Below are 72,089 nucleotides of genomic sequence, written 5' to 3' on the forward strand. Positions count from 1 at the left end.
ACATGTAAATTTAGGCGCTCCGGGTCGAAACACAGTTCTGACTCTACTTGCTGTACCCATCATGTTGCTTATTGCAATAATTATTAATCGTAGCTACGACAAGTAGATCATTTGCGTTGTCTTTATTTCAATGGGAATGACGCGGTCAGTATTATCACCACACTTTGAATCATTCAGTGAGAAGACATCACCTACACGTAGATAGAGAAACATAAGTTGAACAGATTTGTATAGCCTTGTTTCATTGTTCTTTATTAGACCATATATGAAATCCGCCTATAAAAGCTAAACACAGCTGGTTAAGAATGCCAACTGTCTGTTGAAAACACGTCCACCAAAGATCAGAAAATATAATATCAATAAAAACCCAATGATGTCCACTTTTTTTTTATTGCAGTGGGTACAAGATATGATTTGAACCTTTATAACAGAGGACATTTGTATTTAAATGATAAACATTGTGCAAATACAAATATTCTTCGAAAGATTTACAAAATGATCCCCTCTTAAACACTGAAAAACAGTCGGAATAAAAGTCAATACACCCCACAATACATTCAGCTCTTTATAAAAAAAATTAACTTTAGGAAGAATAAAATAAGCAACGAAGTATATATGCACTATATTATTTCTTTTAATATATAACCTAGATTATGTACAAGTATGCACCAATAATTCTAGATTAATGCTATATCATTAGTCTCTAGAAGTATGGAAATATTCTTCATTTTGCTTATATCTTTTGTAAATACATCGCCAAATTTAACCTTATTTTCGTTAATTCTATTCATTCCCAGTAAACACTGCACTTCGGATCCATGTTGAAAAAAAAACAGGTATCAAATACAGCAGTCCAGTTATCAACCGTACTCTTCAGACTCTCAAGTTCTGTTGACTGTTCGAAAAGTTTCAGACCTGCTTCCTTCTTCAATGTGTTTATTTCTTCTTTATCTTGGCTTTCAATTTTGTTTAAATGTTGAACAATGTTATCCTTTATGGTACTGACTTCAGTTAGAATAGCTTCAGTGTCTTTTTCGAAATCGGTCGTTAGGTCTTTCCTGTTTTGTATTAAATCGGACAGCTGTTTGCTGTTTTCTTTTAGTTTTGTTGACCATTTCATTGCTTTTTCTGATTTTTTTTATACCTGAGGACGCCATCTCGACTGTTATGACAACTTCGCATTTCCTATACGATAAATGTACATAATGGTTCAGAATGATCAACCTGGAACATAATATATTAACGTTAGTAAAATAATCACAGAATCAACACAGTAAGCCTTCACTACCTCACCTGGATGTTTTTCGCAATATATCAACTACGAAATATTTGGAGTTTCTTGGTTAGTTACAAGATCGGGTGTTTTGCTGACATCTTAAACGATTTATGACATTTTTCACAAGATTCACAAAACGCCTCTTCGCATATTATACACAAAGATAACGCATTTTTCGATTAATTGTTCGCTTTACAAGAGTCGCATATTTTAACGCTTCTTCTTATTGCTTGTCGATCCATCATTGAAGCAACAAAATGATTACCTGGTAATTTTTCAGCCCAGGCCTCCGGGTTACCTGTCGACTCTGCTGTCGACAAATCGGACACTTAAACATCGTCTTAGTTTTCTATTTCCCCACGTTCGATAGAATGTAAGTGTTAATGCATGCCGTGCAGAAAGTGTGGAGACATAGTAAATAGCTTGGTTTTACAAGTCAATAAATCATCAAAATTATCTACTTTGTCTGGCGCAATCGCCATTTTGACTGATTGGGCTTTAAACTTCCTTCTCAACTGTTAGATTGATATGTAAATCATATAAGATATATTTGACTGCACCAGATAATGTAAATTATCAAAGATATATTTGACTACACCACATAATGTAAATTATCTAAGATATATTTGACTACACCAGATAATGTAAATTATCTAAGATATATTTCACTGCACCTGATAATGTAAATTATCTAAGATATATTTGACTACACCAGATAATATAAATTATCTAAGATATATTTGACTGCACCGGATAATGTAAATTATCTAAGATATATTTGACTACACCAACTAATGTAAATTATCTAAGATATATTTGACTACAGCAGATAATTTAAATTATCTAAGATATATTTGACTACACCAAATAAACTAAGGTAAATACATCTAGTCGTTCTCATTTGAATTCTTGATATTTTCAACAATACCCGATTCTAATTTTATTTTTCAAAAGTTATTCCTCTTTAATATATATAATCTGGGAATATATTATTTTCCAGTTATAATTCATGTTTAATGCGGATAATCATTTCATTTAAGTGTATATGTGTCCGATTATATTCTTCAAAGAGAAAATTAAAGTGACTATCATATCAAATATCGAAACGTGTGCAAAATGTTTTTTTTCTTTATATACTTATTTGGATACCAAAACGATGTCACTCGACACACAGCCATCATTTGATATTAATGTTTTTAACTCCGTGACACATCTCATTTTATTTAAATGGGGTTTATTCTTTATTATAAACATAAATTTTCTGTACCTTAATATACAAAAACGTATTATGTACTATTAAAGACAATAAAATGGGGAATAATCATTTATCAATTTTATTGCATTGTTAAAGGGGCACTAGCTGTCAAATTCATTTTCACCGATTTTAATCAATTTCTCATATTTGATTTATAACAATGTAAAACATTTATCCAAACTATCAAAGGTCTGAAATAAACAATAAACAGGGCACGGGCATGAACATACGTAACTTCGTTTCGTGTGTATTTTAGTCAAGACGCCTTCTAATTAACTATCGAGTTGACCTCTAAAGTCGTCCGATGACCATATAAGCGATGTAAACATAAATATAGATATAAATAGATTAAGCAAACTCGTGCTGTTGGATTTTTCTAGGTCTATTTAATTTCATATTATAGATGGAAAATAAATGTTTATCATCGTATTTACATGTATAAGAATGATATTTTGTGGATCGAATCAGTCAATCAAATGATTTACCTTTGTTTCACTTTCAATGTTGACATTCTGTTTCTTTAAATAACTTTACACATACAATTCACGTGTTATCCATCTAAAGCTAAGGGGTTAAATTGAAGTTCACATGAATACGGATTCAATGAGGTCGAATTATTCACTTGCAAGTGAAAAATTCATAATCAATGTTTTTTAGTTTATTTTGAAAAAATTGAACCATACTGGTTGCTAAAAGCGAATTATTATTTCACTATTTGCATTTCATTAATGATTGAGCAAAAAAAATAATATATTAGTTTTTTTTATATTTTTCGTAGCTAGTGCCCCTTTAAGAGTGTAGGTAACAAGTACAAATTATGTAATTTTGCTTATTGCCTCGGGTGAATCGCTGATAATAGTGACTCAATTATTAATTACAAATCAATACATCACTATTTTACAAGTTAAATAGATCTCACTTGCATTCTTTTATTTTACTGTAAATTCAGAAATTATTGCGAATTTTCATCATAACTTTATGTAGTGTAGATAGAAAGTATGTGAGTAGCTTCGAAACAATAAAAATCAATTTATTGTTTAATTCTACAAGAATGTTCAAGTCTATTTATGGAATTATAAAATAACAGTCTCAGCTCTGTATCAGTTATTTTTTCAAAGTGTTATCAAAAACTGCCAAAAATTCAACGTATTAGTAAACAGAAAATAGGTGCCTTGAACAATGCTTAAACATACAACTTATTACTGTCAAGTTGAAAAAATATGAAGTCATTTTGTTCAGTAGTACTGGAGAAATTTGTTACAAAAATAATAAGTCCATTCAACATATTTAAAAATTAAAAGCATCAGCAATTATGGAAGGTATCACAAGCTACAGGTCATCCCTATCAAGATGCTGACCAAATATGAAGTCATTCTGTTCAGTAGTACCAATGAAAAGTGTTGAAAATATTTGTAGGGCAAAAAGAATAGACATGGTGACTTCAATATAGCTCCAACTCCTGGAGGACTGGTATAATTTATGTTTGTTTGTAAGGAGGCAGATTTTGACATTCTTGCAATTTTTATCCTGTCATATTTTCTTTATTTGTAATGGTGTTCAAAATATTGGACAATCATTTGAAATTCTATTGTGTTTTATTTATAATAATGGCACTCATGTTGGTTTATTGACAGAACACATGTATAAATCTAAAACTAAACACCTTAAAATGATTGTTACCCAGTTTGGTTTTATTTTGTTTGGTGGTATCAGAGGTAAGATTTAAAGATAAGCCTACAAACAGTGAACAAATGCCAAGTGATGAGAATAGTTCACACTGGTCCTTTGAGTAAGATCATAATCACCTGAAAAAAGTGAAATAAACCAGTCTAGAACAGGAAACATGGGCTACTGGATAAAATGTCATCAGAGCTGGGAATTAGAGCCAAGACTCATTAAAGTTTACTCATTTATACATTGACAAATAACAGGTTTTAAATTAGTTTTGCATTATCAGTCTGGACTTAATGGTCATTTAATTAAGCTGAATGCTTTCCTAATCATATTTACGTATGCTTATATCCATAATTAAATACTGTAATTTCAGATTTTTTTTTCTATTTTTTCATTATTGCAAAAGTTGTGAAGGGATAGGTGTAACAATAATGAATACTCAAAATTTGGATTTTCATACCATTATTTGTTTGAGCATTTCCCGAAATCGCAGTAATTGATCTCACATTTGTGTCTTTTATTCAACAACTATAATAAATGCAGGAAAAATTTCTGAATTTACAGTATTATCTACTTTGGCTTGTTTAATTGGTGATCTTTTTTGTGGTTTCCCAAATCAAGCTAAATAAATTGACTTTCTTCAGTTGTTATGATTATACCAATGTTGCAATAGCAGAGTTTGATTAGTATGAAATATAATATAATGTGGCTATAATGAGGTTGTGACAGTGTTTTTACACCACTGTCCAAGATTAGTTTTGGAGGGTTGAGTGTTCACAAATATGTTAAACCCCTCCACATTCTTTATGTGCAAGTCCAAAGCCAGGACCCGATAAACCAGTGGTTGATTCAGTTGCTATCTGCTATAATTTTTTTTCGCTTTTTTTGTAATAATACAAATTTTTTCGTCACCGCCATGTGCCTATCAAAAATCAGGAGTATATAAACCAGTAGTTATTGTTGGTTGCTATCTCCCTTAATTATTTTTTCTTTTTTTTGTCTTATAAATCAGGCATTTTGGTTTCTCTTTTAAATTGTTCCACATTTTTTACTATTTGGAATGGATTTTGCTCATTGTTGGAAGGCCATGGTGACATGTAATTGTTCACATCTTTGTCTTTTAATCTTTATGAATAGTTGTCTCCAATCACACCACATCTACTTTCTTTTAATTTATTTATCATTTTTTTTAAACTAGTGGTCACAACATTTATTCAGATGTCATTTAAATTTGCCATCATGAGGAAATAAAAATATAAGATAGATTTTTTTAAAGTTTATTAGGCAAGGTCAGAAAAATAGTAAAGTTTAATTTATACTAAAAAGTATAAAATTGATCACAGTAGTTTATAAAATACTTATAAAATGTATCACATAGTCCATTGATCTAATTCTGATCCACACATGAAAAATAAATTAAAATTATATAAAAATATATCTTTGTAAAATTATATTTTGCTGTAGTTCATGCATATGAAAATTTTGCTGTTGTACATGCATATTAAAATAAAATTAATTTGAATAATAATAAATAAATAATATGTGTCCATGTTCAATTTCCATTGTCCATTTATGTGAATCGGTTGTGATCAAAGTCCTCACAGTATTGGTGTCATTGTTCCATCATACAATGATATTTTTCCAGGGTCTGCCGTGGACGTCTGACTGTCACTGACACGATATGGAGATTTACTTCCGGATGACCGACCATCCTCAGATCTATTAGAGGGAGGTGTATTTTGACCTGATGGCACTGGTGATCCACTGGATACAGATGGAGCCCATTGGACAACTTTCTTGGCCTTTTCTTGTGGTGTGGAAGTGCCAGATCCTGAGGACTCTGGTTTAGTTCCATTATTTGACATGGCATTTAGGTCTGCTGACAGATTGGAATCAACAACTTCAAATGGATGTGGTGCAATTTTAGGGCCGGAACTTGCTATCAGAGGATCAAATGAAGACATCTTATGACGTTTCTCAATGTTCAAATCACCTCTTGGAGGAAATTCCTGAAATGGAAAATTAATATTTCTAATTTTTTGTTGCAGAGATTAAGCAGTATATAAAGATTTACAACTCAAATGAAATAATTATGAATACAAAATAGATCTTTGATACAAGCCTTATACATCAATCATCTTTAATCTTAAGAATGTCAAAAACCCTACTTATCCTTAAGATCAGTTCATGTGAAAAGTTCTCATACTACACTAAAGTTACACACATTCAACATTATTACAAAAGATTCATGTTTAACAAATAAATCACATAAATCTTAATAACAAAAGTGCCAGCAGAGTGATTCATTGACTATCACTCCTAAGCAATTGTGAAAGATTGAAGAAATAAAATTGAGAATGGAAATGGCGAATGTGTCAAAGAGACAACAACTCGACCATAGAGCAGACAACAGCCGAAGGCCACCAATGGGTCTTCAATGCAGCGAGAAACTCCCGCACCCGGAGGCGTCCTTCAGCTGGCCCCTAAACAAATATGTATACTAGTTCAGTGATAATGGACGTCATACTAATCTCCAAATTATACACAAGAAACTAAAATTAAAAATGATACAAGACTAACAAAGGCCAGAGGCTCCTGACTTGAGACAGGCGCAAAAATGCGGCGGGGTTAAACATGTTTTTTGAGATCTCAACCCTCCCCCTATACCTCTAGCCAATGTAGAAAAAACAAACATACAACAGTACGCACAGTAAAACTCAGTTTAAGAGAAGTCCGAGTCCGATGTCAGAATAGGAAACAAACCTATTAAAGCATATAAAACTGACAACTTTATCATAAATCATTATTATACATTCTTCCATTTGTCAAAAAAAGAAACTTATTACTGTGCTGATGCCAGAAGCTTTGCCCTTTCACAATACAGTGTGCCAAAACACTTTTTGATGTTGCAGTTTGAATTCAATACTTTTATCTATGGGTATGATATCTATAAAGTGATCTAGTGCAAGAATTGTCCTTCAAATCTCTTGGATAGACTGACGGATGGATGGATGAACAGACAGAGGTAAAACAGTATACCCCCACTTTTTTAAAGCGGGGTATTAACAATTAAAGCGGGGGGTATAATAAAAAACAGTATACCCCCACTTTTTTAAAGAGGGGGAATAGTTAGTCTAATTGATTGACTATTTATCTATGTATCTTGATATTTCGCAGATTGAGATGAAAAAGGGGGAGAAGTGCTTGAAAAACTATGTGAACGATGCAATATATTGAGTTTCACATTTTAGAACATCTTCAGTGATTGTTTTTTTCATGTATGACTATTTTTTGGTTGTATTATAAGGAATTAGGTTTTTGATACAGGGATGAAATTGGTCTCCAACAAAAAAGCGGAAATGGCGTTCCCGGCAGTCATAATATGGTAAACAAAGTAAAAATGATGTAAAAAACAGAACTCAAAAAGTAGAAATCCGCGGAAAACTTTCATCACTGTTGATAGTAGACCTTTGGTAGCATCTTTCAAATTAAATTCATTCTCATCTTGTGCTCTCGGCGCAGGGTGATTAAGATCTTGATGTAGTGTAGAGTCACTTGTGTGTTGTTGATCTCTATATATTTTTGTATATTGGGTTGCTGTCTAATTGATTACCCTACTACAGTGTTCTTAGTATTTTTCATATGACACCAAGGGAATTAAATTGTAGCACCACATTCATAAAACATTCCATAATAATATCTATTCATCGTGTAGAAATTCCAATAGGGAACATATTTTACATAACTGCAGTTATTAAATCATTTTAAAGACTTTTGGCCTCTGACCATCTTAAGTTTCTCTATTATCTTTCTAGCCTATAAAGTAGATAAGTCAATTTTTCATAATGCATTTAGATGTTATACATCTCAATGTATTATGAAAAGTGACTTCCACATCTCAATGCATTATGAAAAGTGACTTCCACATCTGAATGCATTTTGTAAAGTGACTTGCACATCTGAATGCATTTTGAAAAGTGACTTGCACATCTGAATGCTTTATGAAAAGTGACTTGCACATCTGAATGCATTATGAAAAGTGACTTGCACATCTGAATGCATTATGAAAAGTGACTTGCACATCTGAATGCATTATGAAAAGTGACTTGTATAACATGTAGTTTAGAAAAATAATAGAGAACTGAAGATGGCTAGTGGCCAAAACACCTTATTGTAAAAAAATCTATTTAGCCTGGAGAGAAGACTTCCATAAACCTACTTTTACTTATACTTATGGCACCTTGTCAATAGATATTGCTAAAATATGGTAAAATCTCTCAAAATACAGGCGTTTTAAAAAAATATTTATAAACAAACAAAAACAAAACAATGACTTACCATTTTATCTGGATTGTTAAAATCTGCAAAAAAAATTTTTTTAAATTTAAATAAACTATATTACAAAAGCACTTTAAAAGTTCCACTGAAGATACTTATTATAAATCTATTTGCTTCTGAAGAACTGCATGAAACAAAGAAAATTAAAATTCTAGATGAGTTTATTTGTGACTACCAATCATTATAGCATACTATTAATATTTTTTAATGTTGAATCAAAATTTGGAAATTGTAAACAGAGAAGTAATATAACAAATATGATAAAATGAAAAAAAAATCCATGATTCCACATATTCACCATAAAATATACAATAAACTTTGTATACTTGTCACACCATATCCAGCTTTTAGAAAATCTTTGAGAGATCATGTCTCATTTTTAATATTGTTCACGCTATATCAAAGGAAATCCTAAAAAAATTATGCAAATGTTACATTAATTTGTTTTTCAATAAACCAAATACTGAGCACTTTTTACACATATAATACACATACCAAATGAAGGGTTGTCAGCTGACATTAGATCAGAATCATCCATGAAATCTGCAAGAGAGGCTTGAAATCCACATGAGTTGGTTGTGTCTTCACTTTGACATAAGATGTACTTCTCAATCCATGGTATGTGGCTCCTGAAAGTTAATTTTGGTATCATTTATTAAGTGTAAGCCATCACAGGCATATGCACACAATGTATAATTAGTAAATACTTCTCAATAAAAAAGATGATTAGATATTTGTAAAGTGTATATGACACTATTGAGTTTGCTGGGTTTATTTTTTGTTAAGTTGTCTCCCTTATTTTGTTACTTTGAAAATTAAATTTAGAAGAAAGAACAGTTTTAGATGAATAATATAGTGTATATGATATGGCTCTTTGAATATCACACACTGTTACAACTCTTTATCAATATAATCCCTCAAGCAGAGCATTTGGATTATATTTGTGTCTCCGGTTGATACAGGGGTGATATTGAAAAAGCCATATAATATTCTCTATATAATAACTTTAAATAGCACAATATAAACCTTAAAATAATAATTGGAAGGTCATACATTTAAATTTCAAGAAAATTATTTAATCATTTTGTATTGATGTTTGTTTTAACTGTGACATCAGTATTTTATGTTTACATTGTCAAATCAACAGAACCACGAACATAGCTTTTGTCATCATTTCACTGATCTAATCAATAGTTTCACTAAACAGCTTTTGCCCAAAAATATCAACAGCAATGAAAAACATACTATTCTTTTGAAAATATAATTTTGAGAAATGAATGTACTTTATTGTTTCCCTTAAAAAATTTGTAATTTTTCTAATATTTCTGGAAATACTAAGCTCATATGCCATATGCATGTAACAGTAATAGAAAGAATGCCAAAAAATAGATTCTCTTTACTATAGATGTTGCTATCACTGGTAGTGGAATAAACATTTCTATACAAACTAAATGAAACCACAATCAAATAATGGGAGATAACTCCAACGAACTATAAATAGACAACACTTACTCTCTTCTCTTCCATCTGTAAACTATCAACAGTACAATCCCAACAATAAGTAACACACCAATGAGGATCAAAGCAATCATCCATGGCAGCAAAAACAAACAAATTGGATTATCTTGGGGACAAGCGCACTCGTAACGATTGAGGTAGTCATAACATATAAATGGGTCTGGACAAGGGGAGCTAATACACTCGTTGATATCTTCTTCACAATGGATACCAGTCCAACCTGAAGCACATATACAGTTGTAATTGATATCAAAACTTTCTGAAGCCCTACGGTAGTGTTCACATGGATAGGATATACTGTTGTTCTTTGCTGAAAACATAAACATTTGCATTTGTCATACAGAAACAAACATGTTCAATAATATGCCCTAAATGGATTTAAGAAAATTAAATTTAAAAGAACTGTCTTTTGAAATTATTTAAAACTTTATCATATAATATTTACAGTAGGTGTTCAACTAATAATAATAACAATTTTTTACTGGTAGAAATCAGAATCCATTGAATTCCCACATTTTTCTTTCACATAAATATTTTGGCAAACCTACGTTCACATTCTCCTTCATTGCGACATGGTGACTCCATCACAGTGAATTGTATGGTGACTAGACGTGATAAGGCACCATTAACATCTGAGAAGTAGACTTTAGCCTCATCATAGCCGGAGAAGGAATAATTCTGTATGTATGTCAATGTCATGTAGTTCCATTCATGTTCGTTTACTGGCTTCAACAGTGAAAGATCACATGGGAACATCAAATCATCCTGTAAATTAGAAATATGATCAATTTAGTGTAAACATATTTTATTAAAGAAATCGTTATGTATAGCTACAAGAGTAAAGACATAAATACTAAATATACAAATGATTCAATAATTGGGATTAAGAAACAAGAGCAGTGCTCTTATATAAATTCGTCTCCCTAATGATCAATTCATTATGCATACATTTATACACTATAAATTCATTTTTTTTTGCATGAATTTATTATTTCCATTATAGAGAACAATGGAAACAAATTGGAGGTCAATCCTTGCTATGTCAAGAAATGCTTCGTACAAATTATACTATCAAAACTAAAAATGCAAGACTTTATCTTAGTGACACCTATACCATTATAATTTTCACACTGATAAAAATGTCGCAAACATTTCTGAATTTACAGTATTTGAGTATTTGACAACTGAAATAAAAGCACAGTCAATTCATTGTTCTATGTATAAATATTTGAAATTTCCAAGAAAACTGAATAATTTATTATCAATCAACAAGTTTGAGCCAACATTAAAACTGATATAATCACAAAAACTTGTAATAGGTCAAACATTTTGAATGGATTCCAAACATATGAATACTGGGATGGATTCCAAACATATGTATACTAGGGTGGATTCCAAACATATGTATACTGGAATGGAGTCCATACATATGTATACTGGGATGGATTCCAAACATATGTATACTGGGATGGATTCCCAAACATATGTATACTGGGGTGGATTCCCAAACATATGTATACTGGGATGGATTCCATACATTTGTATAATGGGGGGATTCCCAAACATATGTATACTGGGATGGATTCCATACATATGTATACTGGGATGGATTCCATACATATGTATACTGGGATGGATTCCATACATATGTATACTGGGATGGATTCCATATATATATAATCATTTAATCAAAGCATAAGCAAACTAGTATTGGAACTTTTTTTTCTTCATAAAATCTTTTTATACAGGTAAAAATGTGTTGTAATGTAAAATTTGATGGTCTGTGTTTCACAAAAAATCTTGATATAAAAAGCCTTAAAAATCAGCAAGATTTTGAGTTTAGTTTTTAATGACTGAGAATTCATGTAAATAATTAAGAGTTCCAACATTTTTCTAATCTCTACTGAAATGAACTTACAGTTCTTTTTGTTACGTTTGGACATGGATTAGCAATGGTGGGTATACTTGTAGAATTGTCTGTTATATTCATAACTCCACCAACTGGTTCCTGGACATTAAGCTGTAGTGTACCACCTATCTCTACATCATAAGCTCCTAGTAAACCATACCAGGAAGGTGACCAGATATGCTCATTCCAATCATTCTTTTGTTCCAGATAAACCTGTAGTTGATGAATCAGATTTAATTAATACTTTAAAAACAGTCATGTCCCCATTAATGTGACCTACCAAATTAGACGTATCACCAGATTTGTACTTACATGAGCAACACCACTGGTGTCACATGTTGAGTAGGATCTTCTTAACTTTTCGGAGAACCTGATATCACCCCTAGTTTTTGGTGGAGTTCCTGTTGCTCAGTCTTTAGTTTTCTATGGTATGTTTTGTATACTGTTGTTTGTCTTTGATCGTTTTTAGTTTTTTGCCAAGGAATTGTCAGTTTGTGTTCGACTAATGAGTTTGAATGTCACTTTGGGACCTTTCACCTCTCTTTTTAAAGTACAATGATAAGCTCTGTCATTAGGTCAATATCTAAGTCTAACTAAATAATTTTAATACATCAAAGCAATGAACAGACCAAGTAAAAGTACTGATTTTCACTTTTGCTAAAAGAGAAGTTTTTTTGCATTTAAACAGAACAAATTTAAGGAGTATTCTTAATTTATAATGTTCTATTTCAAGTGTCTAAAAATAATATTTCTGTTCGTTTTTAGTTTTCTTACATTTAAATTTCTGTTGCGCAAATACTGAATAAATCAGTTTGCAAACTTCTATACTAATTTTACATTCCCTTAACATTTGTTTTTTATATTTGGTAACAGTGACCTTGACTTTTGACCTATTGACCCCAAAAAATATAGTATTATTTCCTATTTGTTTTAGACATAAGGCCAGATAAAGAGATAACTATTTTCAATAAAAAAAAAATTCCCAGGGAGAATATTAAGAATAAAATAAATCAATAAATGATTTGCAGCGTTTTTAAAGAAACTGGGTTTCCCTTCTAGAGCTGTTACAAAACAAAAGGGCACTACAGTTACATGGCAACCAAACTGGGTTACTGAGGGGAGATAACTTACCAAAACTGGTTCTGTAGGATCTGATGGTAGCTGTGAGTCTCCTAACAAAGTCAGGAAGATAGTTGGTGGGTCTGCTACATCTGTTACATTGACAGTCAGCCATACTGTTACATTATTTGGTGGAATAACTGGATCAGTTTGAACTTCCTGTAAAATGACTGGGAATGTCTGAATACCCATACAGTCCTCACAAGGTGTGAACAGCAGTCTGAAAAGAGAAAAAACAAATCAATACACAAGTAGTTCTCACAAATGTGTACAGCACTGCTACAGAGATAAATAAAATACAAGTATTGATTATTTTAGGAATGAAATTACTTTAAAAATATTTTGTGGTATACCATATAATTTTGAATATGTAAAATCTTTGATCTCTAGAACTTTAATTTCAACATTAAGAGATCTAGATTAACAAATTATTTGTTGAATGGATATACTTGATACAGGTGTTGCAACTTGATTTATGTGAAAAGCATACTTGCAACATTAATAAAAAGCCAACCAAGGGTAGAATGCTGTATTTTACAATCTTATACTGCCAGTATCATCATCAAATGAACCTACATTCCATCAACAGACAGGATTGGTGTTCCCATGGTATAGTTAGTGTAGCTACCATCCAGATAGAACTCTATCGTATCTCCCTCATCATCTGTAGCTTCCAATTGGTACTGTATTGTACCTAAAAACATACAAATCACACATATTCTATCAACTTTTAAAACTATGCAAGAACAAGTTAATTATCAAATGTCATTATGATAGAACTTTTAGAAAAATTAAATTAATTCAAAATATATGAAAAGGTTGGGGCAGTACTCAATGTTTTAGCTAATCACCCCTATAACAAAAAGGTTGAAGTTTTTTTTTTCTTTTCCTAAAGACATTTTTGTGTGCCATGTTTTACCTGCATCCTCTGACATGTAGATAACATCGGGTACTGTAAGATGGGGTTCTGAATTTGTAATGGAGGCTTTGACATTTGCCAGAGAAAACATTGTCTCATGTTTGAAGTATGGATCATTGACTGCACCTTCTGTTAAATCTCTCCAGGTGTTGCATACCTGTAAACATGGCAGAAAATATATAAATTACAACAAAGTCCAGGGAAACATTACTACTGTATAAATAAATCTTGTTTGCATAAGCCAAATTAAACCTTATATATAATGAAAGAAAAATGTACTATAAAAGTAAAACGCAGAGATGTTTATTGAAATTATATTTGCTATTTGAAGTGTAAAAATGGAGATACATGTTATGCTTGTCAATGTGATAATAATCCAACATATATCAAAAAGGACAAAAAAAGTTAATAACAAGATCTACAAGACAAACTATATGGCTTTCAGCAATATACAAAACCTAACACATCTTACAAATCAGGCAAAGTTGACCTTAGATAGATGTGGCTACTATTTTTAGGTCCCTTTTTGTCATAGATCTTCATGTATTTCAATACTTATATATCTTTGGCTTTCAAATGTTCACGCCTGAGTGTTCATGATAAAGTAATACAGAAAAACACAATTAATAAAGTGTTATTTCCATTGGAAGGCAATAAAAAACCAAAGAGACAACACCCTTCCCATGCAGGAAACATTTTGTAATCGTTAAAACAGAGTGTCTGTTGACCTCTGTATCACTTTTCTGAATTTATTGTGTTGTTGAATTGTTGTTTCATTGATTTACTGCATACATCTCTTTTACACTTGTGTAGCAGGATTTACTCACCTTTCCAGAGCACCTGAAATCACCATGGATATTGGTGTAGTTCGTGTTGCTAAGTCTTTAGATTTATATGCTCTGTTTTGTGTATTTTAAATATTTATCTTTTTGTCATTTTTTTTATTTTTGCCATGTCATAGTCAGTTTGTTATGGACTTATGAGTTTTAATATCCCTTTGGTATATTTCACCTCTCTTTAATATGAAAAAGATCTATGTAAAGTGACAAAACAAAATTAGTGGCTAAACTGCCTCTGTATAAACAGCTTTAACATACCATCAAAATCAACTTGTGGAAGCTGTATTTCATCCTTAAACACATCAAAGCCATATCTGAACTTAAAAGTACATGGGTTAAAATTAGCATATGCTTTAACCACTCTGAGAAACATGGATATTTTGACGTTCATGCAGCATTCTACAGCCATACAGTCACTGGAGAAGAGACAATATACTTTCTTTGGCAATGTGAAAGCCATCAGCGGACATTCTGAAAAATAGAAGTACTCAAATTAAAGGACCATTATTATATAACAAGAGTTCACACGCTGAAATGTCTTACCTTCTTTACTGACCATTAATTTTATTTTGATAGTCCTAAATAAAAAGTTTTACTACAAGTATCATACAAACTTAACATGATAAAAAAAAAAGGTCAAGGTCAGATAAACCAAACAGGAAACACATGTTCACCTTAAAATCTTTCAATACACCAAATATAGTTGACATATTGCTTATAGTTTCTAAGAAAACAGACTTAACCAGGCAAACTAAACATTGACCAATAAACCATGAAAATGAGGTCAAGGTCAGAGGAACCATGCCAGACAGACATATACACTTTACAATCCTGCCAATCTATAAATATAATTGACCTATTACTTAAAGTTAAGAAAAACAATACAAAACAAAAACTTAACACGGAGCAATGAATAGCGAAAATGAGGTCAAGGTCAAATAAAACCTGCGAGACTGACATCATAAAATATTTCATACACCAAATATATTTGATCTATTGCATATATTATTAGAAATAAGACAAAAACACAAAAACTTTACTTTGACCACTGAACCATGAAAATGAGGTCAAGGTCAGATGACACCTGCCTGTTGGACATGTACACCTTACAATCATTTCATACACCAAATATAGTAAACCTATTGCTTATAGTATCTGATATATACTGAACCATGAAATTGAGGTCAAGGACAATGGACATATTACAGACAGAAACTTCATAACATAAGGCATCTATACTATTAAATAAGACGACCTCATTTTGTGTATCGCTTCTCTTTCTTCCACAATAAATTAAACATCATGCCTCTGTGTCCTATAGGTACAATGCATAGTCGCATTTATCATCCTTGCTTATGATTATTCAGTTTTGGTTATTTTGGAAGAAAAAAGCAAAATAAAGGCGTCCGGATATGGTTTCTGTCATCGAACTGACTTTTTGAGTCTTATAAGACTTCTGTTTAGGACTGATTTAAATTTACACATAATTTTCATAAGTACTTGGGGACAGGACAATTGTTTTCGCGTTTTTCTGTTTACTATGATCATACATATACTATAAATAAAGTGTATTTGCTATTTACTATCAATTCCAATAGTTAATTATACACGGTGGTCACTGATATATTATTTATCAGTGACTGTTTATTGTATTTAAAGTATATGTATGTTCATAGTATACAGAAAAACAGAAAACAAAAAATATTGGTCTTTGGGAAAAAAGTGGGAGGGCTTAAAAAATATTGCCCTGTCCCCAAGTACCTATGACTTTTGGTACCTTTCCTGAAATTCTCCAGTTATAAATCTTTTTTTTTAAATGCCCGCGATTTGTGTGTTCTAGTATATATATAAAGTATGAAGCATCCAGGTCTTCCACCCTCTAAGGCTGCCGCCATTGCTATCTCTATGTCAAGCTTTCTGCGACAGAAGCTCGCAGGCTGGACAAAAATTGCAAATATGAATTAAATCCAAAAGGGTTAATTGGTCAAATCAACACTTACATTGAGATCTTATTTTTACATTTGGTTTTCTTAAAGATAGAATAAAATACATTATAGGTTTGGTGCTATTTTGTTAAAGATGTAAGTGCCTGGGGAATTACTTTGCACATTGTTGAAGGCTGTATGGTGACCTATAGTTGTTGATTTCTGTGTCATTTGGTCTCTTATAGAGTTGTCTCATTGGCAATCATACCACATCTTTTTTATACAAAATATGTAAACAAGTTAGTAATGGACATGTATAACAACTGTTACATACGGTTATCCTGGTCCATAATTCTTTTAATCATTTGTGCTCTAGTTCCACTGATTGGTTTTCCTCTTTCCTGTAAGGTCTGTTTGATTTGTTCATCTGTCAGCTCATGTGGATTAAAACAGGGTTTGTTGTCAATTATGGACTGCAAAAAAAAACAGAATTTACACAATTTTTTAAATAGATGCTACTTATATCTGTATATCATAATATTTCAATAACATGTCAACTTTTACAACTGATTAGATTTATAATATAATTCACCGTTTCAGAATCTACACCAAAATATTGTGATTGGCTTACAATGTCGCAAACAATTTCAATCAATGACGTGAAATCATTTTTCATTTTAATAGAGTACAAACAATGAACATGATGAAATTGATATAGTACTGCTGGTGCGGTATACTTTTTTATGGACTTCTTAGCTCCCCTCAATCATAAATTTTAATACAAGACGCTATGGGATTGTGTAAGAATTGTTTTCATGCCATGTGTATTCATGCAATGTATTTGCATGCCATGTATTCTTATGCAATCTATTTTCATGTCATGTATTTTCACATCTTTTTTATTTCATGTACATGTATTTCCTTGCAGTGTTTGCTACTGGACATTATATAACGATATTTTATAATTTTAGACAACCAAACTAGCTCAAAATATATTAAGATAAAACAATATCAATCCTTGTATTAAATTTTAAATTTTAATATTTTGAATAATCACCAACCTGCAAAGTTTTGAGAGCTTGAACAAACTTTGCTCGGCTGTCTGTCATACCCAATTTTGTTAAAAACTCAATAATTGTCCCCATTTTCAGTCTACGTAGAGAAAACTTCTTCATAAAGCTGTCAGCTTTTGCCATCAGAGCAGCAAATGGACCTAAAAAATACAATCATATAATTAATCAAATTGACAATAAATTAACTTAAATTTAAATCCTATAATTTCCAATAGAGTCTTTTGTTGAAAACAATAATATTTCCTTTTCAGCAGTTCTATATAAGAAATTCTTGAAAGAGGAAAAATTTTATATACAGCTGCTAGCTTTATTTACTTCTTAAAGGATATTCCATTGTTTCTTTTAAACAAGTGCTATAACCGAGACACTTGTACAAATTTAATTGGGATATTCAAAAGTAAAAAAAAACCTGAAAGACAATGTGTTAAAAAAGTAATCAAATCTAGAATTATAAATCAGTTTTTAACTTAAATTACCTTCATAGATTAAATATTTACTTAAGGTGGTACCAAACACCTTGACTAAAATAAATTTGGCTCGTTTGACTTTCATAAAATTTTGACAAAATATTTACTTTGATCCTTTGACAAAAATATAAAAATTTCAAAATCCTTGAACCACACACTTTCTCAGAAAAATTTCATAGGATATACAGCAGTTGACAAACACTAAATTTCATCATTGAGAAGCATAATATTTCCTTAACAATACAACGTGATTAAAACGTTTAGCTGATTTTTACAGAGTTATCTCCCTGTAGTGTTAGGTACCACCTTAAGAGTTGCAGGAATATATCTTCATGTCAATAAATTTGTAATAGAAATGATGAAAACTTCACCATATAACAACCAACATTGCATATTTAACTGAATTGTGTAACATAGAATAAAGAATGTGTCAATAAGACAACATAACCAAAGCGCAGATAACAGCCTTAAGCCTTCAATGTAGCAAAACAATCCGGCACCCAGAGGTGGGCTTCAGCTGGCCCCTAAACATTAATACGTACCTGTCTTTCCATTTTTTGAATCATCAGGTAAGCTTTTTGGATTAGCCTTAGTTTTGGAATACATTCCATCTGGTTGACCTATAACAAAATATCATTATATCTTAGATTATAACATGTGTAAATATACATTCTTTTTATGCATTATGATTGTAAAAATTGTGTATGCATGTGTATTCAAAACAGCACTCAAAAATCAAATTTGAATATAAATGTAAAAGATCTGGAAATCTATTTTTTTTATTTTCAAAACAGCAAACATTGTGTAAACATCTTGAGAACTTTGTCACTCATAAATATACTCTGCAATCATCAATAATGCATGTTATCATGTCAGAAGTCCAATTTTCTAATTTTGTATTTCTAAGATTTCAAATGACAAGACTGTTGCTTGTTTAATGTCCAGTGGCACAAATGACAAGACTGTTGCTTGTTTAATGTCCAGTGGCACAAATGACAAGACTATTGCTTGTTTAATGTCCTGTGGCACAAATGACAAGACTGTTGCTTGTTTAATGTCCAGTGGCACAAATGACAATGTCAAGAATTTCAAATGACATTGCTGCCAATACTGATTTTTTTCTTCAAAAATTAAAAAAAAGCTAACATGAGTGTAAACTTACTTTTAATGGCTTCTGTTTTTGCCCCTGGGTCTCGTTTACGTGGGGGTGCAGCAGGTGCTTCAACTTTACTCTTTGACTTAGGACTGGTGTCTTTGTTTTTTGCTCCACCAAGTCCCACAATTACTCCAGAGGCTATAGTATCAAACTGTAAATGAACATTAAACTTTATTAATAAGTTCACTTTTGGCTCGTGTCTTTCAGAGGGCATCAACCCTATTCCTAAACAACTCCAAATGGCTTGTGTCTTTCAGAAGGTGTCAATCCTATTCCTAAGCAACTGCAAATACTGTCATCTGACAGAAAACTCTACCAGTATGTAGAGAACTTGACCTTTGCAGCTTGTCAAATAAGTTTTATCATAACTTCACCTTTTAAGGTCATAATCAATTCATTGATAAGTGTTATTTTTATTTATCTGTTCTAAAAATGCAAGATCTTATCTGAATAACAGAATTAAAATAAATCTTGCCAGCACATTGTTCCCATGACATAAGGTTCTTAACTTAACTTAACTGTTGTGAAACATTATAAAGGGACATAACTCAAAAATGGTAAAAGTGATGCTACCCAAGTTCATTCTTGATCTGTGTTTTGTGGTAATAAGCATTGTGTATAAGTTTCATAACATTTGGTTGAGGCAAACTAAAGTTAGAGAACGGAAACCAATTTCGGACATACAGATGGACAACAGTAAAACTTAATGCCCCCTCCGCTATAGCGGGGGCATAAAAAGTAAGTTTGGTCCAAATGGTGAAATCAAATGAAGAGTGTACTGTAGTTACTAACCTTATAAACTAATTTGCATTACAAGTCTGTAGCCACTTTGGAACTTCAAAGAATCTTGGAGACAGGAACTTAGTAGGATCTACAGTTCCTTCGTCTTTCATCATGGCAAAGTGGATATGGTTGAATGGATAACAGGGTGACCGTTTGGCAGAACCAATGGGAGATCCTGCAGCAATCTATTAATAGCAAATATATCATGTTGTTTGGGTTCCAACAGATGTCATTAGGGTTCATTATTGGACATAATTACAGCATGTAGACTCCATTGCAGTTCAAACATGAACTAAAACTAGAAACTGTAGAGGAATCTTTACTATAATTCAACTTGTAATAAGTTCAGGTAGTTCAGCAATTGAAACAAAAACAATTAAAAAAAATTGTTTATTAAAAGCAGTTTCCATCCTACTATTTTCACAGATATAATATAAAGTAAAGGTCACCATGCTTTTTGAAGCTAGCCTGTCAAATCTGTGGTTATCAGTTTGAGTTTCACACATGGCAGGTGTATATATATTTTTTCGTTTGGGCTTGTATTATATTTGCCTTCGGGTTTATATGATCTGTTCATCCTATTTTGACTCTTCAAAATTCAAGAGTCTATCCTAAATTGAGGTAAATTGTATGGCTTTCCAAATACCATTTCGATTCCTAACATCACTGAAGAGACATTAATTGTTGAAATCCGGATATGGTGTACAATAAACAGCTGCGCCATGAGCGCATGATACGCCCGTCGTCTTGTGTGTGAATTTTTATGCAATAAGCATAAATAGTTTCTGACATACGGCGTGACATGCGAAAACCCCCTTTTTTTTTACAAAAAACTCAATATCTCTAAAATAAAATTTTGAATCAAAACCAAAAAGTATACAGATCTTTAGATTAATATAACTAAGAAGTGTGTAAAATTTTAAGCAATAATCATAAATCGGTTTTGAGATACGGCGCGACATGTGAAAACCCCTCTTTTTAAAAAAAAAAAAAATCAATATCTCAAAAATAAAATTTTGAATCAAAACCAAAAAGTATACAGATCTTAAGATTAATATAACTAAGAAGTGTGTAAAATTTTAAGCAGTAATCATAAATTGTTTTTGAGATACGGCGCGACATGTGAAAAACCCCTCCCCCTTTTTTTACAAAATACTCAATAACTCAAAAATAAAATATTGAATCATCACCAAAAAGTATACAGATCTTAAGGTTAGTATAACTAAGAAGTGTGTAAAGTTTTAAGCAATAATCATAAACTGTTTTTGAGATACGGTGCGACATGTGATAAACCCCTCCCCCTTTTTTAACAAAATACTCAATATCTCTAAAATAAAATTTTGAATCATCACCAAAAAGTATACAGATCTTAAGATTAATATAACTAAGAAGTGTGTAAAGTTTTAAGCAATAATCATAAATTGTTTTTGAGATACGGCGCAACATGTGAAAAAAAACACACACCTGTTTTAGTTACTAAGTCCCGTAACTCAAAAAGTTTTAATCTTATTTTCACCAAAAAGTATACAGATCGTTTGACCATCATAAGAAACAACTATTTTAAGTTTCATAAAATTTGGATAAGTCATTCTCAAGTTACGGTGCGACATGTTTACACCGGACAGACAGACAGACGGCCGGACACCCGACATTTGTATACCATAATACGTCCCGTCAAAAATTTGACGGGCGTATAAAAACCATTGCACCTTTTGTTTGCGGTATACCATCTTTTCCGCAAGTTTATTGTTTTCTGTTTAGTATTAAATTTATAATTAAGATCCATTTATAACATCGGTGATCCGTTTATTTGGCAATCGCCAATGGCAGTCAGCAGGGTTTAAGAACATTTGTTGTTCGACCTGTAAGTCAAATGCGTTTTGTTAAAATATACTTTTTCACTTTTTTGGTCTTTTGGAAAATGTTGTTTGTGCTGTATTTAGACCCCTCTAACAAGAAATTTGTTTTGCATGCACCCGTATAAAAATTGCAGTTTTTATCCAACGCAATAGACCCCTCTGACAAGAAATTTGTTTTGCATGCACACGTATAAAAATTGCGGTTTTTATCCAACGCAATCATAGGTTTGAACGTTGTTTTCAATTTAGACTTTATATATACTGTAGAAACATTAATTTTCGTGGGGTTAAAATTTCGTGGTTTTGTCTCTATATAAGATTTCATGGGGATTTAATTTCGTGGTTTCCAGTATTTGTAAGTGATCTTATATTTAGGTTAAATTTTCGAGGGAGTTTTAATTTCGTGGATATATTCTTTCCACGAAATAAACGAAATTAAATCCTCCACGAAAATTTCTGCTTTTACAGTATATATTTTTATCCAACGCAATCATAGGTTTGAACGTTGTTTTCAATTTAGACTTGTATATATATATATATATATATTCTAAATTGAAAACAACGTTCAAACCTATGATTGCGTTGGATAAAAACCGCAATTTTTATACGTGTGCATATATATTATGTTATCAAATCTAATATTTTGTATGCATGTTTTTAACTTCTTTGTAACCTTTGTACTTGCATGGTTTTATGAGAATAAACTATCTATCTATCTATCTATCTATCTATCAACTCCAATCTTAAATGACTAAGATTGTTATTTTTCCTACCAAAGGATGATGGTTTTCTCCTACTTCCATCACCAATAAACACTGACTACCACGAAATAGCCAACATTGATGAAAGTGGCGTTTACCACTAATCAATCAATCTCAAGGACTTGTATGAACTAAGACAGAAATTCAAATGATGGAATTTCAAAACACATATGAGAAGATTGCTCTTAGAAAATGCTATGAGAAATTATCAGGAATTCAGAATACATGAGGATAGGTCACCTTCTATTGAAGATGAGGGCATACAAATTGTCACCAAATTATTTCTTACTAATTTTACAACAAATATACAGCCAAATCTATCATAATACTATATAGCAGAGCAATCTCCTAAAGGAAATAAGTTTGTCCAAACATATCAGCAAATAAAACTTACCCTGTTTTCAATGTAAAGTTGGTCTGTTTGATGCAGAATAGTCCTATTGACATTAACACCGTTTACAATTAGCTTTATTCCCTTTAAGGCAGCCGTGTTTGCTTCAATGATTACCTCATCAGGGTTATCTCCCTTATAAACAATTCCAGGAAAAGGAGCAACCACCTGTAACAAATATTTATAACTGTAAGTTAAAGAAATTTACACATTTCACATTAAAACAAATAAAATATAATTTCAAAATCACAAAGTATGCAAAGACAATAAATATCTGTAACAAACAAAATAGTATAAAAGAGGGGCGAAAGATACCCGAGGGACATTCAAACTCATAAATTGATAATAAACTGACAATGCCACAACTAAAAAAGAAAAAGACAAAAAGACAAACAGTAGTAACAGAACACAGAACACAACATAGAAACTAAAGACTAAGCAACATGATCCCTACAAAAAACTTAAAGGTGATCTCAGGTGTTGCAGAAGGGTAAGCATATATAACATGGGCATAGTGTATGATACTATAACTTTACAAACAGTGCGAGACCTTCATGGAAATTTTCATATCCAAAAATAAAATATATTAATAAGAGTCAATTAAGTTGACATTTGTTGATAAAAATGTAAATCTTGTGCAATATAAAAAATACAAAAATAGGGTTCTGTATTGTAAAGGGAACTTTCAATTTAAGTTAAAAATATCAATTTAAAATCACAATAAAATGTTTTAATTTGTTCATCATTTTCACTAAATTCAAATAATGACATTATTTTTAACTTTACAAAAAACCATCAAGTATACATTTAACATCAAATAAGGTTAATTATCACCATCAATTCAACATCAAAGGACATACATGATAGGAATTTTCTCTACTATCTTCCCACATTTATTTGAATAGATTATACTTACGATCTTTCCAACATCAATTTCAATGTCCACCCCTTCTACATCGTATTCTTTTTGACCAGATTTTCCCATCGTTGAAGGATAAAAACCTTTGCCACTACAAGGCCCTGCATCTAATCTGTACAATCTTGGAAAGTCCTTGTGGCATTTGGGTCCAAAAAGTGTGTTAATGATAGACTGTCCAAATTCATAACTGAAATAATGTTAAAATTGTGTCGTTAATACATGTATTTTATGACATATTCATATGTGACTTCTATTCTAATCTAATTTTGGGTTAATGAAGACTACCCTGTAGGGTATTGCCCCAGATTATCATATAATATAAAAATTATTAAATTTTTTTTCATGTTTGCAAATACTTTTTATAGTGTACAGTGTTCTCCCCAGAAATTTTGGATAGCGTGATGCTATCCAAAATTTCTGGGGAGAACAAATATTTTTTTCAATGTCATTTGTCGCGTTGCGGCGATGCTCTATTTCCTTTTTGTTACGTTTATATTGTTTAATTGATAACTGAGAATACATTTAAACTATAACAGTTGTTTCAGTTTATATTTTCTATATTAATTTATAGTTACAGAATTATTTTTTTCCTCTTGGGCCAAAAAAAATTATATGTGTGGTTCCAGTTACATTGTACCCTACCTACCCAACTAAATATCTAGTAAAAAAAAAAAAAGAACTGGTTTTTATATTAAAAAAGGAAGAGAAAGTATCATATAGCAATAAAATTTCAATTAAAAAACTAATTTCTTTATCATGTCTATGAAATTCATTATTTCTTGGTACTCAATGTATTAGTCCCAGTTGTTTCTTTATATCAAAATGAAATGTATTTTTAACAAAGTTTAATCGGTATATTGAAACAATGCATTTCCAAAATGAATACATATAGCAAGGAGATCTAACAAATAGTCTGTTAATGCGTGTGGAATGCCTAGTTTTCTCTTTTGGGGTCATTTTTTTCTGTCTACTCTTCCATTTGTGCATCTGTAGTTATTATCGTAAAAATGCGGATTTTTGTCATATCTGGTCCAGTTCCGATCCGTGGTTTACACAAATATTTCAATGGCGGTCGAAGAAAAATTAACGAAAATAAACAATGTTTGACAAGAGATTGGGAATGAATATGACGCTTTTAATGCATTAAATGGATGAAACATTAACTAAAGACAATTCTGAATCACTTTCTAAAGAAGTATCAAACTTATTTAGCTCAAAATTAAAATGTTTAATATACGCTCTCGAATAACAAGTAGTACCAGAAGGGAAAGAAAATAAATTTTTGAAAGTTGTAAAAACAAACGACCAAACCTCTTTTCTAAAGAGATAAATCGTTTGTATCTTTGAATTGACATTATGCAAACGTAGATTTCGAATTGTTTATGATTTTCTGATTACATTTCTCAATGTCGAAATTTGCAATTGGACCACGTGGTATTAGTCATGTCATAAGTCTCAGCTTGGGGTATTCGTATCCAAACAGTTATCACCCAAAGCGCAATTAACACCTATTTAATCACTCAAATTGCCTCTATTGTCCGACTTTAAGGGATTACAATTAAAGGTGATATAATTTTTATGACCACAAGCGGTAATTAGATGAAAGTTCAAAATTTAGGACATGGTTTTGGGGACAAGAAAAATAGCATCTTCAAAATAATTATAGCGTCACGGAAATTACCATAGCATCACGGGGAAAAAAATATAGCGCCTCGGTGTCGCGACGCTAAAACGGCCTGGGGAGAACACTGGTGTATAGAAAAAAAAATTGCCTGTAGTTGTTATAAAACATACCCTTCCTTCAGAATTGCATATGCCTCTTTCACTTTTTTAACTATACCAAAGAATGCACCATATTTTTTCATAAATTTATCTGCTATTCCTCTGAGACCATCAAACGGTTCCAAAAGTTCATCGATAATATTAGTTAAATTATCCATGACCTGTTCTTTTATTTGACTCTGTAAATAAAAGAATAAAACTATTAAATATAAAGCTATATGATAATAAAAGCTTCTTAATATATATTGTAAATATATTTGATGATGATCATAGATGGCTATTAAACACCCTGAGGCTGAGTGAATGCATATTTGGCATGAAAATATTAAAAAGGCACTAGCTGTCAAATTCATGTTCACCGATGTGACTCAAATTCTCATATTTGTTTTATAACAATGTAAAACATTTATCTTAATTATAAAAAGTCTAAAATAAACAGTGTACATGGTATGGGCATCATAATATGTAGCTTCGTTTCGTGTGTATTTTAGTTTAGACGTCATCTAATTAACTATCGAGTTGACCTCCCGAATACTGCCGATGCCCATATTAGCGATATAAACATAAATATAGATATAAATAGATAGCGGAACTCGTGGAATTGGATTCTTCTAGGTCTATTTAATTTCATTTATAGATTAAAAATATATGTTAATCATCATTTTTACCTGTGTAAGAATGATTTTTTGGAGGATCGAATCAGTCAATCAAATGATTTACCTTTGTTTCACTTTCAATGTTGACATTCTTTTCCTTTAAATAATCAAACACGCACACAATTCATGCGTTATCCATCTCTAGCTAAGGGGTTAAATTGAAGTTCACATGAATAGGGATTCAATGAGGTCGAATTATTCACTTGCAAGTGAATAATTCATCATCAATGTTTCTTAGCTTATTTTGACAAAATTCGACCATACTGGCTACTAAAAGCGAATTATTATTCCACTATTTCACTTTCATTAATGTTTGAACAAAACCTATTTTATATTTTTTATGTATCTCGTAGCTAGTGCCCCTTTAATGCATTATGAATATTAGTTTTGCTTTATTCTAGCTGGACATTCTGAGCCAGATTTCTTACATGTTAGTTCGCAAGGTAACACTTTATAGGAAGATATTTCACACTAAGCAGACACATTACAGTAAATTCGGAAATGATTGCATACCTTTAATTATTTTGTTTGTTTAATAATTGATGCAAATATGATTTTTAAGTTATTGCATATAAATAGCACTTTAAAATTTAAAAAGGAGATGTTTTTATTTTTGTGACATCTATCTTGTCACAATTTTTGCAATAATAAAATCATTGCAAATATTTCTGAATTTGCAGTATTTTGACTTAATTTCGACCAGTCTTTGCCTTTTTCTTCTTTATAATATGCTTATTCACAGTGTGACAGTTTCGAGTCAGAAATATGACACTTGTTTTCCATTCGTTTTTATGTGTTTAAGCTTTTGATTTTACCATTTGATAATGGACTTTCCATTTTGAATTTTCCTTGGAGTTTGGTATTTTTGTCATTTTACTTTTTGAAGGAAGACATGTCTTTGCTTAACTACTTTATGTGATGTGCTGTTTCAATGACGATGCATTGATATCAAGTCGTCTTTTTCTCTTTTTCACTTGAGACCAGCATACTTTCATGAGACCGTCAAGACAGTTAAAAGTAATTGAAATATAATTCTTTGATATCAGCTTTATTGATGACTCAAAAATCTACCCAATTCCCAGAGAATGACTCCATAGGACTGGTAGGTGTAACTGACCTGTGAGACTTTGCCTTTAGTGAATTTTGCAACAGGATCATCCCCTTCAATAACAGTGGTTTTTATCCAGGTGGGTCCACCTTTTACCAAGGCTTTTACAGCTTGTTTTGAAAGAGCCAAAATTTCTTCAAAAACTGTTGTAATATCCCACCAGTATGGTTTTTCATCTGCAAAATTAATAAAAAGTTTAGTCAAAAATGACAGCTGATTAAACCAAACTGTATTTCACTTTCATACCTTTTAATTTAATTCAATTCAGACTTTATTGTCATATGAATCAACTTACTGTAGATTCATTAATACTGTTGGATACCGTAGAAAGGCTTGTATAGCCCGCGGTTTTATTCTCCAAAATTGGACCTTCCAGACGGGGTGCGGACTATAGAGTACAATAAGCAAGAAATAAGAGAAAAATTTCAATTTCGCGGTCGAGGTGGTTTGTTTACGTTCCGCCATCTTTGTTATTTCTATTGTAGAGGGCGCTCTTATCATTTTTCAAACTAATAATTTTAACTCATCCATATTAATAAGTTATTTCTATTCAATATCAAATTAATACTGATAAATATAAAAACTAAATCTTTCATTACAAATTTCTCGTTTCTTTTCAATGCATTGGTTGAAATAAACTGGTATCTGCTTGATTGAAACGATACAAACATAGTGAAAAAGACAACCGTAAACCAGCTTAGAATTTGTAAACTACAAAACGTAATCGGTTATTGTTCGTTCCGTTTTGGTGTTTCATACTGACTAATATGGTTTGTATTAGCTTAAGACCCTTCAAACATTAATGTGATAGATATATTAAAGACTGTTTTACAAAAGGATGGAACTGTTTTACTTTCAAAGTCGTATTATAGTGATATCTGTTATGTACGGATTTCGACTCTCACCGGTTAATTTCTTCTTTTACACGTGCTTTTTAAACTTCCTGTTTAAACATACACAAGTTTCTAAATTGTTTTTTAAGTGAATTAAACTTATTTTAACAATCATGAAGCGTTCTAGAATCATTTACAAGCAGTTTCAGCTTCTGTTTGATGATGGAAAACAGGTTTTTCCAAGAAAATACCGCAAACGACCGCACAGGATTTGAAATTACCGGAGTTTCATTAGACCTTTTCTAACAGTTACAAAAAGTTTTTTTACCTAAAATTTCGTTGGGAGAAGGGGGTGCGGACTATGTACCACTGCGAACTATACAAGCCTTTCTACGGTACTAATTTTCATAGAATTCATGCATACAGGGGGACCACGAATACAAATGTTCACTGAATTACAAATTTTCTAAAGGAATGTATGCAGACTTTGACAAAACCAAGAAATTAAAATATCCACGAATCTGCAAGATTTTGTCAATCCACAAATATTGGTACCCACGAAAAATAAATGAATCTGCAGTACATAATTTGTGACTAAAACAAACAAAAGAAAGTATAATATAAATGAAAAGAAGAAAGCATGTATAATTATAATAAACAAACTAATTAAAACATGCATTTATATAGTATAATAGTATAATAGGTAATAATTCAATTATGAGTCCCCTACCCTTAGAAACTAACTGCTTTATAAAGACCTATGCTTTCTACTTATTTTCGTGTTGATGGACAGAGAATAATTTCCATTTTTAGCATCATCATTTAGGTCTTTAAAATTTTCAATACAATTTGTCTCAATTATCAGCTTTTTAATAAAAGCTGGTCTTATGATGGACTTTTTCTTGCAATACAAAAGAAAATGTTACTCATCCTCAATCATATTGCAGGATTAAATAAACCTACCTTTCAAGAAGAAGCAAGCTTCTTGTGTTTTATTCTTTGCATCTAGTAAGGCCTTTATAGACATAAAAATCCTGAAACAAAAATATGCACATGAGGAGTAAATATGTAAATGGGGAACAAATACATAATTATGGTCTTCCCTTTAAAAACATCCTTTGACACAATTAACAAACAGCTGTGCCATGAGCGCATGATACGCCCGTTACATTTTCAAAGAATAAAGTTCAATTATTTCTCAATGTCATATTAGAAATTTATGAAAATCTAAAGGTAGCTTACATCAATAGATATAAACAATTCACCAAAGTTTCATGAGAATTGCTGAAAGCATTTTTGAGTTATTGTCTGAAAACTAGAAAATCCCCCCTTTTTTAATGAATAAAACCCCATAACTCAGAAATGTAAAATCTAAAATTTATAAAAATCTAAAGGGAGCTTACATCAATAGATATTAACAATTCACCAAAGTTTAATGAGAACTGCTGAAAGCATTTTTAAGTTATTGTCAGAAAACTGGAAAATCCCCCTTTTTTATCAATAAAACCCTGTAACTCGAAAATGTAAAATCTAAAATTTATGAAAATCAAAAGCGAGCTCATGTCAATAGATATAAACAATTCACCAAGATTTCTTGCAAGTTGGTGAAAGCATTCTTTAGTTATTGTCCGAGAACTGGAAAATCCCCCTTTTTTTTAATGAATAAAACCCCATAACTTGGAAACGTAAAATCTATAATTCATAAAAAACGAAAGGGAGCTCACGTCAATAGATATAAACAATTCACCAAAGTTTAATGCAAATTGGTTAAAGTGTTTTTGAGTTAATGTCCGACATGTTGACGACGGACGGACAGACGAACGGACGGTCGGACGAACAACCGTATACCATAATACGTCCCGTAAACAGGTGTACAAAAAGTCTACCCTGAAGACAGCAATACATGAATACCAACATTGCAATTTTTTTAAAGGTCATTGAACTGATAACATAAATAACATGATCAACTGACTTTTAGACAAAAGCTATAACTAATTCATAGGTAAAAGAAGAATGTACACAGATGCCCTAAATATAGAAATTTAATTGGTAGATATCTTAATAAGTTGACATTTAAAATCATAAATCAAAACTTGAATATCATCAAGGATTGCCCATGTACAGGACAGACCTTGGCACAGACCAGACAAAATATTGCTGCGTAGACAAGGCATACACATGTATAAAAAGGATCTCAAAATCATTTCTTATTTCTTTATGTGTGAAGTAAGAATATTCAAAAGACTTTCGTAAAACAAAGACACCGTAGTCAATATTCTAGGTATTAGAGAGGTAAAAGTAAATTCTTTTGCTTCTACCATTTAAATCGGCCCTTTTCTTCTCCAGGCTGTCATTTGATAAAATATTATAAAAATCAATCCAAATCCCTTTTTTCACTTGTATCAATATTTCAATTATTTATATACATTGCAATAGTTTCATGAATTGTTCTGGTAGTTATATTAGCATATTGAATAGGAGTGAATTGTTCTGGTAGTTCTATTAGCATATTGAATAGGAGTGAATTGTTCTGGTATTTCTATTAGCATATTGAATAGGAGTGAATTGTTCTGTTAGTTCTATTAGCATATTGAATAGGAGTCTACTTACTGTACAACACCTTTGCCGATCTTAGTTAAAGCTGTCTTAGGATCTTTTATTATGACCTTGAAACCATCAATGATATCAACGATACTTTCATAGATTAATTTGGCATTCTGTGGAATTATAACAGTGATGGTCTGAACCAATGTCTGAAAGATAATCAAAGTATGATAGCGCTGTTAAAAGCATTTGTTGTACACAAAGAAAGGTGCATGCAAGTACAAGATTAGTTCCATTATTACAAGTTATGAATTAATTTTATACTAAAATGTCTGCACCAAAAAAATTAATTAATTTTCATTATGATAATCAAACAAAACCATATTATTACTCAATCTTGAAAGATCTATAGGATGAAAAGCATGTGCACTCTATTTCGAAATGGCCATACACTATAACAATAAAAGCAAGTGCTTTTAAAAATAAATCATAAGTAAACATGCCAGGCTTAAAATATATGACATGAGTAAAAAATCTTATGTTTCTTTTGAAAAATTTATTCAAAAAGTAAATGACCTTGACATTTCTATTGCTTTACAGTGAGATCATCAATATATTACTTCAACTATTGCTACTGCTTTACATTGAGATCATCCATATATTACTTAAACTATTGCTACTGCTTTACAGTGAGATCATCAATATATTACTTAAACTTACATTATAAAAGTTCATGATATCTGTTTTAACATCATTAAACACTGTTGTTACTTTCACAATCAGATTTCTGAGTGGTCTTAAAAAGGGAGGTAGCTCTTCCTCATCTAGCTGACCTATCATTTTCATCACATTGGCTACTTTGTCTCTAAGTCCCCAAACCTGTTAAAAAATTTAAAACAAATATAATAATCATAATATACAATTGTAACAAACTATACATAATGTTAGAAAGACTTGAATGTTAGATGAAGATACCTAATATTTGCACAGTCTATCAATATCATTACAAACCATATTGACAATTTTTTTTTCTATGAATAAGATCTCTGAAGTCTGGACCTTAAAAAAACAAAATCAGCTATTGACAATAAAGATCAGACTGCCTTAATTCTTTGTATGAATCTGTTTTATTTCAACACTTGCCCACTGATAAAATATTATTTCTCTAAAGCAATGATCTAAACCTTAAATCAAAACTTTAAAAAAAAAATCAGTTATTTATAAAATTAGATCAAAATGACTTAATTTACAAACATTCCTTCTCCCCATTTCTGCTTGACTTTGCAGGAGTTGGTTTTTCTGGAATTTCTGGTGTATAAGGGAAGACAACTTATATAGATTTAAATTCTAATTATTATCCTCTTGAGAAAGTTATGTAAATAAATAACTTGCACAATTTAGTAGTTTACAGTTTTATTGTTCTTTCAGGTAATTAGATATAAGAAGATGTGGTATGAGTGCTAATGAGACAACTCTCCATCCAAGTCACAATTTATAACACTAAACCGTTATAGGTCAAAGTACGGTCTTTAACACGGAGCCTTGGCTCACGCCCAATAGCAAGCTATAAAGGGCCCCAAAAATGACTTGTGTAAAACCATTCAAACTCCATTTGGAATATTTACCTTGCCAGGTAACTCCTTCAAAGCATCTATGAATTCATCAACAATTTCTTTGATGTTTATTTTCCCATCAATCAGGTCTTTAAACAACTTGACTCCTGTTTCAATGGCATTAACAATCTCCATCACTTTCTTGTCAAACTTAGTGGCCAATTCAATTATCTGCTGCATCCCATTTTCCTAAAAGTAAAACAACATTAAAATATCCATCACAAGTCATGCTTATACCAATACTGTGGATTCATTATTATTTGTTGGATACCAATTTTTGTGGATTTTGTGGGATCAAGGAAACCACATATTTATATGTTAAACGAATTACTCATTTGCTGTATGAATATATGCAGACTTTTGGAAAAACACAAAATCAAATGTCCACAAAAATGCAAGTTTTTCTCAATCCACAAAAAATTGGTACCCACGAAAATAAATGATTCCACAGTATATAACATTTTGAATAAGAGAAAAAAACATAACCAGAATGCATAAAATTCTATAGAATAGAAATTGAGTAAAAGATTAAGTCAATTCAGTTTTATAAAGGTTCTTTTTTCAATGAATGTACAAGATTTTCAGTGAAATATAAAACTGTTGTCAAAATTAGCATGAATAAGCAATTTGCACAGAAAAAAATGAAAAAATGATGTCAAAACAATGTGAATACAGATGTCTACCAAAACAATGTGAATACAGATGTCTACACAAAACTTTATCAAATACAAAGCCCAACAAATGTATGTGATTCACAGTATAAACTTTCAAAAAATGCTTCTTTTGAACTTCATTCACTTGAATCCATTTCATTTGAACTTTGGTGGATTATTGTCTCATTGGCAATAATACCACATTTCCCTATTTTTTTAATCTTTTCATATTTTTTTTTTTTTTTCTCAATTCTCCTTCAAATATTTATAACTACCAGTAATAAATTACATGTTTTGTTAACCTCCAAAAAAAACAACTGTTTAACTGACAGTGTATATAAACTATCAAAAGACTGGTTTTTGTTATCCAACATACTTTTAAAATATTCAGATTGTACTGGGTGCCTCCTTTAAAACAAAGTCTGGCTACAAAAAATTCCAAGTTGAAGTTCAAAACTCCAAGGAGTATTCTGGCATAGGCCTCATCATGAACATTTACTCTCAAATGACCGCTTAAGGGCTCTACAAAAGATAGTTCATTAATGTTTAAAAAATACACATATTTTTGCTTAAAATAACTCTTGACCTTAACTTCATATGTCAAATCCTCCTAAGATGTTATCTCTGCAGTACATAAGGTCTTTAAACAATGAGGTATGTCATCCATATAAATCTATGAAAAATAAAAATAGTGACAACTATACTTTAATGGTGTGTGATCTCTGCAGGAGGTAAGGTCTTTAAACAATGAGGTATGTCATCAATATAAATCTATGCAAAATAAAAATGGTGACAACTACTGTGGATTCATTACTATTCGTTGGATACAAATTTTTGTGGATTTCGCGGGTACAGGGAAACTATGAATTTAAATGTTCAACGAATTGCAAATTTGCTGTATGATAAAATGCAGACTCTTGGAAAACCACGAAATCCAATATCCACAAAAATGCAAGTTTTCCTCAACCCACAAAAATTGGTACCCATGAAAATAAATGAATCCACAGTATACAGTATGTGATCTTTGCAGTATCAGAGGTATTTAACAAAGATTTGTCAAATTATTTTATTTTAGACAGAATTAAAATAGGGAAAACTTACCAATTTTCAGACAGTGTTCTCCCCAGACCATTAAAGGACCACGGGCCCGCGATGTATATTTTTTTACCGCGGTGGTATCGTTCTTACCGCGATGTATAATTTTTCTCCGTGGTGCTAAAATTTTCAGTTAAAAAATCGTAAATCGGTAAAAAAGTGTTAAACGACTTGTTTAATCTTTTCCGTGTGGTATAAAATTCCAGGTGAAATTTGACCAGTTCAAACCAGTTCAACACGGATTGTTTACACCACGTGATCGATTTACCTTTATGAGGTTAACCTTTGTTGATTGGATTTAATCGATGTAATTAACACTTTTTACATGATTCTTTCGTGTTTTAATTTAGAAATCATAACTTTATGATCATAGATAACTATTTTAAGGCTTCACTCACCACCTGACAAGTCGGCAAATACTTTGTACACAAACCGTGTGACCCGATAGTTGTACACACGACGGTACATATTTTGTACATTATAAAGTTAGCTCAATACTTATATTATAGTTTTATATGTCTCTGATTAAACCATGGCCAAAATTATCTTTAATTATGACATAACATAGTTATTGCATGATATTCCGGTTTCAAACTGTCAACAAGTAATTCAAAGGGGAAGGATCCCATGACCCAGTTAGTTCATGTAGAATATTCAAATTTATTTACAATTAACTGCAATCTATTCTATTTTATAAATAAAATGCATGACTGTACCTTCAAACTGGATATCTATATCCATATGATCATTAATGAATAACAAAAGTGATCTTGCAATTTTAATCCATAAGCACATGTTAAATCTATTTATATCTACTTCCTGTCATTTAGGCGGGAAAATAGGGAGACTTTGTTGTTGACATTGAATATGTTACTTATAGATCTATAGACCTAAGATAAATTTATAGATTTAGGAATTCTTTTTAAATGGATCATGACAAATAAAGATTTAGATTTCAGTGCAGTATTAAGTCTGTATCTATGTTTGATCATCACCAAAGACAAGAAAGGTTAATATTTACATGTACATGAAATCTATGGCAAAATGTTTAAAAATTTGTGAAAAATTTCTTTTTATTAAAATTTAAGATAGAAACTGGTTCAAATTATAACACAATTTTGTTCTTGTTAATTTTATATCTCCTTATGACAGGAATCCTTTCACATACAACAACTTTCTTTCTAGAAACTAGAAAGTATTTTTAAATTGAACATTTTTGTTCTCTTTTGAATCTGGGAACAGTATATCTAACAATATATATGTTCCTGTTTGAATGATATTTTATTTTTATTGATCATGGATAAAAGATTTAATTACTTTAAATTTAGATGAATATTATGTAATGAATCATGTTTTATTTATTTTCAAAAAATATTAAAAAGAATACAAACTGTTTTATTGATCTTTTTAACCAATAATATTCTGACATAACACAGTACCACAGTATTAAAACAAAACAAGAGACATAAAAACTGCAGTAACTAGAAATATAGCGACGCCACGCTACACAACTGATTGTATGAATCATTTCACCAAGCTGTTCACACGTGTTACCCTGGTGCTATCCAAAAATCCTGGGGAGAACACTGTCAGATCCAGCAAGTTATACATGATGACACCAAAGGCAGCACCTATCTTTTGAGATCCTAAAATTTTCCTCCAATCAACACTTGGGGCCTCAAGTCTAAAGTTTATCTTGGGAAACTTATCCAGAAAAGCCAAGGATCGTTTTTCTCTGCTATGAGGTGCTATTTCCATGATTCCAGACTCATAGGGATCACTAATACCAGTTCCATTAACTACTTCTCTCCTGGATAAAAACATAAAAAATCAACAAAGACTGAATGCAATTCAGAAATCTAGATTGGAAAATATTTGTCAAAGTTATTGGCACTTTTTGTATTAATTTGACGATGTCAGTAATCATCTAAATATTTTTCCTGATTTCTTTAACTTACGCTTTTAGAGGTGTGATAATCTTTGCTTGAGGATGCGCCTGATATTGCAATAAAGCCTCGTAACGAACCTCATCATTCTCATCAAACATGGCAGCTTTATACATCTCATCAGCAGCCTGGAAAAAAATGACTTATAGCCTTTATCATCTATTTTTAATCGCTTATTTATGTATTTCAAGGTAATGACAAAAAAAATTGTATATGTCCCTAATATGGATGGAGTTTACTTTGTTTTACTTTGTTGAACTGTTAAACTATAAAGAATCAGCTTGAAAATAGTTTGAATCATGACTTGAGAACGGTTTCAAAAAGGGAGACAACTGAAATTTATTGTAAGTCAGATCACTTAGGTGGCAGGTACCAGTTTTGGTGTACCAGAACATGTGTCCCACGCAGAAATTTGGTTATAGTTAAGCATTGAGGTATATAATTGCATCATGTGGACTGAAAAAATAAATGAATGTAAATTCTAGGCTATTGTACTACACAAGTAAGTAGTTGCATACACAGGTTGGGGATTTCCTTCACAAATGGGTCCAATCAGAAGTCAAAATTGTGGTCTCCTCACTTGACGGCATCCAATCAAAGTGGGGAAAAACTTCAGTTTTATGTAAACAAAAATATCTTGAGATTTTGATGGTAAGGATAGGTTCGGACAAGGCTCTAATTCACTGAATATCATTTATCTCTTGGATTTTGCCTAAAATTCTTGTCGGCTTTTAGCAGGATTCTGCAGGTAAGGATTAGATTGGTATCAGAGCATCACATTTTTTGCCTTATTTGCAATGCATTTATAAATTTTAAAATATCCATGCTGGACAGACACCCAAATTTAAAGGTTTTCTATATATTCACATAAGCACGCACACATCTTAGTTACTTGAATCCATACATTTTATTTGTATATAAGCTTGAATGAATTTTCAAGAAAATAAAATCATAAATCCATGAAATTCTAAAGATTTATTGTAAAATAACTGGTTTCTGCCACCTTAAGCCTAAACATGATTTTAACATATCACAAAATGTGCCTTTTTAAGGGTTCTACAGGTGTGTGGTGTTACATTTCTTTTATTCACAGTCAATGTATAGGTCTGTTTGGAAGAAAATAGTTTTTACATGGATTTTAAGAATTATCAAATATCAAGACAGATAACTCTGTATACCAATACAAACAATGACACTCAATTGATTAGTTTTAAAATGATTATATTCACCAAACAATGATTTTATATCATAAAATATATAGAAATAGCAATTACAAAGAGAGAAAAAAGTAAAATAAGACTCAGCATAGCACTAGAAAAAGCTGATTATACTGTATATTACCTGTTATAATGATTTATTTCACATGATATGGACATTTTCTTATTTATTTACTTTTTAACTATGAATATATGAATTCTTCTTTTTTTATAGGTCTACTACATAGTTGATACTGTAGGACAGGCTACAGAAATAAGAAAACTGGTCTCTCTCATCAGCAATAGTGTGGCAATTCTAAAATTTCAACATGCGGCCTACACAGCCAGCTTATGTGGAGAAGAGATATGAGACTTATTGCGAATAAATGTACACTTAGTTTATTGCAGCATGGATCTACAAAGTGAAATATATGTACCAAAAATATTAGTTTATTCAAAACTAAGCCTTTTTCAGCACTGCAGTCAACAGAACAGTGATAGTGACAAGAATTGAGACTATTTAATACCTCAAACAATGGAAAAATACTTCCTGAGATCAGTTGTAAGTGGTTTTATATCATGCATGAAACAATAAACTAAAGTATTTTTGAGAACTGTTGGATAATTCATACACTGTACCAGAAAACTCACACAATAAAATTTATTAAATATGAACACAATCCTTTTTTTCTATTTTTTTTGCATTCAAAGCAGTTTGACGGCAAAAGACACAAATATTGCTTTAATAAATTTGGTCTTACAAAGCCTATTAATGTTTTTTTTTGTGCCGTATCCATATGCACTGCATGTATTTTTAATGGTAAATGACTACAGAACTCAATCAGACTAAAAAAATGGAAATATATTCTTTTTAATAAGTGGTTAAAGGTGGCAGGTACCAGTTTTGGTGTACCAGAACATGTGTCCCACGCAGAAATTTGGTTATAGTTAAGCATTGAGGTATATAATTGCATCATGTGGACTGAAAAAATAAATGAATGTAAATTCTAGGCTATTGTACTACACAAGTAAGTAGTTGCATACACAGGTTGGGGATTTCCTTCACAAATGGGTCCAATCAGAAGTCAAAATTGTGGTCTCCTCACTTGACGGCATCCAATCAAAGTGGGGAAAAACTTCAGTTTTATGTAAACAAAAATATCTTGAGATTTTGATGGTAAGGATAGGTTCGGACAAGGCTCTAATTCACTGAATATCATTTATCTCTTGGATTTTGCCTAAAATTCTTGTCGGCTTTTAGCAGGATTCTGCAGGTAAGGATTAGATTGGTATCAGAGCATCACATTTTTTGCCTTATTTGCAATGCATTTATAAATTTTAAAATATCCATGCTGGACAGACACCCAAATTTAAAGGTTTTCTATATATTCACATAAGCACGCACACATCTTAGTTACTTGAATCCATACATTTTATTTGTATATAAGCTTGAATGAATTTTCAAGAAAATAAAATCATAAATCCATGAAATTCTAAAGATTTATTGTAAAATAACTGGTTTCTGCCACCTTAGTGAATATAAGACTTAAAGCAATTCAATAAGTACTGAACAGGAATAATCTCTTTGTATCAATTTTTTTTTAAAAGTATAAGTTTCAAATAAAACAAAATTGTGACACTAGAACAAACAAAAGGTAAAGAAAATATTCATGTTTTTTTCAACATTTTCCTCACCATGTATAAAGCTAAGTTTATGCAAATTACCGTGTACCATATATTGTTGGTCATGTATAATCCGCAATTTTTTACCAAAAATATGTAGTTGGTACAGGGAGTGTGTATTACACACAACTGTAAAAAGTTTTCAATTTTTATTTAAATTTTCAATTTTTTTTACTTATTGTTTTTTCTTTTCTCAACTTTTTTTCACAACTTTTGGGTGGGATGAAAAGGGGTTGCATCATATTCACAATTGCATACAAACTATACACAACTGATTATGCTATGTACAAAATTTTGCATAGCCTACATACAACTCACCATTTCATGTTCATATTTCCTTAGAGCATGAACTCCAGCTCTTTTGATCCAAGGTGAGTTAGTTGAGTTGATATGTGAAACAATATATTCATAAGAGAAGTCCATTCTGGCATTTCCTAGTGTTTCTAACAGAATCACTCTCCAATGGTCGTAATCAATTTGTTCCTGTTCGCTCTGAATTGCTCTTTTCTTTCTGTATACAAATGGATCTAACAAAATATACAATATTTAAGTAAAAAAAATTCAAGCAGATTTAATCGATTTAACCCCTATTGAAAGGAAAAAATCTTCTAAAAAAGGGATGGTCTTTATAAAAAGAACTAAGTAATTATCATTTCTTGCATTTAATAAAAAAAAAATAGAGAGAGGTTAAAAACACAAACAAAGATATTACCATGTATTCCTAGCCATTGATGAACTCGTACAGTTATGCTGATAGCCTCCTCTACCCGACCCACTTTTGTTAACTTATGTGACACTGCACCAAGACAGAGCAAGACCCTTTCATGAAGATTCTCTTTGTAAATCTCTTCTGGGTGGTTCTCTTTGTTAAATACAATGTCTTCCATAGCAGCTATCATATTCTGAAATAAGAACTTAAATTTATATAACTTAACAGTGATCACTGCGGATTCATTATTACTCAGAGGATTCCAATCTCCATATATTTCAAATGTTCATCTGAACAACAAATTTAAATGTTCAATGAAATACAAATTTTCTTATAGACTTGTATGCAGACTTTTGAACAACCACAAACTCAAATATTCACCAAAAAAAATGTTTCCTTAATCCTGAAAAACATGAAAAAAATAAATGAATCCATAGTATCAAAGACCATAAATAAACAAAAAGATTTTGAATTAGCAATAGAAATATAAGATACATCATAAGACAACTTTTATGTTAAAGGGGCACTAGCTGTCAAATTCATGTTCACCCATTTGACTCAAATTCTCATATTAGATTTATAACAATATAAAACATTTATCCAAGTTATAAAAAGTCTAAAATAAACAATTTACAGGGGAAGGGCGCGATAATGTGTAGCATCTTTTCGTGTGTATTTTAGTCTAGACGACATCTAATTAACTATCGAGATGACCCCCCAAAACAACCGACAGTCACATAACACAATATAAACATAAGCATAAATATAAATAGTTATATGGACCTCTTGCAAATGGATTTCTCCATGTCTGTTTGATTTCAATTTTAAGGTTAAAAAAATAAGCTAATTTTTTATTTTACCTGTATAAGAATGATTTTTTGTGGAACGAATCAGTCAATCAAATGATTTACCTTTGTTTCACTCTCAATGTTGACATTCTTTATTTTAAATAGCCTAACACGCATCAATCATGCATAATCTATCTCTAGCTAAGGTGTAAAATTGAAGTTCACATGAATACAGATTCAATGTCGAATTATTCACTTGCAAGTGAATAATTCATCATCGATGTTTCTTAGCTTATTTTGACAAAATTGAACCATACTGGCTGCTTATACCGAATTATTATTTCACTATTTCACTTTCATTAATGATTGAACAAAACAAATCATAATTTAAATTTTTTTATGTATCTCGTAGCTAGTGTCCCTTTAAGTATATTTTTTTTTAGGAATTTCATAAGAATGGTAATAAGGAATTTCCATGCATTTTTAGGCATTTACAGTAAATCATGTCTTAAACAAATAATTATGAACTAATTTCATTGTTTGGCCAAGACTGAAGTTTGATATAATCAGGTTAATATAGGCTAATGGAATTGAAAGCATTCAAAGTAGACAGTTATTCTACAGGTTTAGTTTCAAAAGGTTTTAGTTTTACACGATGTTTTGATTTGTATGTGTTTCAATTGATCATTTTCTCCTTTATCATTTAAATGTCATAAACTGTTTTTCAACAGTTCTTTTGAGAAAAGAAAGTGTAAATTCAGAAATTATTGCGATGTTTTTATTATTGCAAAAAATGCAACAGGGTTATAATCGCAATAATTCAAACTCACATTTTGAAATTTTTTGTATGAATTAAACAGGATTTTTCTTAATATCACAAAAATTAAAATCGCATTTTAGTCTAAAATGACAAAATTGCAATAATGAAGGCATGCAATAACTTCTGAATTTACAGTTATTGGTTATTTTGTTAGAGTACAATACATACATCATGTGGTGGGTTGTCTTTTCCTACAATGTGCGTCAGCAGCCTTAAGATAAGTGTAGGCTTAGGATCAGAACTCTTTAGAATGTAATCTGCCAGCAGGTTCTCACTGAAGTTTGTATAGATCACTCCAAAGGCATCCAACATGATGTTCATTGCTCCTACATACCTTGAACGACTGAAAAAAAGAGATTAGAAAATAAAACTATGGCAAATGATACATTTAAACCAACCTTCAGCGGGCAAGGACATTTCATCCTTAAATGAGTTTTTGATTATGTAAATGGTCATTACTGCTAAATGTAATTTAAAAATTAATTACAGTACCTAGCTATGACTTGACAATTCAATCAGAAATGCACAGGAAAATTCACCAAAACTTATGTCCAATTCTACAGTAATATTTTGGAGTAAATGTGTTGTAAGCTGATGAAAGTTTTTACTCATCTTAAAACTTACACTGCTATCTCTATGTCACAATACAATTAAACTTTGAAAGGACTCAGACTTACTCTGATTTCAGTTCTACGAAGTAGTATTTAGCAAGCTTCACAAGTTCATCTTCAGGTATTGATTTTAGTACATCGACTATCTTGAAGAAACAGGTATTTGCTGCCAATGTACGACCTGTAAATAAATAGAACAACAGTTTTACACTTAATCTGTTGGAGGTGTACTGACTGATATCTATGACAAGGAAATATGGTTCAATAAATAGTTTAAATTTGACCTTAAGCACCTATATTAAAGCAAAATCTTTAAGTGACTATTTTGATAAAAATCAAACAACCATTAAACCAATACCGAACTAAATTTCTTTTAATGATTTTAGGATTTTTTCAGTCATAAAAAGTATGCACATTTGTGTATCAAGAGAAAATATGTAAATCGACAGCCAAATTTTGCTAAAATAATTGCATCTGGTTCATGTGGTTAGAGATCATTCATCATAAAGATTATGGTAAAACACACAACTTCCTAAAGGGCTCATTTACATATTTGTGATCTGTCATTTTTCATCAGTGAGATCAAATTTTCAAAATCAAATACTTATAGGGTTCTGTATCATCTATAGAATATGTGAAGGTGGAAAATCATTGGATAGTCACGATAATGATTATTTTTTCTGTCATTATGATTTACTTACCATTTTCTGGCTGGGTCCACATACAGGTTATATTCCCTTTGATGAACTGCCAAGCTTTAGCCCGATCAAGAATGGCTACTTTTTTTCTCATCTGAAAAAAGATATGATAAAATTCAACAATAAGATCATGGGAGCTGATTTTTTTATAAATTTACATATCACTATATTATTTGTCTCTAATTAATGTAAGTGGGTTGTTGATGTCAAGAGGAAAATATAACATGTATATGCAGAACCAAAATGTCATTTAAGTGGACTGTAAGAAGCTAATTGACCAGTTAAGTCTGGAGTTTTTCTATAACAAGAGTGCACACGCTGAAATGTCTCGCCTTCTTTACTAACCATTGATTTTATGTTGATAGTCCTAAATATAAAGCTTTACTTCAAGTAACACATAAACTTAACATGATCCAAGAAAATGAGGTCAAGGTCAGATAAACCAAACGAGAAATACATGTACACCTCACAATCATTCAATTAACCAAACATAGTTGACCTATTGCTTATAGTTTCTAAGAAACAATCTTAACCAAGAAAACTTAACATTGACCAATGAACCATGAAAATGAGGTCAAGGTCAGATGAACCATGCCAGACAGACATGTACACCTTACAATCAATGTATGCATTAAATATAGTTAACCTATTGCTTATAGTATCTAAGAAACAAACTTAACCATGAAAACTTAACATTGACCAATGAACAATGAAAATGAGGTGAAGGTCAGATGATACCTGCCAGACAGACATAAACACCTTACAATCTTTCCATAGAACAAATATAGTTGATCTATTGCTTATAGTTAAAACAGACCAAAACACAAAATCTTAACACTGAGAAATGAACGGTGAAAATGAGATCAAGGTCAAATAAAACCTGCGAGACTGACATGTACATCATAAAATATTTCCATACACCAAATATAGTTGACCTATTGCCTATAGTATTAGAAAAAAAGACCAAAACTAAAAAACTTAACTTTGACCACTGAACCATGAAAATGAGGTCAAGGTCAGATGACACCTACCAGATGGACATGTACACCTTACAATCGTTCCATATACCAAATATAGTAGACCTACTGCTTATAGTACCTGATATATGGACTTGACCACGAAAACTTAACCTTGTTCACTGATCCATGAAATGAGGTCGAAGTCAAATGAAAATTGTCTGACGGGCATGAGGACCTTGCAAGGTACGCACATACTAAATATAGTTATCCTATTACTCATAACAAGAAAGAAATTAACATTACAAAAGATGTTGACTTTTTTTCAAGTAGTCACTGAACCATGAAAATGAGGTCAAGGACAATGGAAATATGACAGACGGAAACTTCGTAACATAAGGCATCTATATACAAAGTATGAAGCATCCAGGTCTTCTAGCTTCTAAAATATAAAGCTTTTAAGAAGTTAGCTAACGCCGACGCCGGATCACTATCCCTATATCGAGCTTTCTGCAACAAAAGTCGCAGGCTCGACAAAAAGGACAAATTTAGTACAAAGTTGAAGAGCATTGAGGACCCAAACTCCTGTAAGGTTTTGCCAAATACAACTAAAACAATTTATTCCTGGGGCAGAAAATCCTTAATATATCAAAAATTCAAAGTGAATATAATGAATTTTGGTAAAGATAAACAATGAGTCGGTCCAAACCTCGGTTACATGGATGGTTGATTCTTCTAATCCCAGCATTGGTTTAGTGACAGCATCTCTTTCAAACCTTCTTGTTAGATAGGATAGTCTTCCTTTACTGATGGCTTTCATCTCAGGAATTTCTACGATAGAAAATTATTTGCACATACTAAGAATTTTGCTTCTGAACTTAAAAGTTAATTGTTTTTTTGCAATTTTTCATGTTTTTCAATCTACAGAATGAAAATGGATTTTTGAAGGAATATCAATAAATTAGTTTAAATATCCAAATTCTCAAAAAAGTTTAATATTTTATAAATAAAAGCTTATGCAACAAATATGTATTAGGGCTCTTCCAGAAAATACTATGTCCCCCCAGGGTAGGCAATTTTTTAAAATTTATGATGATGGAAGTTTTTAAACACCGTGACTGGCTATACAGCCCTCCCACGGTTGGCCCTGGCTTGCGCCTTTTTGGGCATTTAAATAATTTAATTTTTACCATATGGTAATTAATATAATTTAGAATGACAAAAAAGGAAAAAAAAAGTAAAATGTGTAAAAATTTGAATGATTTTGATAGAATAATTAAATAAATAAATAAATTGATGAATAATTAAATAAGGAGTTTTAGTTTCAATACATACCCATGGAACTGAATTCATTGACTGCTTTAATTTTCCTCATTCCATGCAGTGGATCAAAGCTGGAAGGGAAATATATATTTTATACTTATTTCATGCAATTCTGTCCGTAATATACATTTTTGTATATAGTTTGTCATATTGAACTTATTTACTGCTTTATTTTGATTTTTTGCTTAATTTCTAGAGGTAAATATTTCAAGCATTTTCAGAATGACACTCATTCTTTGTGGTTTCGTGGATTTCGGGTTGTTATCTCTTTGACATATTCTCCATTTTCATTCTCAATTTTATCACATAGGTAAACCAGGAATTCAAATTTTTGTTAAAGTACATATTTCATAAAGGCTTTGCTGTTTTGGCAAATCGATGAATGATATGGGGTTACAATCCTGAATGCACAAACAAAGTTATGATAAACTGATTGATACATGTTTTTTTTTAATATATGAGTTGCGTCTGATATAAATTGACCTTATGCAAGTGTATGTAAATATGTACATGTATAAGAATTTGATTGATTTTGGAACATTCATATACTAAATACAATGAAATAAAAGATGAAGTTTGGTCCATTTCGTAGCATTTGATTAAGAATTCAACTTGTAAACAGTCCCAGACTTTCTGTTGAATTTTTTTTTTAAACCAAAATAGGTTAACAGATGTATTGATGTTGATTTGCATAAGGTCGATTTCTATCTGAAGAAGCTCATATGCTTGTTTTTCAACCCATAACCCATGTCAGACTTTCCGTTAGAATCTCTGGCTGATATTTGAATTTAGGATTACTAACACAGGCTGATAGGGAAAATGACATGTATTAAACTGTATAGAAATTTTACCAATAAAACTAGAGGCATAAAAAATAAATAAATCCATACTATCATAATTTAACTCAGTATCAAACTTATTAAATCTTTTGATTTATATCCAAGGTACTTACTCGGCAGAGGGAGTAGTAGGCGATATGAAATCTTCCTCTATTAAAACACTGTGTATAACTTCAAGGTCTTAGTGGTAATGCATCACCTGTTACAAGAAAAAATACTTTTTTTTAAAGACCTGATTAAAGCTAAGATTGATTGATTGGTTGATTGACTGGTGTTTCAGCACTATTGTGATATTATTTGGTGGCTTTTTTTTTTATTGAGTAAGCTGAAGTGCCCAAAGAGAATCACTGACCTTTGGTAGGAAAACTGACAATCCTAGTCAATTAAGATTGATTTCACTTTGCTGGGATGCTTTTCAATTTTTTAAGAAAGACTATTGAATAGGTCATTCAAAATATGTCAAATAGCAAATATTTATAAAATAATTATATTTCTGTGTTTAATAGTTTGATATATTGTGTTATTTTTGTTTTGTATGCAGAACACTTTGTTATGACCATGTATGTTTGAAATGTAGAAAGTAATTAGTAAATCAGGGAATTCAATTATTTGACCTGAACAATATAACTTGCATTTGAGGTATTTAAGTATTGTTTAACCAAAATAACTTCTCTTTTTCTTCCTACCAAACTTTTTCTAAGTGTGGAATGGCAACTATATTCATGTATATATATCTTCTTATGGCCTAAGCTCAAGGTATAATTTATACCAGCACATCGGTGGCTCTTACCTTTTTGTATTCACCACCAGCATTAGTAACCAGTGGTTCATGTCGTACTTTAGTGAACTGCAGTCCAGTACTTGTCTCTTTAACAGTGTATGTGGCATTGTGAGGTCCTATAAAGAAAAGCATAACCACATAATCAGATTTCATCAAAATAAAGTCAGTAAATATTTCACTGTATGTACATAGAAGAAGAAAATGATCTTTGCACTCCACACAAGCCAGAAATGTTGATAATGATTCAACGTTTTTTTGTTATTTATCTAAGGTTTTACCAACTATGCAAAGCAATGTATGAAAAGGGAAGTAAATTTTTGATAAAAATATCAACAAGAAGTAGGTTTTCTATTACTTTTTGACAATTTAAAGATAATCTTGACAATGACAGAGCTCAGCTGTTTAAAAAGGAAGCTTCCCCATATGCATGGATTCATGCACAGAAAATTGTGTGACAATGTAAGTCCTCAGCTCGTGTACACATCTTTAATAATGGGAACCCAAATGATTAGGATCTCAGCCTAATAAATCTGCCTTTGTACATCAGAACTGGTAGTAAAATTATGAATTACACATCAGTATTCATTTTTCAGATCTTTGTGGAGTGTTTGTATCATTTACCTTCATGGCCAAGTTCTTCTGTATGGTAGGTAAAACCTTCATGTGATTGACTTCCAGATATCTGAAAAATAACATAATAGCATATTCAAATTTCAATTTCAGTATTAGACCAAAAAACGTATCAGAACCCTTACTCAAGTAATGTTTATAGATTGACTTGAACATAAAAAAGTAAGTACATTCAGTAGAAAGAAATGAAAGAAGATTTTAAACTAGGAGCAACATACAGAGTTCTCACTACAGAGCTATATACATGTACATGACTTTGAAGACTTCATATCATTTGTGTCTCAAAAGATTTTAGGAAAATATTGAAAATGCTTAAAGCTTCTTGACAAGGTCAAAGGAGGACAAAAATATGTAATGTTTATGATTACTTCTCCTTCTTCGTGAAGTCTTGATGCCAGAAGAGCAGCAAATCCTTTCTTCCCTGCCAAGACAAAATCATCACTTTCTTCTGGATGGTACACCCGTAAAACTCTTCCTTCAGGTGTAATCTCAAAAGAGAACCTTAAAAGAAAAGCAAATAGAATTACTGGCTAAGATTTAGGACAAAAGCGGTTTTGTTTTACTCTAGAACACAAACATGTATTACTTATATCAACATGTTCAAGAGATATACAGCCAGTAAAAAATTTATTAAAGTTGGTACTCCAGGAATTGATTTGCATAGCAGCATTTCAAACCAATTTTATCCCAAGCTTCTTTAGTCTGCTGCACTTGTTGTTTTGTATTTAAGGAGGGAAATTTTTATACATTCATATCCGTCATTGGCTTCTTAATTAGTTACGCCACCATATGAATATGATATTGTTATTTACACATATGATTTATTAACATGATTAAAGTAGTTCTAAAGAATTTTTCCCATCCTTATAACCCATAAAACACTTTATCGCTATTTGGAAATCTGTGTCTCTTGACCCAAGAATATGCACCGCCTTAACTATTGACGGCATACAAAAATAAATCACTTTTCTATTGTGGCTTCAGATATTTTCTATTATGACATCAAAATTTAATAGGGAACATTTGGGATACCAGTAATGGCAGAAAAAAATAGCGATAAAGTGTACATGTATATGTCTCTGTACTACCAAAGGTAAAGATTTTAAAGGCCTGAAATAGCTTAAAATATATTACTATCAAACCAGTAACAATAGGGTTTTGATAACAATTTGTACCAATCTTAACCTCAAAAAAGGCAAACTTAAATATTAAAGAAATAGCCCAAAAAAATTTTCTGACAGACAATTAATACCAGGAATAAGCTTCAAAATTTCACTCCAGGGGCCCAAATCATTAAACAGACATAAAGGTGAAAAAATTTTATTGACCAAGTGAAGCCAAGACTTATGCATTTTAGGTGCATTTTAGGTGCTTATTTGGCAACATTTTCCTCTGAACTATGTTTTTTTTTCTTCAATCTTTCCAATTTTTGACAAATCTCACGCATAATTGATTTATGAAAAGTTGGCAGAACTGTTGACCATATAAAAAAAATTCTGTAATAAAGTTGGGGCCCAGGCAAATTTTCAGCAGCATTGGCTACTGGGACCCTGTAAAGCTTATTCTCTGCAGTATTTACATTTGTGTTCGCACAAACCCATATATAACAAACAGTTCAATACACTTTATCGCTATTTGGAAATCTGTGCCGTTTGACCAGAGAATCTGTGCCGCTGGAACTATTGATGTCATTCAACAATCACTTTTCTATATTGAGGTCTCAGTATGATGAAGTCAAAATTTAAGGGAAACCTTTGGAATGTAGTGCAGTAATAATAATAATAAATTCTTTATTTAACGAAGGTAACTCATTTAACATACAATTGTTAATCTCACACAAGGCCTTCACACATTAAAATGAACAATTGATACATATAACAATCAATGCATATAACACAATAATCAATAGAGATGTACACAATTTCAAATTTATATACCCAAGCATGAAAACAGACTGTAGAACTAGCATGGCAAGAATGTCCTAAGAAAAAAAGAAAAAAAAAAGTTTGTCTACTCATTTTGTTTTGTGAAAAAAAGATTAGCACATTTCACCTTAAAGCTTTCGATATGATTTGAATCCTTTATAACATTTGGCAAAACTATTCCAAATAATTAGACCAGAATATTGAAAAGTCTTTTTGAAGTATTCAGACTTTGGCCTTGGTAAATGAAGATGTCCAGATGTTGTTGACCTAAGAGAATAACTATATAGATCACTGCACGCAGTAAATTTACTAGTAAGATAATCTGGCGCTAGTCCATTCATACATTTGAACATTAAAATGGCTTGAAAATATTTTATCCGTGTAAAATGGTCATCCAATTAAGTTCTTTAAACATTGATAATGATGGATAATCAAAAGGTTTATTCAAAATTAATCTTGCTGTGTGCTTTTGCAGCTTATGAATCCGCTCAATGTTGCAGTTTGTGGTAAAACCCCATATGGTGCAACAATAATCAATTATTGGTAATATATAACTATTGTAAAAAAGGATAAGACCTTTGCGAGGCAAGTACCGTTTTAATCTATTTAGCAGGTATTATCTGTATAATGGTGATAAATAGCAATAAGGTACATGTATATACAAAGTACATTGCAATATAATACATAAAAACATATGACACTCAGCATACACAAGAAAAATTATCAGTTCTCTGTCCTTTGTGTCTCATTCGACAAAGGAGGGGATACCTAAATCAGAAATTTTCGCATCGTTACAGAATGCCAAAAGGGGTTCTCTGACATCTGAACATCATGACATGTCATAAACGTACTTGATTAAATATAAATAAAAGTATACAAAAGTACCAATTTACAGATATCAGGAAAATATAGCAACATTATAAGCTTCTTCGACTGTTTTGTACTTCTGCAGATAAAATCAAAACTGCCTCCTCATCTGTTGCTGATGTTAAAATTTAGAAAATTTTAGCAAAACGAAACAGAAGATGGAGAACTTCCGAGTTTTAAAAATATAGACACAGGCACGTGTCTCAGAAAAGAATTTCCTGTAAACCTAATATAACACTTAATGTATTTGGGATTTTTTTTCCCTTAGACAAGTTACCTGTGGAAAGGACAAGTTGTTTTAGCTCTCCCCCTTTTTCCAAATCCGTATTTTTTTGTAATTTCTAGATCTCGAAGTTCCAAGTTTTTAATATGATTTTTAAACATAAAAGTAATCTATTCATTTTAAAAGTTACCATATTTAATGCAGATTTTAAACTTTTAAATAGATAAACCATGCTTTACTTCATCTTAAAATTGCTTCTTATTCAGTTTTTTTGCAAGCGCTATGTGTGAGATGGATCATTCAACTTTGTAATAATTACAGGTTGTTTATATCTTAGGGAACAGTCATTATTTACCAGCTGGGGGGGTTGGGGAATTTTTTAGTGAAATGAACAAAATAAACATGTACCCCCCAGTCATATCATAAATTTAAAAATGACCCCCCCAAATGTTGGTTATAAAAAACTTTGACCCCCCCATCTTGTGCTATTATTTATCAATGATTTAAACCATTTAATTTACAGCATAGTTTTATTGTAAGATGAAAACATGCACTTATAAACATATTTACACAAGTTTTAGATATATACACTAAAAATGACTAACTTATTCTTGTAGTACTTCTTCACCACTTTCACTCACATCTTCCATATAATCACTCACTTCTCTATTACTTTCACTTTCATCTGAATCTCTCTCACTTTCATCTTGACAATCTCCCTGTCTCCAACATTCATGACTGCTTTCATACAACGCCCAGTATCTCTCTTCAACACTTTCACATACATTTTCAAGAATTAGGCACTTGGCTGTGTGTGTGAAAACATTTTTTTCAAATAAAACAAAGAGAGCTTTTGCAAATTTTACCCCTATCTTACAAACTTGATCAATATCAAAGTTATTTGTTTCATTCTCAACTTTATTTTTACAAATGTCTTGTAATCCATTGATGTTGGAAGTAAATGAAAATTCATCATTTGAAACTGTTAGATTCGGACACAATTCTTTCGTTAAAACACTACACTGCTTAAATAGATGTTTTAAATTTCGCTTTATAGCTTTCCTACGGTTATGTCCAGTTTTTTTTCTCCTAATTCCAATTTCTGTTCTGCCTACTCTCCCCTTGCCTCCAAATAATTGGATATATTTCTGACGTAATTTGTCACACTTCTGCAACACTTCTTTAATCATAATCATGAAGTTGTGATAACAAGATGAGCATTTGTAGATTAAAAGCATGTTGGACTGTAAATTGTTCTTTGAGCAAAGTACGCCCAGTTTGGTCATAAATTTCACATTCGTTGTCTTTAACTTCAACTTTAAGTTCATCCAAGGACGCATAATTTGTATTCAATTTTTTAATGTTGTTATCAAGAATTTTATTTTGTCCAGGTTTTAGAATTTCTCCATGTATAAAACTACCAACTGCATTTGGATTGGTCCCTAGTATAAAGTTCACTGAACCTTCAAGTTTTTTCATTCTTGATTGTATATCCCATTGTCTGGTAGCTTCTGTCACAAAAGACTTTTTAAATATATAAGGATCACTCATATATTTCCATGCATTCTGGTAAAAATCTGGTAAAAGTCTATTGAAAAATTCACATTTTTCACTCTTTGGAACTGGATACCAACCATATGTTGTATTCTCCCATTCTTTTTTTCCTTTAATTGACGGAATTTCTTTAGAATTAACCTGTTGTCGTGTGTGTAATACCAGCTTTCCCTTTTTATGAAATTTATCGGAACATGTTAAGCAGTAATCTAAAAAAAAAATATTATATATTATTATATATTTTAATGATATCTCAATACATTATTATTGTATATGTAGTTTTATTACTATTGAGGTCTGGTTTTCAATTTTATGGATTATTCTAGATAATTGATTGTGTCTTTAAGTTTCTTTTGTTCAATATTTTTATGTAGTTATAAAATGATGTGTCTTGTATTTTATTATTTTTATTTTGGTGTAAATATGCATGTAGATAAAATCAATTACAAAGATCACTGACTTCAGGACATCAAGCCAATTACACACAGCTGGGACTGAATCATTAATTTCTTTTAACAAGTAGATAAATATCCTTCACTTACTCAGATCACAATCTTCACAAAATATTTGCACTTCATTTTCATCGCAATTCTGACAAAATTTCTGGCATTTTTCCGTTACTTCTCCTAATCTGTGTGACTGCAATTTTCCCTAAAAAACAAAGCAAAAATACATAAGCATTGGAATTAACTGTTAAAAAAAAATACATTAAAATATAAAAGGTTCAGCATAACAATTATTTAATCAGGTGTTTATAGAATATTTGTTTAAATTTCAATTTAAGGTATTGGAATTAATACAAAAATATATTTAAAAAAAATATTCTAAGTACATATTTTAAAACAGTTTTCATTTACCTTGTTGTGAATTAAATTGGAGCAACTATTGCAGTATAGTAAATTGCAATCAAAACACTTTCTGTCAGCTTTCTCCTCCTCACACTGGTCACATCTGGAATGTTTTAAGTAAAAGTGAATTATAATTGTGTTTTAAATACTATAGAACATAATTAAAAGCCCTATGACTTTGAAATCTATAAATTTGATTATTTCTCTGTTCATAAAAATAAATTAAAATATTGCATGCACTTAATATATTTTTATAGCCAACACAATGATGATTGAAAATCAATTATGACCGGAAAGTCAGAAAGTTCACACCATATTTAATACTAGGATAATGATGGTTTTGTTATCATACATGTTTTACAATAGAGAATTTAAAGATAAATACTTAACATCAATTTTTAGATATAAAGATGATATAAAATAATATACTTACATGTTAATATCCATATTTTCATATATCAACAGCCTTTTGTTGTGATAAAATTGAAAATATCTGCAATCCTCAGCTCATCTTTTCATACAAATCCAAAATTGTCTATGTACAACAAATTAAAATAAATATCCAAAATGTTATTACTGAAATATATACTGTACATCCAAGTTTTTTCTCACACAATAAACATCCTTATTCACTGTCTGAATCAGAGTCCCCAAAGAATTTTCTTTGTTTCCAATGAGATGTTACCCTTCCATATCTATTTACTTTTTCAGCAGGTGGTCTTATTAATTCTTCATCACCACTTTCATCCCTGTCAGACCCAATTTCCCTTATTATCAAATCTTCCTCTGAAACATCTGACATTACATCATCATCATCAGTGTCAGGGATATCATTTTGCTGTCTCAAGATTCTTTTGTCAGATTTCTTAAAATTGTTTATTGCCCTCTGTCTTGAAAGATGTGCCTCTACAAGTGAAATTTTTTCAGATTTTTTCCGTGGAATAGGATTACAAAGCTTCTTCTCAGATATATACATTGCTAACAAATTTACACTTAAATCCTTAATTTTCCCTTTTAAATGTAAATCTGTCCAGTCATAGTCATCAATTTTTTTACTTTTTTCGAACTGAGTCTTAAGTTTTCTGAATTCTGATCTTTTTTCTCGTTTGAATTTTATAAGCTCAATATGGTGTAATTCGGCCTTAATCAAAGAAGAATCTTCAACAGCATGCTTTTCTGCAAATGACTGAATTTCATTCGACATATCCGACTTGATTTTTCCTTCATTATGCAAGATACGAACTTGACATCTAGGCTGAAAGTCGTCCGGTTTTCTTCTTTTGCCATTAATTTCAATTGGAGTATCTTCATACTTTTTATATTGAAAGTTGTTACCAGGATAAGGCCTTGGAACCGTTGAAATAGGTTTTCCTGACCATCCTGTTTGGCAAATTTCACAAATTTGATTGGTTGTTTCTTCACAGTTAAATCTAACAAATTCCATGTAAAGTTCCCCTTCTGTAAAATGTGTATCATAAAACTTAGAAACCTTCTGAAAATAATGATAGCCAGGTACGTCTTGTCGTTTTGATGGTGCAGTATCCAAATAACATTTAAGAGCTGTTTCATCGTTAAAATATAATTGCTCTTTATCACATCCCACTACTAGCCCTGTCATAAATCCACCCCTTGGACCAGGGGAATTCTCAACTCTCATAGCTAAATCCTTGCATGTTTGAGTCACATTAAATTTATTAATATCATCTTCAGTTTTTTCAATTTCGTCTATTGTCATTTGTTTAATATCATTATCTTCAATGTCCAGCTGTTTATATTCCCAGTGGATAGAACCTCCATCAGAAATGGCTTTTCCAACTGCTGCTTGTGTTCTTTCCACCTCATTCTGGCAGTCACCAGTTGCCCTGTGAATCCTAGTATAAAAATCAAGATTATCTATTAAAACCTTTTCTGCTGCTCTAAAGCGAACGTCCCTATTTGATTTTCCAACACCTGGACCTCCATCTGTAAGTTCTAAAACCCTTGGTTTTGTTTTCCTGAGCTCAAACTCATTCAGCATGTTGAGCAATTGAGTGCATGAATGAGCAACATTTTCTATAAGTTCCTGCACATCTTCACTTGTTTCGATATCCCCTAATTGTTCCTTTGTACTTTCTATTCTTGTATGAATGGTTTTAGTTATATCATACAGCTTCATATAGCATTGCTTTTCATATGCATTTTTTTCTGGCAAATTGAAAATATTTAACAGTTTTAAAGCCTGTTCTATATGTAAAAATAGAGAATCCAGTTTAATTTGCTCAAACGCTTTGAATGGACAGTCCCTGTTAGCTGTTACTCTATTAACATCTTCCAAAACATTCTGCAGGGAATAATGTTTTGCTTTGTCCCTAATAAGAGCGGCTATGCTGTGGAATTCATTGGATAGCTGCGTAGTTTCAGCCTTCCTTTCGTATAATTGGGGCTTTTCATATCGGAGTTTACGATCCTCAGAGGCCCATACAGTTCCTGAACTGCCAATATAGAATTTAGGTCTAAACACACAAATGTTTTCATCTTCACTCATTACCATTTCAAGGTTATTGTCAACATAGGTGATGTCCTTCATGATAAACCTATGGCTACTAGGTGTGATGTTTAATTTAGCTTGAGCAAAGTCATACTTTGGTAGCTTTCGCTGTTTATCAGAGTCTGTAGTTTGAAACACTTTAAACTTATCTAACCCATCTGATGCTTCTGGTTTGAGGTATGCTTTGTCATCCATGCTGTGTATCAAAGCTAAATCCTGGTCTTCTTTACATAAATGGATAACTGCACGTTTTACATGAGCTCTTTGGTGCTTTGTATGAATTATATTCTTTTCTTCAGATTTAGTTGGTTTTTTAGATGAGAATAGCCATTTGCCTTTATGCTTCTTAGCTTGCAAGGTTCTAGTATTTTTAGGTCTACCCCTATTGTATACAGTTGTACTAGACTTAATGGTTTGCTTTCCTTGAGATATACGAAAATGGTTCACAATGTTTTTAAAATCCCTTTTTCTGACTGAATGATTCAAATATAATACAGAATCATGCCTTCTACCATGTGCCGTTGCTTTGGACTCTATGCAATTCAGTAAAAAATCCTCGTCTTCTTCGTCAATTTTTTCCTTCGGACCAGCTCCTAACTTCCTTTTCTTAATTCTGTTGTCATCAATTAAACTCTTTGCCGTCCTTTTTACTGCCTGGTTATATCTTTGTTTATAATATATGTTTTGCTTTTCTTTTATTTTTGTTTGTTCATGAATGGAAATGTCAAGATCGTCTTTTTCCTCTTGCATTTCGTTTATCAAATGAACTTGATGATCACCTCCTGATAGTTTGTCAATTTGGACTTTCAATGTAGCACTTTTTGTTTTTAAGGTTTGAATTTTTTCATCTAAACGTAAGTTTACAACGTCCTTTGCCGCATTTAATGCATTATCACATTCTTCAGTAATATTTTTTATTCTTTCTATATGTTTTTTTGCTGTTTGTGGGTTGATGCCAAAGGAATAAAGCTCCATGTCAGTTGAATTAGCTGATACAAGTAAAGCTTTTGCACACTGTTTATCATATTCTGAGTCCATAGAATGCAAAATCTTTTCAACTGTCTCTGCTGAAAAAGTGGGAATGATTTCACCTTTTTCGGGAATGGATGTAAATATTTGAAATATAATTCTTTCCACTGGTACATCCGGTGTCCGCAAAGAAATGTATGTTACTTTATCAAAAGGGTGCATGAAATAACAGCAAACTAGTCCTTTATCAACATCCAATATCTTGTCCCGAAAAACATTTTTATCTGGTTGATGTTCAAAGAAAGATGAATAAATCTCAAAAGCATCTTGGAATTCTATAAGTGTGCTGCACTCTAGATGATCTAAAATAGCAAGTAATCCCAGCAGAGAACGAAAATCAAACTTACAGTTTTGTGCTTCATACATGTATCCATTTAATTTTTGTCGATTTTCAAAAATTGTAGAGCATGTTTGAAGAGAAATCCGAATATTATTTTCACTATATTTTGTTTGAAGTTTTCTTTTTAAAGATCGTTTTTCTCTATAAGTTTTACGTTGAAATATTTTAGCATTTTCCTTCTTTTCTCTATCCATCTTTAATTAAAATAAGACTGTGTTGATAAACAAATTGCTAAAAGTCAATATTATCTCCCAAAGAGGCCACTTACTATGTAATTGAGTAGTAGGGATGGGCAGCTGGAATAGGTCACTATTTCAAGCTCTATTATGTATAAAAAGGGTGAGACATTTAGATTAAAATATCATTAGGCAAAGATTATGGCTTGATTGTATCACACTTATCTAATACTAATCAGATGTCAGTATTTATTTTTGATGCAGTTTAAACCAGTCATAAATACATCAGATATTTGTCAAACCAATTTATATCTATTTAACTTCCCATGTGGTATATCCACTGGTGCTAGTCATTGATGCTATAAATCCAATTATCTCGACATCTGCACTTATTTAACATGAGAAGTGTGTATACATGAAAACAGATAACAATTATAAAAAGGAATTCCACAGTGTCAGGAAAGGAGAACATATAATTTGAAAATACTGTTTGAAAAAATTTGACCCCCCCCATTTAATATTGGAACATTTTTTTGACCCCCCCAATATGATCATCAAAAATATTTTGACCCCCCAAAAATTACCCAACCCCCCTAGCTGGTAAATAATGACTGTTCCCTTAGACAATAGACTGTTTTTATGTTATGCATTTGTTTGTTTGTTTTCTGTCAAAAGCTGCTTAGAACTTGTATTTTGACTTATGCCGAATATAAATATTTTTTTCTTATCCTATCTCATGTTACATGTGTCGGCTGTATTTCACTTTGTATTAGCTGATAATTGGATAATTGATCTAAATAAACATTCCATTTTAATCTTTTAATTGGATTATCATATAATCTTGTCACACGACCTAAACATTAAAATGATATGACTTTTTAGATTGATAAAATCATTTTGTATATGTGTTATTACATGACAATTAATAACCTTGTTATATAATTGATTGTGTTTTCAAAACTGTGTTTAATTATGTAATAATGCATAATTGATAAAAACGCCAATGTATGTTAGTAACTGCTAATTTTCATTAAAACTAAATATTTTTTATCATAAGCTACTTTTGACTCTTCTTGAATTAAAATGCAAATGTTAATAAGCTATGTTGAATTATAACTTTATATCCAGGTTCAATCAGGTTTTTTGCTTTGATAGTATAATATTTTTTTTATATAACAAAATCAAGATTTGAATTAAATACTTTGGGAAAAAAAGGAAATGGAGTCAGGTCCGTAAATATTTTTTTTCATTTCTCCGCTATCAGATCAAGTTTTGAATCATTTGATAAACTTAAAGGGAAAACGGTACTATTTATTCTGCCATAGGCGACAATACTTACATTTTCTAAATTTACCACTTTTTATAATAAAAACCCCGATAAAACAGTTATGTGTAGTGTTAGTACTTTATTATTCTGTTTTGAAAATTGAAGCCAAATAGTATCATGACCAACTTCCAATGGAGCTTGTTAATGTTATCCATGCCCACCATCATTTTACACCAAATTTATGAAATTTTTGAAGTCTTTTAGAATAATTCTCTAGAAAATATTTCAATAGGTTTCAAAATTTATATTGTAAATATACACACTGCAGTTATTCATAGATAAATAAAAAAAATATATTGTACCCTAACATCCAATCAAAGCGCTCCTAAGTTGACTTCCTTCACCTGCCTTGGGTACACAAAAGGCCAACCTAATGCTGGGAAAATGTAATAGTACCGTTTTCCCTATACTGTGACATAAAGATATAAAGAATTCTTATGACACCATTAATGCAATACTGGGTTATTGTGAAAACCTTGGCTATAATAAATACTTGTATGTTCCCATTACTTAAAGAAACATGGATCATTTAATGTCCCCACCCCTACATGCTGGTTTACCTCTTTCTCTACTTCTTTCAGATAAGGCTTAATAAACAACCTGTATCCAATCATATCTTATCTTATTTAAAAAGAATAATAAACAGTTCCATTTAAACAGATAAAAATAACAGTTCCATTCAATTTGTATTCATTTCATCCAAAATTTACAACATAAGCACAAACACAAGATTTTTCATACTAATCTCCATTCCATGCTTTAGTATATGCCATATTGTGGTTCAAAATTTCAGAGCTTGTTATAAAATCCATTATTCTGTCTTGAGATGATGAAAACAAAGATATTAGACACTTTCAACAATAGATATGCAAAATATTCAGCTGTAAAGTTGCCTTTGTTGCCTGTATTAATCTATGAAAAAGCTGAATTATGTCCCTTGGGAGTATTAATTTCCAACAAAAGTCCTTTCAAACAGTAGAAAATGAAAAATTATATATGCCTGATATAATAAAAGATAGAAACTACAAAATGAAGCACTATTGAAATATTTGCTGCATGAATTGCCAAGAATATGACCAATTCTTTACACAGGAGAGTATAAATTCTATCTAAATTTAGCCTCAAGTGGGCCTCTTTTTTTCTTAGATGGACAATTTTAACACTGAAAATGCTTCTAGTATGACCAAATATTGCCTTACTCCATAAACAGTACAAACTTAACCAGACAATTTCCCATTTTAATAGATTATGTCTACAGAAGTACCCAAGTGATACATTTAGGGAATTACACAGCAAAAAAGGCAAATATTTCAGTTAAAAATATTTGTCGCGACTTGAATTCTGGTGTTTCCAATTGAATTAATCATTGCGAAAGGTGAAAACAAATACAAAAGAACTATAGTTTGGTGCATTTTATACAATATAGTTAATATTGAAATCCTAGAATAAAGTTTTATATCAATACCCATCAATTTGACTTATTATGATGACTCAGCACTTTTCTCAACACAGTATTGTTCTCAGTGAAAAAATTCTATTCTTTGTGATAAAAATCATATGTACTAACCAAAAGCTTCAAAATAGTATACTTTAACTGAAGTCTGATTGATTTTGATTTCCCTTGCTATCTTCAGTATAGGGAAAACGGTACTATTTATTCTGCCATAGGCGACAATACTTACATTTTCTAAATTTACCACTTTTTATAATAAAAACCCCGATAAAACAGTTATGTGTAGTGTTAGTACTTTATTATTCTGTTTTGAAAATTGAAGCCAAATAGTATCATGACCAACTTCCAATGGAGCTTGTTAATGTTATCCATGCCCACCATCATTTTACACCAAATTTATGAAATTTTTGAAGTCTTTTAGAATAATTCTCTAGAAAATATTTCAATAGGTTTCAAAATTTATATTGTAAATATACACACTGCAGTTATTCATAGATAAATAAAAAAAATATATTGTACCCTAACATCCAATCAAAGCGCTCCTAAGTTGACTTCCTTCACCTGCCTTGGGTACACAAAAGGCCAACCTAATGCTGGGAAAATGTAATAGTACCGTTTTCCCTATACTGTGACATAAAGATATAAAGAATTCTTATGACACCATTAATGCAATACTGGGTTATTGTGAAAACCTTGGCTATAATAAATACTTGTATGTTCCCATTACTTAAAGAAACATGGATCATTTAATGTCCCCACCCCTACATGCTGGTTTACCTCTTTCTCTACTTCTTTCAGATAAGGCTTAATAAACAACCTGTATCCAATCATATCTTATCTTATTTAAAAAGAATAATAAACAGTTCCATTTAAACAGATAAAAATAACAGTTCCATTCAATTTGTATTCATTTCATCCAAAATTTACAACATAAGCACAAACACAAGATTTTTCATACTAATCTCCATTCCATGCTTTAGTATATGCCATATTGTGGTTCAAAATTTCAGAGCTTGTTATAAAATCCATTATTCTGTCTTGAGATGATGAAAACAAAGATATTAGACACTTTCAACAATAGATATGCAAAATATTCAGCTGTAAAGTTGCCTTTGTTGCCTGTATTAATCTATGAAAAAGCTGAATTATGTCCCTTGGGAGTATTAATTTCCAACAAAAGTCCTTTCAAACAGTAGAAAATGAAAAATTATATATGCCTGATATAATAAAAGATAGAAACTACAAAATGAAGCACTATTGAAATATTTGCTGCATGAATTGCCAAGAATATGACCAATTCTTTACACAGGAGAGTATAAATTCTATCTAAATTTAGCCTCAAGTGGGCCTCTTTTTTTCTTAGATGGACAATTTTAACACTGAAAATGCTTCTAGTATGACCAAATATTGCCTTACTCCATAAACAGTACAAACTTAACCAGACAATTTCCCATTTTAATAGATTATGTCTACAGAAGTACCCAAGTGATACATTTAGGGAATTACACAGCAAAAAAGGCAAATATTTCAGTTAAAAATATTTGTCGCGACTTGAATTCTGGTGTTTCCAATTGAATTAATCATTGCGAAAGGTGAAAACAAATACAAAAGAACTATAGTTTGGTGCATTTTATACAATATAGTTAATATTGAAATCCTAGAATAAAGTTTTATATCAATACCCATCAATTTGACTTATTATGATGACTCAGCACTTTTCTCAACACAGTATTGTTCTCAGTGAAAAAATTCTATTCTTTGTGATAAAAATCAAATGTACTAACCAAAAGCTTCAAAATAGTATACTTTAACTGAAGTCTGATTGATTTTGATTTCCCTTGCTATCTTCAGTATAGGGAAAACGGTACTATTTATTCTGCCATAGGCGACAATACTTACATTTTCTAAATTTACCACTTTTTATAATAAAAACCCCGATAAAACAGTTATGTGTAGTGTTAGTACTTTATTATTCTGTTTTGAAAATTGAAGCCAAATAGTATCATGACCAACTTCCAATGGAGCTTGTTAATGTTATCCATGCCCACCATCATTTTACACCAAATTTATGAAATTTTTGAAGTCTTTTAGAATAATTCTCTAGAAAATATTTCAATAGGTTTCAAAATTTATATTGTAAATATACACACTGCAGTTATTCATAGATAAATAAAAAAAATATATTGTACCCTAACATCCAATCAAAGCGCTCCTAAGTTGACTTCCTTCACCTGCCTTGGGTACACAAAAGGCCAACCTAATGCTGGGAAAATGTAATAGTACCGTTTTCCCTATACTGTGACATAAAGATATAAAGAATTCTTATGACACCATTAATGCAATACTGGGTTATTGTGAAAACCTTGGCTATAATAAATACTTGTATGTTCCCATTACTTAAAGAAACATGGATCATTTAATGTCCCCACCCCTACATGCTGGTTTACCTCTTTCTCTACTTCTTTCAGATAAGGCTTAATAAACAACCTGTATCCAATCATATCTTATCTTATTTAAAAAGAATAATAAACAGTTCCATTTAAACAGATAAAAATAACAGTTCCATTCAATTTGTATTCATTTCATCCAAAATTTACAACATAAGCACAAACACAAGATTTTTCATACTAATCTCCATTCCATGCTTTAGTATATGCCATATTGTGGTTCAAAATTTCAGAGCTTGTTATAAAATCCATTATTCTGTCTTGAGATGATGAAAACAAAGATATTAGACACTTTCAACAATAGATATGCAAAATATTCAGCTGTAAAGTTGCCTTTGTTGCCTGTATTAATCTATGAAAAAGCTGAATTATGTCCCTTGGGAGTATTAATTTCCAACAAAAGTCCTTTCAAACAGTAGAAAATGAAAAATTATATATGCCTGATATAATAAAAGATAGAAACTACAAAATGAAGCACTATTGAAATATTTGCTGCATGAATTGCCAAGAATATGACCAATTCTTTACACAGGAGAGTATAAATTCTATCTAAATTTAGCCTCAAGTGGGCCTCTTTTTTTCTTAGATGGACAATTTTAACACTGAAAATGCTTCTAGTATGACCAAATATTGCCTTACTCCATAAACAGTACAAACTTAACCAGACAATTTCCCATTTTAATAGATTATGTCTACAGAAGTACCCAAGTGATACATTTAGGGAATTACACAGCAAAAAAGGCAAATATTTCAGTTAAAAATATTTGTCGCGACTTGAATTCTGGTGTTTCCAATTGAATTAATCATTGCGAAAGGTGAAAACAAATACAAAAGAACTATAGTTTGGTGCATTTTATACAATATAGTTAATATTGAAATCCTAGAATAAAGTTTTATATCAATACCCATCAATTTGACTTATTATGATGACTCAGCACTTTTCTCAACACAGTATTGTTCTCAGTGAAAAAATTCTATTCTTTGTGATAAAAATCAAATGTACTAACCAAAAGCTTCAAAATAGTATACTTTAACTGAAGTCTGATTGATTTTGATTTCCCTTGCTATCTTCAGTATACTGTGACATAAAGATATAAAGAATTCTTATGACACCATTAATGCAATACTGGGTTATTGTGAAAACCTTGGCTATAATAAATACTTGTATGTTCCCATTACTTAAAGAAACATGGATCATTTAATGTCCCCACCCCTACATGCTGGTTTACCTCTTTCTCTACTTCTTTCAGATAAGGCTTAATAAACAACCTGTATCCAATCATATCTTATCTTATTTAAAAAGAATAATAAACAGTTCCATTTAAACAGATAAAAATAACAGTTCCATTCAATTTGTATTCATTTCATCCAAAATTTACAACATAAGCACAAACACAAGATTTTTCATACTAATCTCCATTCCATGCTTTAGTATATGCCATATTGTGGTTCAAAATTTCAGAGCTTGTTATAAAATCCATTATTCTGTCTTGAGATGATGAAAACAAAGATATTAGACACTTTCAACAATAGATATGCAAAATATTCAGCTGTAAAGTTGCCTTTGTTGCCTGTATTAATCTATGAAAAAGCTGAATTATGTCCCTTGGGAGTATTAATTTCCAACAAAAGTCCTTTCAAACAGTAGAAAATGAAAAATTATATATGCCTGATATAATAAAAGATAGAAACTACAAAATGAAGCACTATTGAAATATTTGCTGCATGAATTGCCAAGAATATGACCAATTCTTTACACAGGAGAGTATAAATTCTATCTAAATTTAGCCTCAAGTGGGCCTCTTTTTTTCTTAGATGGACAATTTTAACACTGAAAATGCTTCTAGTATGACCAAATATTGCCTTACTCCATAAACAGTACAAACTTAACCAGACAATTTCCCATTTTAATAGATTATGTCTACAGAAGTACCCAAGTGATACATTTAGGGAATTACACAGCAAAAAAGGCAAATATTTCAGTTAAAAATATTTGTCGCGACTTGAATTCTGGTGTTTCCAATTGAATTAATCATTGCGAAAGGTGAAAACAAATACAAAAGAACTATAGTTTGGTGCATTTTATACAATATAGTTAATATTGAAATCCTAGAATAAAGTTTTATATCAATACCCATCAATTTGACTTATTATGATGACTCAGCACTTTTCTCAACACAGTATTGTTCTCAGTGAAAAAATTCTATTCTTTGTGATAAAAATCAAATGTACTAACCAAAAGCTTCAAAATAGTATACTTTAACTGAAGTCTGATTGATTTTGATTTCCCTTGCTATCTTCAGTATACTGTGACATAAAGATATAAAGAATTCTTATGACACCATTAATGCAATACTGGGTTATTGTGAAAACCTTGGCTATAATAAATACTTGTATGTTCCCATTACTTAAAGAAACATGGATCATTTAATGTCCCCACCCCTACATGCTGGTTTACCTCTTTCTCTACTTCTTTCAGATAAGGCTTAATAAACAACCTGTATCCAATCATATCTTATCTTATTTAAAAAGAATAATAAACAGTTCCATTTAAACAGATAAAAATAACAGTTCCATTCAATTTGTATTCATTTCATCCAAAATTTACAACATAAGCACAAACACAAGATTTTTCATACTAATCTCCATTCCATGCTTTAGTATATGCCATATTGTGGTTCAAAATTTCAGAGCTTGTTATAAAATCCATTATTCTGTCTTGAGATGATGAAAACAAAGATATTAGACACTTTCAACAATAGATATGCAAAATATTCAGCTGTAAAGTTGCCTTTGTTGCCTGTATTAATCTATGAAAAAGCTGAATTATGTCCCTTGGGAGTATTAATTTCCAACAAAAGTCCTTTCAAACAGTAGAAAATGAAAAATTATATATGCCTGATATAATAAAAGATAGAAACTACAAAATGAAGCACTATTGAAATATTTGCTGCATGAATTGCCAAGAATATGACCAATTCTTTACACAGGAGAGTATAAATTCTATCTAAATTTAGCCTCAAGTGGGCCTCTTTTTTTCTTAGATGGACAATTTTAACACTGAAAATGCTTCTAGTATGACCAAATATTGCCTTACTCCATAAACAGTACAAACTTAACCAGACAATTTCCCATTTTAATAGATTATGTCTACAGAAGTACCCAAGTGATACATTTAGGGAATTACACAGCAAAAAAGGCAAATATTTCAGTTAAAAATATTTGTCGCGACTTGAATTCTGGTGTTTCCAATTGAATTAATCATTGCGAAAGGTGAAAACAAATACAAAAGAACTATAGTTTGGTGCATTTTATACAATATAGTTAATATTGAAATCCTAGAATAAAGTTTTATATCAATACCCATCAATTTGACTTATTATGATGACTCAGCACTTTTCTCAACACAGTATTGTTCTCAGTGAAAAAATTCTATTCTTTGTGATAAAAATCAAATGTACTAACCAAAAGCTTCAAAATAGTATACTTTAACTGAAGTCTGATTGATTTTGATTTCCCTTGCTATCTTCAGTATAGGGAAAACGGTACTATTTATTCTGCCATAGGCGACAATACTTACATTTTCTAAATTTACCACTTTTTATAATAAAAACCCCGATAAAACAGTTATGTGTAGTGTTAGTACTTTATTATTCTGTTTTGAAAATTGAAGCCAAATAGTATCATGACCAACTTCCAATGGAGCTTGTTAATGTTATCCATGCCCACCATCATTTTACACCAAATTTATGAAATTTTTGAAGTCTTTTAGAATAATTCTCTAGAAAATATTTCAATAGGTTTCAAAATTTATATTGTAAATATACACACTGCAGTTATTCATAGATAAATAAAAAAAATATATTGTACCCTAACATCCAATCAAAGCGCTCCTAAGTTGACTTCCTTCACCTGCCTTGGGTACACAAAAGGCCAACCTAATGCTGGGAAAATGTAATAGTACCGTTTTCCCTATACTGTGACATAAAGATATAAAGAATTCTTATGACACCATTAATGCAATACTGGGTTATTGTGAAAACCTTGGCTATAATAAATACTTGTATGTTCCCATTACTTAAAGAAACATGGATCATTTAATGTCCCCACCCCTACATGCTGGTTTACCTCTTTCTCTACTTCTTTCAGATAAGGCTTAATAAACAACCTGTATCCAATCATATCTTATCTTATTTAAAAAGAATAATAAACAGTTCCATTTAAACAGATAAAAATAACAGTTCCATTCAATTTGTATTCATTTCATCCAAAATTTACAACATAAGCACAAACACAAGATTTTTCATACTAATCTCCATTCCATGCTTTAGTATATGCCATATTGTGGTTCAAAATTTCAGAGCTTGTTATAAAATCCATTATTCTGTCTTGAGATGATGAAAACAAAGATATTAGACACTTTCAACAATAGATATGCAAAATATTCAGCTGTAAAGTTGCCTTTGTTGCCTGTATTAATCTATGAAAAAGCTGAATTATGTCCCTTGGGAGTATTAATTTCCAACAAAAGTCCTTTCAAACAGTAGAAAATGAAAAATTATATATGCCTGATATAATAAAAGATAGAAACTACAAAATGAAGCACTATTGAAATATTTGCTGCATGAATTGCCAAGAATATGACCAATTCTTTACACAGGAGAGTATAAATTCTATCTAAATTTAGCCTCAAGTGGGCCTCTTTTTTTCTTAGATGGACAATTTTAACACTGAAAATGCTTCTAGTATGACCAAATATTGCCTTACTCCATAAACAGTACAAACTTAACCAGACAATTTCCCATTTTAATAGATTATGTCTACAGAAGTACCCAAGTGATACATTTAGGGAATTACACAGCAAAAAAGGCAAATATTTCAGTTAAAAATATTTGTCGCGACTTGAATTCTGGTGTTTCCAATTGAATTAATCATTGCGAAAGGTGAAAACAAATACAAAAGAACTATAGTTTGGTGCATTTTATACAATATAGTTAATATTGAAATCCTAGAATAAAGTTTTATATCAATACCCATCAATTTGACTTATTATGATGACTCAGCACTTTTCTCAACACAGTATTGTTCTCAGTGAAAAAATTCTATTCTTTGTGATAAAAATCAAATGTACTAACCAAAAGCTTCAAAATAGTATACTTTAACTGAAGTCTGATTGATTTTGATTTCCCTTGCTATCTTCAGTATACTGTGACATAAAGATATAAAGAATTCTTATGACACCATTAATGCAATACTGGGTTATTGTGAAAACCTTGGCTATAATAAATACTTGTATGTTCCCATTACTTAAAGAAACATGGATCATTTAATGTCCCCACCCCTACATGCTGGTTTACCTCTTTCTCTACTTCTTTCAGATAAGGCTTAATAAACAACCTGTATCCAATCATATCTTATCTTATTTAAAAAGAATAATAAACAGTTCCATTTAAACAGATAAAAATAACAGTTCCATTCAATTTGTATTCATTTCATCCAAAATTTACAACATAAGCACAAACACAAGATTTTTCATACTAATCTCCATTCCATGCTTTAGTATATGCCATATTGTGGTTCAAAATTTCAGAGCTTGTTATAAAATCCATTATTCTGTCTTGAGATGATGAAAACAAAGATATTAGACACTTTCAACAATAGATATGCAAAATATTCAGCTGTAAAGTTGCCTTTGTTGCCTGTATTAATCTATGAAAAAGCTGAATTATGTCCCTTGGGAGTATTAATTTCCAACAAAAGTCCTTTCAAACAGTAGAAAATGAAAAATTATATATGCCTGATATAATAAAAGATAGAAACTACAAAATGAAGCACTATTGAAATATTTGCTGCATGAATTGCCAAGAATATGACCAATTCTTTACACAGGAGAGTATAAATTCTATCTAAATTTAGCCTCAAGTGGGCCTCTTTTTTTCTTAGATGGACAATTTTAACACTGAAAATGCTTCTAGTATGACCAAATATTGCCTTACTCCATAAACAGTACAAACTTAACCAGACAATTTCCCATTTTAATAGATTATGTCTACAGAAGTACCCAAGTGATACATTTAGGGAATTACACAGCAAAAAAGGCAAATATTTCAGTTAAAAATATTTGTCGCGACTTGAATTCTGGTGTTTCCAATTGAATTAATCATTGCGAAAGGTGAAAACAAATACAAAAGAACTATAGTTTGGTGCATTTTATACAATATAGTTAATATTGAAATCCTAGAATAAAGTTTTATATCAATACCCATCAATTTGACTTATTATGATGACTCAGCACTTTTCTCAACACAGTATTGTTCTCAGTGAAAAAATTCTATTCTTTGTGATAAAAATCAAATGTACTAACCAAAAGCTTCAAAATAGTATACTTTAACTGAAGTCTGATTGATTTTGATTTCCCTTGCTATCTTCAGTATACTGTGACATAAAGATATAAAGAATTCTTATGACACCATTAATGCAATACTGGGTTATTGTGAAAACCTTGGCTATAATAAATACTTGTATGTTCCCATTACTTAAAGAAACATGGATCATTTAATGTCCCCACCCCTACATGCTGGTTTACCTCTTTCTCTACTTCTTTCAGATAAGGCTTAATAAACAACCTGTATCCAATCATATCTTATCTTATTTAAAAAGAATAATAAACAGTTCCATTTAAACAGATAAAAATAACAGTTCCATTCAATTTGTATTCATTTCATCCAAAATTTACAACATAAGCACAAACACAAGATTTTTCATACTAATCTCCATTCCATGCTTTAGTATATGCCATATTGTGGTTCAAAATTTCAGAGCTTGTTATAAAATCCATTATTCTGTCTTGAGATGATGAAAACAAAGATATTAGACACTTTCAACAATAGATATGCAAAATATTCAGCTGTAAAGTTGCCTTTGTTGCCTGTATTAATCTATGAAAAAGCTGAATTATGTCCCTTGGGAGTATTAATTTCCAACAAAAGTCCTTTCAAACAGTAGAAAATGAAAAATTATATATGCCTGATATAATAAAAGATAGAAACTACAAAATGAAGCACTATTGAAATATTTGCTGCATGAATTGCCAAGAATATGACCAATTCTTTACACAGGAGAGTATAAATTCTATCTAAATTTAGCCTCAAGTGGGCCTCTTTTTTTCTTAGATGGACAATTTTAACACTGAAAATGCTTCTAGTATGACCAAATATTGCCTTACTCCATAAACAGTACAAACTTAACCAGACAATTTCCCATTTTAATAGATTATGTCTACAGAAGTACCCAAGTGATACATTTAGGGAATTACACAGCAAAAAAGGCAAATATTTCAGTTAAAAATATTTGTCGCGACTTGAATTCTGGTGTTTCCAATTGAATTAATCATTGCGAAAGGTGAAAACAAATACAAAAGAACTATAGTTTGGTGCATTTTATACAATATAGTTAATATTGAAATCCTAGAATAAAGTTTTATATCAATACCCATCAATTTGACTTATTATGATGACTCAGCACTTTTCTCAACACAGTATTGTTCTCAGTGAAAAAATTCTATTCTTTGTGATAAAAATCAAATGTACTAACCAAAAGCTTCAAAATAGTATACTTTAACTGAAGTCTGATTGATTTTGATTTCCCTTGCTATCTTCAGTATACTGTGACATAAAGATATAAAGAATTCTTATGACACCATTAATGCAATACTGGGTTATTGTGAAAACCTTGGCTATAATAAATACTTGTATGTTCCCATTACTTAAAGAAACATGGATCATTTAATGTCCCCACCCCTACATGCTGGTTTACCTCTTTCTCTACTTCTTTCAGATAAGGCTTAATAAACAACCTGTATCCAATCATATCTTATCTTATTTAAAAAGAATAATAAACAGTTCCATTTAAACAGATAAAAATAACAGTTCCATTCAATTTGTATTCATTTCATCCAAAATTTACAACATAAGCACAAACACAAGATTTTTCATACTAATCTCCATTCCATGCTTTAGTATATGCCATATTGTGGTTCAAAATTTCAGAGCTTGTTATAAAATCCATTATTCTGTCTTGAGATGATGAAAACAAAGATATTAGACACTTTCAACAATAGATATGCAAAATATTCAGCTGTAAAGTTGCCTTTGTTGCCTGTATTAATCTATGAAAAAGCTGAATTATGTCCCTTGGGAGTATTAATTTCCAACAAAAGTCCTTTCAAACAGTAGAAAATGAAAAATTATATATGCCTGATATAATAAAAGATAGAAACTACAAAATGAAGCACTATTGAAATATTTGCTGCATGAATTGCCAAGAATATGACCAATTCTTTACACAGGAGAGTATAAATTCTATCTAAATTTAGCCTCAAGTGGGCCTCTTTTTTTCTTAGATGGACAATTTTAACACTGAAAATGCTTCTAGTATGACCAAATATTGCCTTACTCCATAAACAGTACAAACTTAACCAGACAATTTCCCATTTTAATAGATTATGTCTACAGAAGTACCCAAGTGATACATTTAGGGAATTACACAGCAAAAAAGGCAAATATTTCAGTTAAAAATATTTGTCGCGACTTGAATTCTGGTGTTTCCAATTGAATTAATCATTGCGAAAGGTGAAAACAAATACAAAAGAACTATAGTTTGGTGCATTTTATACAATATAGTTAATATTGAAATCCTAGAATAAAGTTTTATATCAATACCCATCAATTTGACTTATTATGATGACTCAGCACTTTTCTCAACACAGTATTGTTCTCAGTGAAAAAATTCTATTCTTTGTGATAAAAATCAAATGTACTAACCAAAAGCTTCAAAATAGTATACTTTAACTGAAGTCTGATTGATTTTGATTTCCCTTGCTATCTTCAGTATACTGTGACATAAAGATATAAAGAATTCTTATGACACCATTAATGCAATACTGGGTTATTGTGAAAACCTTGGCTATAATAAATACTTGTATGTTCCCATTACTTAAAGAAACATGGATCATTTAATGTCCCCACCCCTACATGCTGGTTTACCTCTTTCTCTACTTCTTTCAGATAAGGCTTAATAAACAACCTGTATCCAATCATATCTTATCTTATTTAAAAAGAATAATAAACAGTTCCATTTAAACAGATAAAAATAACAGTTCCATTCAATTTGTATTCATTTCATCCAAAATTTACAACATAAGCACAAACACAAGATTTTTCATACTAATCTCCATTCCATGCTTTAGTATATGCCATATTGTGGTTCAAAATTTCAGAGCTTGTTATAAAATCCATTATTCTGTCTTGAGATGATGAAAACAAAGATATTAGACACTTTCAACAATAGATATGCAAAATATTCAGCTGTAAAGTTGCCTTTGTTGCCTGTATTAATCTATGAAAAAGCTGAATTATGTCCCTTGGGAGTATTAATTTCCAACAAAAGTCCTTTCAAACAGTAGAAAATGAAAAATTATATATGCCTGATATAATAAAAGATAGAAACTACAAAATGAAGCACTATTGAAATATTTGCTGCATGAATTGCCAAGAATATGACAAATTCTTTACACAGGAGAGTATAAATTCTATCTAAATTTAGCCTCAAGTGGGCCTCTTTTTTTCTTAGATGGACAATTTTAACACTGAAAATGCTTCTAGTATGACCAAATATTGCCTTACTCCATAAACAGTACAAACTTAACCAGACAATTTCCCATTTTAATAGATTATGTCTACAGAAGTACCCAAGTGATACATTTAGGGAATTTCACAGCAAAAAAGGCAAATATTTCAGTTAAAAATATTTGTCGCGACTTGAATTCTGGTGTTTCCAATTGAATTAATCATTGCGAAAGGTGAAAACAAATACAAAAGAACTATAGTTTGGTGCATTTTATACAATATAGTTAATATTGAAATCCTAG

At 31.0% G+C, this 72,089-nt stretch overlaps 4 protein-coding genes and 2 long non-coding RNA genes across 7 annotated transcripts; 1 reads left to right on the forward strand and 5 right to left on the reverse strand.

Annotated features, from left to right (window-relative positions):
- Positions 1 to 5,500: 5,500 nt before the first annotated feature.
- Positions 5,501 to 15,138, reverse strand: LOC127711916 (uncharacterized). The gene is made up of 10 exons (XM_052218072.1): positions 15,106 to 15,138; positions 14,009 to 14,165; positions 13,666 to 13,783; positions 13,102 to 13,309; positions 11,980 to 12,183; positions 10,610 to 10,826; positions 10,056 to 10,371; positions 9,039 to 9,172; positions 8,544 to 8,566; positions 5,501 to 6,214 (listed from the first exon to the last, which is right to left on the reverse strand). Exons 1-10 carry the CDS (start codon positions 15,136 to 15,138, stop codon positions 5,804 to 5,806), a joined length of 1,821 nt encoding a protein of 606 aa, XP_052074032.1. The 3' UTR covers positions 5,501 to 5,803.
- A 10,824-nt stretch (positions 15,139 to 25,962) lies between these two features.
- Positions 25,963 to 33,887, reverse strand: LOC127711917 (uncharacterized). Its single transcript, XM_052218074.1, has 7 exons — positions 33,747 to 33,887; positions 32,730 to 32,906; positions 31,825 to 31,983; positions 31,171 to 31,313; positions 29,524 to 29,594; positions 27,737 to 27,903; positions 25,963 to 26,142 (listed from the first exon to the last, which is right to left on the reverse strand). The coding sequence occupies exons 2-7, from the start codon at positions 32,895 to 32,897 to the stop codon at positions 25,963 to 25,965; spliced, it is 888 nt and encodes a 295-aa protein (XP_052074034.1). The 5' UTR covers positions 32,898 to 32,906; positions 33,747 to 33,887.
- Positions 33,888 to 33,980: 93 nt separating this feature from the next.
- Positions 33,981 to 43,004, reverse strand: LOC127711918 (uncharacterized). Its single transcript, XM_052218075.1, has 8 exons — positions 42,920 to 43,004; positions 42,285 to 42,399; positions 41,776 to 41,950; positions 40,003 to 40,192; positions 39,609 to 39,817; positions 36,424 to 36,539; positions 36,020 to 36,275; positions 33,981 to 34,043 (listed from the first exon to the last, which is right to left on the reverse strand). Exons 1-8 carry the CDS (start codon positions 42,939 to 42,941, stop codon positions 33,981 to 33,983), a joined length of 1,146 nt encoding a protein of 381 aa, XP_052074035.1. The 5' UTR covers positions 42,942 to 43,004.
- Positions 36,768 to 38,289, forward strand: LOC127712340 (uncharacterized). Its single transcript, XR_007987047.1, has 2 exons — positions 36,768 to 37,159; positions 37,843 to 38,289. It is a non-coding gene; the product is annotated as an uncharacterized LOC127712340 (long non-coding RNA).
- Positions 43,005 to 46,830: 3,826 nt separating the features above from the next.
- Positions 46,831 to 47,918, reverse strand: LOC127712341 (uncharacterized). Its single transcript, XR_007987048.1, has 3 exons — positions 47,814 to 47,918; positions 47,437 to 47,497; positions 46,831 to 46,931 (listed from the first exon to the last, which is right to left on the reverse strand). It is a non-coding gene; the product is annotated as an uncharacterized LOC127712341 (long non-coding RNA).
- A 2,881-nt stretch (positions 47,919 to 50,799) lies between these two features.
- Positions 50,800 to 57,407, reverse strand: LOC127712337 (uncharacterized). Of its 2 annotated transcripts, none has more exons than XM_052218707.1 (4): positions 53,296 to 57,407; positions 52,872 to 52,965; positions 52,557 to 52,665; positions 50,800 to 52,223 (listed from the first exon to the last, which is right to left on the reverse strand). In XM_052218707.1, exons 1-4 carry the CDS (start codon positions 53,307 to 53,309, stop codon positions 51,643 to 51,645), a joined length of 798 nt encoding a protein of 265 aa, XP_052074667.1. In that variant the 5' UTR covers positions 53,310 to 57,407; the 3' UTR covers positions 50,800 to 51,642. Both variants share the same exon structure in this region; 1 of them encodes a protein (XP_052074667.1).
- Positions 57,408 to 72,089: the final 14,682 nt, after the last annotated feature.

This window comes from Mytilus californianus, unplaced genomic scaffold (assembly GCF_021869535.1).
Source record: "Mytilus californianus isolate M0D057914Y unplaced genomic scaffold, xbMytCali1.0.p SCAF_8, whole genome shotgun sequence".
Classification (NCBI taxonomy): Eukaryota; Metazoa; Mollusca; class Bivalvia; order Mytilida; family Mytilidae; genus Mytilus; species Mytilus californianus.

Bases quoted from the DNA above. Each gene is read 5' to 3' on its own strand.
- LOC127711916 (XM_052218072.1), bottom strand. From the start codon at position 15,138: ATGAAATACAGCTTCCACAAGTTGATTTTGATG. The intron at 14,166-15,105 runs GTATGTTAAAGC...CCATGTTTACAG, and splicing joins TCCACAAGTTGATTTTGATG to GTATGCAACACCTGGAGAGA. The intron at 13,784-14,008 runs GTAAAACATGGC...GTATGTTTTTAG, and splicing joins CTACATGTCAGAGGATGCAG to GTACAATACAGTACCAATTG.
- LOC127711917 (XM_052218074.1), bottom strand. From the start codon at position 32,897: ATGCAGCAGATAATTGAATTGGCCACTAAGTTTGACAAGAAAGTGATG. The intron at 31,984-32,729 runs GTAAATATTCCA...ATTTTTTAACAG, and splicing joins TGAAGGAGTTACCTGGCAAG to GTTTGGGGACTTAGAGACAA. The intron at 31,314-31,824 runs GTAAGTTTAAGT...ATTATCTTTCAG, and splicing joins ATATCATGAACTTTTATAAT to ACATTGGTTCAGACCATCAC.
- LOC127711918 (XM_052218075.1), bottom strand. From the start codon at position 42,941: ATGTGGACCCAGCCAGAAAATG. The intron at 40,193-41,775 runs GTATGTATTGTA...TTCTTATTTCAG, and splicing joins AAGACAACCCACCACATGAT to AATATGATAGCTGCTATGGA. The intron at 34,044-36,019 runs GTAACACGTGTG...TATTTTTCATAG, and splicing joins GATTTTTGGATAGCACCAGG to ATTTATATGGATGACATACC.
- LOC127712337 (XM_052218707.1), bottom strand. The intron at 52,666-52,871 runs GTAAATGAAAAC...TTTGTTTTTTAG, and splicing joins CCAATTTAATTCACAACAAG to GGAAAATTGCAGTCACACAG. The intron at 52,224-52,556 runs GTAAGTGAAGGA...TTTTTTTTTTAG, and splicing joins TTGTGAAGATTGTGATCTGA to ATTACTGCTTAACATGTTCC.